The following is a 71,674-nucleotide window of genomic DNA, read 5'->3' as shown; positions in this document are numbered from 1 at the left end:
TCAGCCGCTCAAAGTCTTTTCTCTGTACTCTTACAACAGATGCTCTTTGAAAACAAAATAGTTACCTCTTTCTGGCTTACCCAGTCACATAGATTTTCTCTCTCTCAATTCCCATCTTATTTGACGACTCTTAGCTCTTCATTCTAGAGCACCTCTTCTCTGTGGACTTCTGAGAATGCAGTTCCTCTTGGTGCTTCCCATGTCTCTGGGATCATTTCTTCTCCGTCTCCTTCGCTTGCCCTCTTCCTTCTGCCGAGTACTGCCTAGGATTCAACAGTAGCCTGGTTTCTTCTCAGAACACAATCCCCTTTCTAGGTCAACTCTTCACTCCCATGACTTCATCAGCCACCTCAAGGCTGGTAAGGCCACAAACGCTTTATCCCCTGAGCCCTGGAGACAAGGGTCCAATTGCTCTCTGTATATCTCCACTTGGATGGGCTTGCCCAATTTGCTCTTTCTCTGAGTTTCTTATTCTAGTAAATGTCTCCACCATATATGTCGTTTCAGAGCCAAAATATGCGGAGCTCTCCCAGTCTTCTTTGTCGTTTATTCCCCAGAATCAAATTACTAAATTGTATTGCTTTTACTGGGGGCGGGGTGTAAGAAGGTCTTTATAGCTGATTCTCCTTTCTGTCCTCAGTGGCTGGCTAGGAACAAGAACATTTATAATCCAGATTTGGAGGATCGATATTAATGGGCACTAGACTCTGGGATGCCTTCGTTCATATTAATGGGTTGCCTGGTTTGAGAATCTGAGGTTCCTTAGGGCCATGGATTTCCATAGATCAGGATCACGAACTAGGATTAAAGGACCCGGTCATGTTACCTTAGGAAGTAAAGATGGAGCCATGGGAGGCAGGGGAGGTAGGGACTAAGATGCCCTGGAGAATACACACCCTGTCTGAAGGCAGTGTTTACCTTTCTACTCCAGCCAATTGTTGCAGTGTGGAAATATAGGCATTGAGTGGGAAATCTTTTAACTTTTCAAGAGAAACTAGAAATTCAGATTTTTACCTAAAATATTCCTTTTAAAAAATATTGCTGGAAACAACTCTTCCTTCCCCAAATTTAAATATCACACAGGTCAATAACTGTTGTCAGCAGGACTAACGGTGGTGTAGCGGTTACGAATTAGGCTGCTAATTGCAAGATTGGCAATTTGAGACTACCAGCTGTTCCATGGTTGAAATATAAAGCTTTCTACTCCCATAAAGAGTTACAGTCTTGGAAACCCATGGGGGCAGTTTTACTTTGTCCTATTGGGTTGCTATGAGTTAACATTGACTTGATGGCAGTGAGAGAGATCCAGGAGCAGGACCTATATGACTTGTTTGTGACTTCTACCATAGATTTTCTAGCTGAGGACTGACATGCGAAAAATGGTGTTTCAGGAAGATATATAGAGGTACCCTCAAAAAAAATCATAAAATGTGGGATTAAGGGGTAATGCAATCAGGGCATTTTCAGATAAACAGAAATTACAGGGAGTTGTTGAAAGAAAGAAAGAAAGAAAGAAAGAAAGAAAGAAAGAAAGAAAGAAAGAAAGAAAGAAAAGGAAACACAGGCCAATCTTCCTAGAAATACTAAGGAGTGTCAACACTCTCCAACTGCAGTCGAGATTAACATGCAAGACTACATGACCCACAGATCAACCCAGATATACAAGTATGTAAAGCAAAATAAACCGACAAGACTGAAAATAGGGAATCAGAGTTATTGATTTGTAACAAAGACAATTATAAAGCAAATAGAGGGAACAAAATAGTAGTAGAATTTTCAAGTGAAGAGGAAGTCAAGCATAATAAGCTGTTTAAAACCTGGAAAGAAATTAATAAATTACAAAGCTTCACTGCCACTGAGTTGGTTCCAACTCAAAGAGAGTAAATAAGCCTTGCCTTCAAAATATAAAAGAGGAAACTTGCAATGAACCAATAGCCACTAAAATGATACTGGTGAAGAAAATGGTAAGAAAATCCCTAGAAAAAAATGAACCTGGCACAGAAAGTTAAGTGAGCTAAAGAAACCAGCAACACTACAAAGCGGCGGGGGGCGGGGGGCATGGGGGGGGGGGTTCAGGAGGGAAAATGACAGCAGTAAAATCAAACCTGTCAATATTCTGATGAATGTCAATGAATTAGATTCACCAGGCAAGAGACAGAGCGTAGCAGAACAGATAAGAAGATAGGACCTGCCGATCTGCTGACTGTAAGAGAAAGGTCTTAGACCCAAAATCAAAGGATGGGGAAAAATCAAGCCTATGGCAATCAAAAGAGAGAAGACGCGGCAATGTTAAGTTCTGTTAAAGTTGACTTCATGGCGAAATATGAGCTGTGCCGCCGTCTACAAGCGCAGCATGGGAAAAGATGAAGCCTCCTAGGCCCATGAAGACCTACGGTCCCAGACACCCACAGTGGGCAGCTCGATGCTATTCTAGAGGGTCACAATGAGTCAGAATTGACTCAATGGCAGTGAGAGAGAGAGAAGACAAAAACCAGCATAAGAAAGAAGGATATTGAAGGAGCGAATTTGGCGGAGTGAGGTGTGCCTTGCGGAGCCGGCCTCCGTGCCGGCGGCTGGGGCCGTCGAGTCCCGCGTCCGACGGAGTGTGGGCTTCCTCATCATCAGAAGAACATTTTCCTTGACCTTTAGGTGCTTTTATATTTTCTTCATCTCAGAAAGAAAAAAATTCTGAACTCAGGATTTGACAAGCATTTCCATGTTATGTCCTGGAGCAGGTAGTCCTGCCTCTTTTATGCAGCCACGTTCCCTCTTCATCAAGCATGGGATCTCCTCTACAGGGACCTCCAGGATTGACATGGAAAGGCTGCTTTCCCTTAGTCTGTCCCACCTCTGAAACTCACCCCACGGCAGCCCTTCCGATGCAGGCGTCATGCCGATTTCCCCCCAGAAAGAAGCAACGGACCTGGGACTTCAGCTGTTGGTGGCTTCATTGTGAAGAAATTACTTTGAAAGCCGAAGTCCAACATAAATTTGAAACGCATGCTTTCATGGTGGTATTGTGAACTCTACTTTTTGTTCCATATAAGAAGACCAACGAAATAGCAAACATGGATGACTTCAGGTTTGTTTTTTTGTTGTTTTTTGCCATGCCCTCCAGTTTCAGCCATTATCGGGAAAAGCACAGTTCATCCTGCAGCAGTAGGTCTAACATTCAGTCGAATTTGAAGTATAAAAGAGATGGTGAAACATCACATATATATCCAAACCTCATTTCATGACATATGTGAATAAACCATCACAGTCTCTGTACTGTTGTGAGTTTTTGCATATGTAAACCACAATTTTAGGTGAGATGGGGATTTTTTTGTCTCCTAGAGAAGGAAATTGTGTTCACTTTTTCTTGGAAATCTTTGGACATCGATAATTACGTTTTTTTCCATTCAGCTAAGGACCGATGGATTGTATTGTTCGGAAGCTAAACTCAAGAATGTGCACGTGTTTAATGAAAGACTGGTAAAAGAAAACAAAGCTGCCCTTAGCCTATTGATGGAACCCTTTACCTTCCTGGGAGGTGGGCTGCTGGGTTGGAAATGACGTTATTGTTTGAGGACTTTCCATCTGAGACTTGGTTTTTATTCTGTCATGGCAGGAAAATTAGCATGAGGGTTTTTGCCGTTCAGAAGATGTTGATGAACCCTAGGTTATGATCTGCTTTCAACCTTGGACCTAAAGGAGGATGGTGTGGGGAAAGTTTCATTCACGTAACTCCTGTCTCCTAAGCAGCAAAGATGCCTTACACAGCTACATGACTCTGGTGTTTTACATTGTTTAGTTTTGTCGTTTATAAAATTATGAGTAACTTTTTTCCCTTCCAATCAAGATGAAAAAAAAAAAGAAAGAAGGATATTATATGATGATTAAGGATTAATCGAACATAATACATATCTATGCACCCAATGAAAGATCCTCAAAATGTAGTCATCAAACTCTACCAGAATTAAAGAAAGAAATAGACAATTCTACAATAAGAGGAGGAGAGCTTAATACACCACTTTCAATGAAGGTCAATGAAGGTAGAGAAACTTAACCCAAAAAACCCAGAATAAGTAAACACAACTAATTTGACCACACAGACATATGCAGAACACTTCAGCTAACAACAGCAAACATACATTATTTTACAGCACACACGGAACATTCTTTAAAATAGACCCTACTTAGTCCACAAACCAAGCCTCAATAAATGTAATAACATTGAAATATTACAAAGCATCTTCTTAAATCATAAAGCTATAAAATTAGAAATAAAGACTAAGAAGGCGAAAGGAAAAAATCAAATACATGTAAATTGAATAACACCCAGTTAAAAACTACTGTGTAATAGAAAACCCAAACCAACCACACTGCCATTGAGTCAAGACTAATTCATAGTGACCCTGTAAATCAGAGTAGAACTGAGTAATAGAAAAAATAAGAAATTAAAAAATTCCTTGAATCAAATGAGAATGAAAATACAGCATATCAAACTATTTGGGACACAGCAAAATCAGTGCTCAGAGAGCAATTTAGAGCAATATGTACACATACTAAATAGAAGAACCAAAATCAACACCTCTGTCTAATATTTCCAACAATTACAAAAAGAGCAGCAAAAGAAGCCTATCAGTACAATAAGAAAAAATAATAAAGATCAGAGCAGAAATAAATGACACAGAAAACAAACCAAAAAATAGAAAAAAATCAATAAGACAAGAAGTCGGTTCTTTGAAAGAATGAACAAAATCAATAAACCTGTGGCAAATCTAACAAAGGAAAAGAAGAAAATGTAAATACCACAAATAAGAAACGAAATGGACTGCACCATGACGGAATCAACTGAAGACAAAAAGAATGATAGCGGAATCTATGAAGAACTGTGTGCCAACAAATTTGAAGCAGAGAAGAAAGGACAAATTTCTAGAAACACACAGCCTACCTAAACTAACGTGAGCAGAAATAGAAAATCAGAATAAACCCCAAACAAAAGAAGAAAGTGGTCAGGTTATTAAAGAAAAAACCCAATTAGTCCTCCTTCCCCTACTCCCCCCCCCCAAAATAGCCAGCTTCAATGATGAATTCTACCAGTCAGAAAAGAGCTGATACAAGTTTCACACACACTATTCAAGAATACAAAAATGTATGAGAAACTCCTTAATTCATTTTTATTCATTTTTCTGAAATAAACATAACCCTAATACAAAAACTAGGCAAAGACACAATTTTAAAAGAAAATTATACTACTCACAAATATAGATGCAGAATTCTCAACAAGATCTTATCCAATAGAATCCGACAGCATATCAAAAAATGACTAAATCATACCCAAATGGGGTTCATACCAGGTGTGCAAAGATGAGTCAACATTAGAAAAAACAATCAACATAATCCACGACATAAATAAAGCAAAGGAAAAGAAACCCATGATCATATCAACTGACACAGAAAAGCCATGTGACGAAATGCAACACCCATTCCTGATTAAAAAAAAACACTCGACAGAATAGAAATAAAAGGGAAGTTCCTCAGCGGAAGCAGGGCGTATGTACAAAAACATTACTCAAGAGAGAGAAACTACAAGCATCCCCCTTGCAAACAGGAGCCAACCGCTCCTATTCAGCTCGATGCTGGAAACCTTAGTGACAACACCAGGCAAAAATGGGAAATTAAAGGCAACCCTAGGAGTAAATCGAACCAGAGAAACAAAAGCAAATTATAAAACACTACAAGAAACTTATCATTCGAATTGTATCTGAGAGGAATTACAGAAAGGTGAATGAAAGGCAAACATAATAGTGGGGTAGGAGGAAAAGATATCTATATGTATATATACACGTGTGTGTTTGTTTATAAATGTGCATTTGTTTATATATGTACGTATATTAAGAGATACCCCACCCCCCAAAACTGGAAACTCTCTGCTGGGCGGAGCTTTCACAGTACGCATTCTTCCCGCTAGGCGAGCATCCAGCAACTCGCTCTGAGTTCATGCTCCCCGTGGAGCCGCCTTGCAAGGTTCTCTCTGGTCACAGTGAATTTTTGTGAAAGCAGTTTCACTCGAGCCTTGTTTTTTGTGATGGCTGATTAAAGAGAGCAGCGTGTGGCTGTGAAATTTTGTTTCCTGCTGAGGAAAAATGTGGCAGAAACTGTTGTGATGCTGGGCACAGCTTACAAGGGCAGCGCTGTGGGAAAAACTCAAGAGCATGAGTATGGTTTGCTCGTTTCTGAAAAGGTGAAATGTGGATTGATGACAAACCTCATTCTGGACTTCTGTCAACTTCCTGAACAGACACAAATGGTCGACTCCTAGCGCGTTTGGAGTTCATTCCACCAGGTAAGACTGTTCCTCAAGCTCTCTATTTAGAGGTTCTGAAAAGATAGTGTAACAGTGTGTGACAAAAAAGGGCCTGGTTTGTGGTAGACAGAGAAGTGGTTTGCCACCACGACAATGCACCTGCTCACACAACATCTTAGTGTACGAGTTTTTGCCAAAAAACAGCATGCTTCTCTTGCCCCAAGCACCCAACTCACCTGACCTCACTCCATGTGACTTCTTTCTATTTCCACAAATGAAGAAGGACATGAAAGGCAGCGATTTGATGAGGTAGAAGGGGTGAAGAATTAAATGAGGGAGGTGCTGTCAGCCATCCAAACAGATGAGTTTGAAAAATGTTTCTGAAAATGGAATCACAGATTTGACAAATGTATTAAGTATAGTAGAGGGTACTTTGAAGGTGATAAGTTTGTTTTGTTAAAACAAAAAATCTGTGTTTTGGGAGGTACCCCCTCATATGTAAACACAACGAAGAAGCAGATAGACATTGGGCCTCTAGTTAAATCTTACCTCAGTACAGGAATAGTTTGTTCTAATAATGTAGCACTGTATGATACTCACCTTCCTGACACAATCGCTGAAGACAAAATGGTAACATAAGCAAATGTGGTAAAAATAGCTGATGGTGCCCAGCTATCTAGAGATATAGTGTCAGGGATCTTAAAGACGTTTAGTTAAACAAATGGCCAAGTAGCAGGGAAGCCACAAAGCTCACATGGAAGAAGGGCATCCGTCTGTGTGATCATGAGGTTTCAACGGGAAGAGGCATCAGAAGCTCAAAAAACATGTAGCCAGATTATTATGGGGAGGGATGTAGTGGAGACCCAAAGTCCACCAGCAAGACAGTTGGACAGTCCCTCTTAGAAGGGACACGTGGAATGAAGGATAAATACAGGGTGTGGTATGGCACCGAGGAACCACATAACTATTCTCTTGTTCTTTAACATTTCCTTGCCCTACTATTAAGGTCTTTATGATATACGTCATTAATCATGTGAGATGTGCATGTTCATTTATATATTTAAGATCGCTTGGTACATGGTAGGCAAGATAGACGTCCCTCAGAGACAGTAACAGGAGTAATGGTTCCCTGAGGGTACAGGAAGTCGCTTTGTGTGTGTGTGTGTGTGTGTGTGTGTGTGACAGCACTGATGACTGTCTAACCCCACCTGATGACATTAAACAACAGAACTGCATGGGAAGGGAAGGGCTATATTACAACTAGTAAGTTATGTCAGTAAAAATATTTTATATCTAAAAAGAAACTCAAAGATATCTATATAAATAGAAGAATATGCCAAGCTCATGGATAGGAATCCATTGTGAAAATGTCAATATTGCCCAAATCTACGGATTCCGTTTTTAACACCGTTGTTTAAAGAGATGGACAAACTGATCACTCACTTTACAGGGAAGGAAAGGGGGCCCCAGGTAAGGAAAACACTACCAAACGCAAAGAACAAAGCGGGCATCTCACTTCCCAATCTCGATGCCTACTACGCAGCCCCACAGCCTAGACCTGGCCCAGTGACAGACTCACAGAGCAGTGGAAGAGAACTGAAGATCCAGACGTGAGTGTGTCCGCCTCCAGACAGGAGGCTTTAACAAAGGACCAAACACTTCGTGCGGGGAAGATAGCCTCATTAACAACTGGTGCCAACAAATCTGGATATTATTTTGCAGAAGAATGAAAACAGGGCCCACATCTCACACCATATTTTTTAAAAAGAACTCCGGATGGATCAAAGACTGAAATGTGAAATCCAGAATTATAAAAATCACCTGTGAGGAAAAAGGTGGCAGACGTAAGGTTTCTGGCATACACACACCGTCACGCGTAACTGAAAACACAGAAAGAGCAGAACAAACGCTAGCTGACTGGGACCTCCCGAAACTTAGATACATGTGGGCATTCGAGGCCTTTGCCAGCAGAGTAAAACGAGAACCCGCAGACCAGGGAAACATTTGGGGGTGGGGGGGCAATGACATATAAGACAAGGGCTAATCTCTAAATTTGTAGGAACTCCAACACCTCAACAAAAGAAAGACAAATGATCCAATTGAAAATTGGGCAAAGGACATAAACAGGCAATCATCCAATAAGACAGTCACACAGCCAACAAGCTTATGAAGAAATGCTCATGATCGTTAGTCATTAACAAAAACTAAATTGTGGTAGTTACATAATCTGGTGTCAATTTGGGACTTGAGAGGATTAAGAGTGAAGGGGTGGAGTCTAGTCTGTCAATCAGGCTATAGCCAATGAGGCCTCTGTGTGGGCATGGCCTTCCCCTGAGGATTCTGGAAATTCCTGCATTTTCCTCCTTGGAGGCAGGAGACAGTCTCTCTCTGCTTACTCCCTTGGAGACTCTCTACTGACAAGACACATGGCACTACATTGATGGATGCCCTGCCCTGAGAACGGGAGGAGCCACGTGGAGATTCCTGCCAGTGCTGGATCCACAAGACTTTACACCCAATGGCCTGTGATCTTCCTGCATTTGGCATCATTGCATTTGTTTCATGAGTCTCAAGAAGATTTTGTATATTGGTATTGGACATATGGGCTAATATCAGATTTATGGGCTTGATCTGGACTGGGCGGGGATGTTTTCTCAATATTCAATTGCTCTTTTGTATAAACCTTTTCCTTATACACATGGGAGTGTCTGGTCTACCCAGATTAACACATATACTCACTACCATCTACTCTATTCCAACCCTATAAAGTGTTTCCAAAACCATAATTCTTTACAGGAGCAGACAATCTATTCTTTCTCCTGAGCTGTGTTTGGTGGATTTGAACCACTAACTTTGAGGTTATGAGTCCAATACATAGCCCACGGTGTCTCCAAGGAAATACAAATCAAAACAACACTGAAATATCATCTCACCACAGCATTAAAAGTTTAAAAAACAAGGGTATGGAGAGACTGGAACCATCATGCATTATAAAATAGTACAAGCACCGTGGAAAGCAGCAAGGCGTATCTTCAAAGCGTTGCGAATAAAAACACCATTTGGTCCAGCAATCCCTTTACTTGCTTTATGTGATGGTTAAGGTTTTGTGTCAACTTGATTGGGCCAGGATTCTTCATGGTTTGGCAGTTAAAACCTAATGACCGCCCATGATGAGATCACCTCAAGGATGTAGCCTTCTTCCAATCTAAGTGGATGCTGTGGGAAAGCTTGCTTGGTTTTTTTTCTGGGTCTGAATTCTACATTTAACGAATTGACTTCCAATTCCTTGAACTTGGACCCGTGGCCTGCTGTATTGCCTGCAGATCCTGGGAGCTGTCAGCATCTTTCTTGCCAGCCCTGGACTCATTTACCTCCTAGTGTCAGAGGCCTGATGTCAGTCCTGCTCATCTTGAGTTCATCACCCCTGAAATCTGTGTGAGTCATCTGGTAATCTAAGGACTTGCCTACTTCTACAACTGTGATACACACATACACACATACACACGAGCATCACTAGTTTGGGTTCTCTAGAGAGCCCAGCCTCAGTATAAGAATTATTTCCTAGAGCTATAAGAGCTGAGACACAAATAGATATATGCACATCCATGTTCATCATGCCCTATGAAATAGCAAAAAGATGGCAGCAGCCTAAATACCCATCAATTAAAGAGTGATAAATAAACCTTGACTCGTACACACAACGGAACACAAAGCAAGTTAGAGAATAACGATGAATCTGTGAAGTACCTTAGAGCGTGTTGAATGAAATTAGTTGCCCACAAAAGGATAGCCTGTACTGTAAGGCGTCGAGGAAAGTTTTCACACTGAAAGAAATATTCTTCCGTGGTTTGGGGAGGTGAGAGAGGAAGGGAGGGAGAAGAACTCACTGGCTTGAGGGTCGACAAGCGTTAACTCTGGCAAAGGGGAAGGCAATATGCGGTAAGAGGGAGATTGGCCAAAAAAAGGGAATCCGGGGAAGAGACTGGGAGGTTTGCAAGAGTGAAAATGAAAGAGCTGGGGTGTCGTATACACGATCCTCAGTGATTGTGGTCTGCAAGGAGGCGCGCGGATGGGAAGGGGAGAGGGACTGTACTCATGAATATCTGTGTTTGATAGAGAATATCTGCACATATGTATTGCCTTTGCTGCAAATATCCATGGATGTGGTAGAGCGTATAGGGTGCAAAGTTCCAGACACTTCTCAGGAAATGAGTTGCTGGCCTGGGAGCTCAGGACCATAGTCTTAGAGGACTTCAAGGTGAATTGGCTTCACATAGTTTACCAAGACAATGTTCTACATCCTGTTTGGGTGCATAACAACTTGGGTCTTAAAATAGATTGAGTGGCCATCCAAGATATCGCCCTCTCTGGAGGAAAGAGGGGTGATTAAAACCAGAGCCACGTGGAAGCATTTAGTCCATAACCCTGAGACCGGAGGAACTAGATGGTTCCTCGCTACCACTGTAAACTGCTCTAATAGGGATCACACCAGAAGGTTCTGGATAGAGTGGAAGAAAAATATGTAACAAAATTCAAAATCATTGGAGAAGCGCGTGAGCAAGCGTCCTGAGAGGATCTTGGCCGCATGTCCCTTCTGAATCATTTGCGCCCTTGGGGAACTAGCTTGTGTTCTATTTTAGACTGCAAAGAGACTCCAATCTCAAATATAATTTTATCAAATCTTAAAAAGAGACCGTGAGAACACAAAAGTGCAGACAAGTCACCCCAGATGAAGAAGCTCATTAGCACAGGTGCCATGGAGTTAATTCCATCTCGTGGCAACTTCATGTGGGATAGAGCGAAACAGTTCCATAGCGTTTCTGGAGCATCATGATTGTGGGAGCAGATCTCCAGGCCTGTTCTTCCACAGTAATGCAGGGTCCTAGCTGTGGTCCATGGAGACCTGGTCTATTGTAGGCAACTGAAGACCAACGACAACCATCTTGCATATCCAAGATAATACAAGTTAGTGCTTTAAATGTGGACCGCACGTCTTTCCCCTCCCTCCAAACTGCCTAGTGACTCTGCTTCCACTCCCAGCCCTCTTTCTGGAGCGGATTCTTGCCCAGAGAGCATATTCAGCAAGACTTTCAGAAGCTGGAGCTGGGAAGGTGAATACTACAGAGAACTGAGGTATTGTTGTATTGAAGGCAGAGGCTGGAGGAAATTGTTGCTCCTGGCCCTGGGTTCCTCAGTAAGGGCAAAAGGTGGCAGAAGAAGCCAAGGGCCTGAGCGCTGTGTTTCAAAGATTGGTTTTATTTAGCAAGGCAACGCTATTGCCACCGTCCGCCCTTCCCTTCAGTGTGGTTTTCGAATGCAGCTGGATGATTAGACTTCCTTGTCACCAGTCTGTACACTTAGTTCTTCCCTGTTTGAAAGGTGGTAATGACTGTTAAGGAACCTTAATAAATCTGAAGATTAAAAAAAATTCAAAATCATTAAAAAAAAAAGACCAGATTTTCTGGGCAGACAGAGGCTGGTAGAACCCCTGAGACTGGTTCTAAGTCGCTCTTTAGATCTGGAACTGAATTCACCCCAGTCAGAATTCAACCGACAGGTCTATAAAATATAATAAAACTAGTGAGGTAAGCACACCTTAGCACAGTCAGCCACTAAGATTTTTAAAAGGCAGCATTTTCCAAGGACAAGAGGTCTGGTGGCATAGTGGTTACAAATTGGGCTAGTAACTGCAAGGTCAGCAGTTTGAAACCACAACCTGCTCTAAGGGAAAAGGTGAGGCTTTCTAGTTCCATACAGAGTTACATTCTGAAGGGGGAAGTGCAGAGTGGAGACCCAAAGCCCATTTGTCGGCCACTGGAGATCCCCTCACAGAGGGGCCTAGGGGAGGAGATGAGTCAGTCAGGGTGCAACAGCGCACCGATGAAGAATACAGCTTCCCCCCAGATCCTGGATGCTTCCTCCCCCCAACTACCATGATCCGAACTCTACCTTGCAGGACTGGATAGGGCAGAGGTTGTACACTGGTGCATATATGAGCTGGAGGCACAGGGAATCCAGGGTGGATGATACCTTCAGGACCAGGGGTGTGAGGGGCGATACTGGGAGAGTGGAGGGTGAGTGGGTTGGAAAGGGGGAACCGATTACAAGGATCTACATGTGACCTCCTCCCTGGGGGATGGAAAACAGAAAAGGGGTGAAGGGAGACGCTGGACATGGCAAGATATGACAAAATAACAATCTATAAATTATCAAGGGCTCATGAGGGAGAGGGTGCGGGGAGGGAGGGGAAAAAGAGGACTTGATGCAAAGGGCTTAAATGGAGAGCAAATGCTTTGAAAATGATTAGGGCAAAGAATGTATAGATGTGCTTTATACAATTGATGTATGTATATGTATGGATTGTGATAAGAGTTGTATGAGCCCCTAATAAAATGTTTTTTTAAAAAGTTACATTCTCAGAAACCCACAGGGGCAGGTCCCGCCTGTCCTATAAGGTTGCTATGAGTTGCCATTGACTTGGTGGAGGTGAGTGTGCATTTACGTAAGGGCGAGTTCAGAGGGTTAGGAAACAGGAGGGATGGAAACAGGAAACAAAGAGGGAAGTGACTAAGTGATGGTTAGTTGAGGGGACTGGAGTGGGCGAGCTGACACACAATGTGAAGGAATCGTTGAATGTAAAACTGCTCTGTACCTAAATCACAATAAAACCTCTATGCTTTTTATTTTGCTTTAAGGTGATGGATTTTTTCTATTTGCACAGCTCAGACTGAAAGGGAGAGCGAAGGGTAACTAACCACCTGGCCAGGAGAGAAATGAATCTGGACGGACATTCTCCCAAATCACACATCAAGTGGACGGGGCCAGTCAGTGATGGGGTCTATGCAGCGTCATTTTACAAAGGGCAGGCGCTCAGTGCAGTTTGGATGCCTGTTTTCATGTCAAAGTCCCGCACCTGTCCTCCCTCCTCCGGCCAATCCCACCCGCCTGAGATTCCCGAGGGACCTCCCTGCTGTCCGCATGCCACCGGTGAGGAAATCCACCCACTTGTTTCAAAATCGCCCTGGCCACCCTCGGTTACCTTCTGGAAATGGCAGGCGTGAAGAGCCTTCTTCGCCCCCTGGGCACCCAAGGGAAATACCTGAGACACCTTTCTCTGCAAGGCAGCGACTAGAACACTGAGTACACATCCAAAACCACCCACCTGTTTGCAGACAGAGGGAGAGGTGCCAGCTAAACTACGCAGGAGACAGACCCGAGCTGAAGGGGGTCGTGGAAACTTCATTATTACGCATGGTGCGTGTTTGTCTTTTGCACATTCTGCCGGCTCGGTTTCTAATTTCCTTTTCTACACGAGTCTGTCTCGCTCATAGATCTTTGTTCTATTCAATCCTCCTTTGTGCTCTGTACTAGGGGGTCTCACCACCCCTCCGTGGTTCGCAGACTCCTCCACGCGGCGCAGGCTCTGAACGACAATTGCTCTGGAAGACCCGCGACACCCTCCTGCGCCCGCCCTCTGGGGAAGGACCAGCGTCTTGGGGGGAAGGGGGCGTCGGGGCGGGTGAGACCGCAAGGAACCCTCCCACAGCTCCCTCCTCCCTTCCCAGCTGGCCAAGGAAGCCCCCCCCTCCGCCCACCCCTTTCTCCAAGACCAACCAACCGAGTTCCGCGTGGCCGTGGTGGATCGGACCCCGGTCAGCGTGCGGACTGGCCCTGCGGGCCCGAGGATGGCGCGTGTCGCCGGGATTGGCCCCGACGACCGCTCCCCGGCGGCGGCAGAGGCACCCTCCCCGAGAGGCGCGCTCTCAAGTCCCCGGGAGGGCTTCTCAAAACCTCGCAAAAGAAAAACTGCCGGCCGTGTCTTGTTCTTTACAAACGGAGGGCACGCGTTCTTCGGCATCCAGGGACCCCGTGCAGGAGCGAACGAGCGCCGCTGGAGGAGGCTGCATCTCGCGACGCGGCCGCGGGTCGGGACCGCACGAGGTGCGTGCGAGCGGGTGGTGCCCTCCGCTGGCGGCCTCTGGAAAGCCGCCCCACTGGACATTTGCCCCCTTGCTGGCCTTTCCCCGGCTTTTGAACTATGTCACGGCAGACACATCTGTTTAAACAGGCACCCTTGCTTCTCTATGTTCCTTCCCAGCGACTAACATTTAATGCGTGAGCTGAATTTCAATTGTCATAAGCCTGTTCTCTGCAAGAGAGCAGGAAGAAAAAACATCCATGGACGACCGTATTTCTACCACTCGGCTCTCTCCTGCGGACACCCTGCTCCCAGAGCTTCTGCAAGATCGCTAAAGGAGAATTTATGCCAGTTATGCGTGAGAGCCAATCGGGTGTAGTGGGAACATCTTAGGTTTGGGAGTCAGGTGCAATTGGATTTACATACCAGTTCTCCCACTTCCTAGTTGTGGTTGCTGTAGGAATTTGTCTTCTAAACTCTCCGCCCATCGTGTTCCTCCTCTTCAGTGCAAACATGTTAATACCTATCTCGGAATCCTTTTTCTCCTTTTGTTGAGTAGGATGGAAGCTATTGAAATCCCGCACAACCCAAACTAAACCAGTTGCCTTCGAGCCCGTTGGGAATCTTGGCTTCAGAGTAGAACTGCCTTCCCCAGGGTTTCAATGGCCTGGGCCCTCTGGAGACGGACGACCAGGCACCCGAGGTGGGAGTTGAACCCCTTTGCGAGGAGCTGAGTGCTGAACGGTTGACACCACCCACGGTAGAAACGCCTGTTTAATGATATGAGAGTCTTATGATACATTAAGTAAAGTGTCCATTTTGTCCAATGAAATCAAGCCGTTATCAGCCTTCTAGAGCAAGCAGACACTGTTGTTTATCCCACAACAAATAGGGTCCACTCCCTTCTGATCAGGATAGTACTTGTCTGTTTCCTTGTAGGAGACCCCAGATCATGGCCATCCATGAGGTGAGCATGCTACTATGAAATGTGTCTGACTCCTTTATTTGACTCTCTTCTATTTCTCATGCTGTCTATTATGACTATATTACACACACACACACAAAGAAAAGAAATCAAGCCATTGGGTAGCTGTGCCAAGTTTTTGGCTGAGTTTGGGCCCATTGCTACCGCGAACACATGGCAGCATGTTGGATCTGCACATCCACTGGTGAAGTCTCTGCTTGGTTGGCTCTCTCCATGATCTCCTTCAAGCTGTTCTCAGGGAGAAACCCCTCCACCTTTGCCTGTTAGGTAGCTTAGCCTAGGGAATTGGGAAGTCCATTACGCATGCCCAGGAGAGCCAGCAAAAGACAAAAGCTGGATTTTCCCGCCGGTGGGCTTGGATGGGCGTTACACCTGGAGCAGCCCACCTGGGCCAGGTGATTGCAATTCAGCCAATGGGATCGACCTGGGGTCGTTCACCACACCTCCCCCCGGGAACCCTTGAAAAGGCAGGGACCGGAAGGGAGAGGGCTCTTGGGCTCTTGGGCTCCTTGTCTTGGCTTGCTTGGGTGGTCTGGTCATCTTCGTGGGAGGGGAGAGATCCTTGCGTGACCTGGGGCAGTCTCTGCCAGGCCGCATGGTCAAAGGAATCCTATGGGTGCCGCGTAAAACCTGATGCTTCTTTGAACTTTCATTAAATTCACTTGGATCACGAGCCCGGCTTCGGCATGAAATCTTTCTCGCGCAGAGCCAAGGACCGAGGCTGAGATTTAGGCCGGAGAGAGAAACCTAATATGCCCTCACCACTTGCTAACCCCCTTCTCCTCAACCACATCCTCTGAGAGCTGGCAGACCGGAGAGGAAGAGGACTGGTGAGCTGATGAGAAGAGTTGCTTTGCCCTTTGACGGGTTACCCACATTGAGGTTAAAGGGGAGTCATCTGACCTAACACTCAGGAGACTTTGTACTGTTGAAAATTACTATTTAACCAGGTGAGTACGAAGGTTGAGATAGCTTCTTTCTCACCAGATCAGCTTATCTGCATGTGGGCAGACCCACCTGGAGACGGATAGAGGAGCAGTGTCTTGGTTCCTAAGACCACCAGAAAGATGTGTTTTCCGATGGTCTTAGGCGACCCTTGTGAAAGAGTCGTTCGACCCCCAAAGGGGTTTAAACCCACGGGTTGAGAACTGTGGCTCGGAGGCTGGGAACTGGAGAGAGGCTTGGTTGCCAGCTAAGAGGAGAGTCATTGCTGTAGACCAATGACTGTGTCTTTACTGTTTACAAACCGTGGCTTGTGGTAAGCTATCGACTCCCCTAAAAACTCCCTTAATTGTGAATTACCGTCTGTGAGTTCTGTGTGGCCATTGCAACGGATTATCCAACTTGCGGCACAGAAGCAGAGTGCCACGGGAGGAATGGCTGGGGTCAGAATAGGTAAAGAAAGATGCCGTGGGGGCAGGTCCCACCCCTGCCTCATGGCAATAAGGAAGCAGAGGAGGCCAGCTGACTTCCCCACGCCCTTTATCCACTTTCCCTCCTATTTGCTCCAAAGCTCACCCTGGGAAAGCCAAGGTTTTATTGGGTCTTTATTACAGATCAACTTCTCCCTCTGTTTAATCTTACTTTCCTTGCCGTCATAGGTGTTAGTCTCGAAACTCCAACTCAGCATCTGCTTCTGAAGACCCCACCTTGAGAGACACGCCTAAAACGCCAAACCCACTGGCAGCAACTTGATTGCGAAGATCATCTAATTCAAACTACCTGTTGAACATGACAAAGTGTGTGTATTTTTCCCCAATGGTGCTCACTGCTTATAGGATGAAATGGACATTGAAGAAAAAAGGGAGAATTCACCCATAATGTCAGCAGTCACCTTTGAAGACCATTTCTGACAAACTTAAGTAGCTATAATATTTAATTTTTGAATATATCATCATATGATTACCCTATGATTAACTCTTCCAGTGTTATTTTAGGTTTTTGCTAGTATAAATAATGCTGCAGTGAACATCTTTGTACATAAAGGTTTTTTGGGGGTGTGTGTGTGTGTGTGCGCATTCTAAGTGATTTTCTTAGGATTGATTTCCAGGGTGGACCTCCTGGGTTGAAGAGCATGCCACTGTATAGGCTTCTGATGGCTAGTTTTCCAAAGAGCTGAATAATGTTTTCCTCTCACAGAGCACAGCTGGGTAATAGCAGGCAAGCTTCAAGGCATTTTACTATGACATTATGAAAGAGGGAATGACTGGTTAAATAGTCATTTCCGGCAGTACGAAGCCTCCTGAGTCTTAGGTTAGATGTCAACAAGTGTTGCAGCAACATCATAACACCTTTAACAAACAAAAATATCAAAATATGAAGCTGATGTTTCTCCACATACTCTCCATGTGGGTCTATGCACATCTGAAAGCGTCCATTTCTCAAAGCCTGCTCCCAAGCCTGGAGCTCTGCAGGGTACCGGTGTCAGAGTGGCAGTGTTAGCATCCCCCAGAGACTCCAATCGTGCACCTTTTCAATGGTCTTTGAATTTGGGAACCAAAAATCACTCTAATGGGGGCAATAGCAGGTGGTGAGGGGGATGGAATACGACTTCCCCGTGAAATCCTCCCGGATGGCCCTTGCTACCCTCAAAGAGTGAGCAGGTGCGGTGTTGTGATGGGAAAAGATTACTCAGTGAACCTCTTTCTTACCAATTCCGCTTGCAGTTTTAGGAAAGTTTCTTTGTGATAAGCTCCTGTGATCATCCTGAGTCCTTCTAGAAAGGCAATTCTCAACCTGTGGGTCTGGATCCCTTTGGGGGTCAGACGACTTTTTCACAGGGGTGGCCCAATTCATAACAGTAACAACATTACAGTGATGAAGTAGCAAAGAAAATAACTTTATGGTTGGGGGGGGGGTCACTACAACATGAGGAACTGTATAAAAGGGTCGTGGCATTAGGAAGGTTGAGATCCACTGATCTAGAACATCTGTCAAGGTTTCTCCTTTTGAATCCCCCAAAACAGTTACATCCCCTTCTGAGCAGACCTCTCTGCCTGGAGTTGAACTGGCCCAGGAGATCCCCTGGAAGTCAGAGTTTTGGGGTTTTTTTTTTTTTTGAAGGCTCCCTAAGGAGACAAAGACAAGTGTATTATGACGAGGATTTATCTGCTGACAGCCACTGGTGACGGCGCCATGTGGAAGCACATCTGTTTGGAATCAGCCCTGCCTGTAGGAACTGAAGCTCTAGCAGCAGTGCCTTTTCACTTATCTTTGTATTGCTCACCAAACGGACCGCCATGAGGCCAGCACGGTGGGACTTAGACACCCACCATTTAAACATTAGAACCACTGTACACCCACCAACAGTGCAAAATGGGTCATGCTTGCACTTCCTTTAAAAAACAAAACAAAACACACACTTCTCTCACACATATCTACTCCCCCCAAAACCCTTTCCCTTTTCTCTATCAGGCAACTATTGTTCTAGTATTGGGAAACATCATTCAGGTGTCTTTTCTGTACCTTGCAACCAGAAAACACCAGCCCACTGACTGCCTCAAATAATATCTCAAGGTCAAGTGCTGCCCTGGCACAGCAGTTTGAACTCTGGTCTGTTCATGTCACTCTCCCATCCCGAACATGGATAGTGTCCAACAAATTCTGCTGCATGAATGGATAGAGCCATGAGGGCCCCAGAACTGGACATTCTCTGTTGGACTCACAGCGTGGAAACTCAGTGCACAAACCCAGCAAAGCTCTGTGCTGCCCTGTGTGGTCAATTCCCTCCTCCTGGAGCTGAGGCTAGCATGGGGCTCAGGCAGAACACAGTTCTACCAAGACAGGGGCATCGCTTCACACGAATTAAATCGAACACTTCATTGAGTAGCTACTGTGCACAAAAAGCCCTGCTGGAAAGAAGAGTGAGGCCCACTAGTAGATAGACATGTGCAACCAAAACACACAAGAAAGGATGCTAGAAGTGGGTTGGAAAGCACCAGAGTGCACAAATAGAAGCCTGTCGCCCTGCCCTCGGGATCAGGGAAGGCATTGGGGGTGGGGGTGGGGGGAGAGGCCATTTGAAATGAGTATGTGCACACACTAACATTGCCCAGAAAAAGATTCCTGTGAGTCAATCTGTTCTACCCTGTTTCAGGAGAGTGGGCAAGCGGGCCCTTCAAAAGCCTCTATAGCAATTAACTTTTGGAAGTGATGGTGTGGGGGAGGTATGATTTTTATATGCTAATTAGGCATTAGTCATTTTTTTAAAAGTCAATTCTACCCACTCCCACCTTTCCTCTTGAAGAAAGAAAATCTTCCCCCATTTTATTTCAACAATGATCACACTAACGTATGACATTTTCAGTTATTTGAAAATCAGTGTCAGCAATTAAGCTCAACATCTGGAGAAGAAAACTTAATCACATCTCCTTGTGATTTAAGGGATAAAAAAACCCCACATTTACAACAGAGCTGTCCCTAGGACTCAAGGTGCACCAGCCATTCAGGCTTTCAAAGGCCAATGCTCCATTGGGTTGATTTTGTCTGCCAAACGTTCTAGTCTTGTCTGAAAAGCGGTGACTGTTGGGTTGGGCAGGTAACAATGGATTTGACCCTTAAAAATGACCACCTCACCTCAAATAGGCCATTGATACAGAAAGAGTATTTCATTGAGGAAGCAACCACACAAGTTGCTTCCAAGGAGGCTGAGTGATTTCTAAATTACACTGCAGGTTATTTTTTAGGAAGTTGCAAAGCCTCCTGAACATAGTGATACTCTGACTGAAAGCCTGAGAGTCTTGATGCAATAATGACTTAGAATATCCTTTCTCTTATCAGTCCTAGAATGGAGAGTTCTTTCCATGGCTCCAAATTTGTCCAGCCTCGGGCACAAACCACTTGTTCCAAATTCAAAAGGCCAAAGAGTTCCTTTTTTCTTCTGTCAACTTATCATAAAGAACTCTGACATTTGTCTACAATGGGGCTGATTGGGCCCCGTGGTGGTAGAGGGCAGTGTTTTGTTCTTACTGGAATAGACGCCGTCTCTGCATATGTATTCGCCTTCCCTGCGCACAATGCTTCTGTCCAAACTACTATTGGTGGACTTACAGAATGCCTCATCCACCGGCATGGCATCCCACATAGCATTGCTTCAGAGCAAGGAACTCACTTCACAGCAAATACAGTGCAGCAATGGGCCCATTCCCATGGAATTTACCGGTCGTATCATGTTCCTCATCATCCTGAAGCAGCTGGCTTGATAGAATGATGGAATGGCTTCCTAAAGACACAATGACAGCACCAGCTAGGTGGCAATACCTTGTGGGGTTGGGGCAATGTTCTCTAGGAGGCTGTATATGCTCTAAACCAGCAGCCAATATATGGTGCTGTGTCTCTAATAGCCAGGATCTATGGGTCCTGGGGTGGAAGCTGGAGTGGCACCACTCACTACTACTCCTAGTGATCCACTTGCTGCAGTTTTGCTTTTTGTCTCAGCAACCCAATGCTCTTCAGGCTGGAGGTCCTGATCCCGAAGGAAGGAACTCTGCCACCTGGAAACACAGCACAGATTCCACTGAACTGGCAACTGAGAATGACCCCTGGGCACTTTGGGCTCCTCATGCCTTTGGAGCAACAAGTCATGAAGGATGTCACTGTACTGAGTGGTATGATTGACCCTGATTACCAAGGAGAAATTGAACTGGTGCTATATAATGGAGGTAAAGAAGAATATATCTGGAATTCAGGAGCTGCTATAGGCTGGCTCTGTACCCTGTGATTAAAGTAAATGGTAAACTACAGCAACCCAATCCTGACAGGAAGTCTTATGACCCAGATCCCTTAGGAATGAAAGTCTGGGTCATCCCACGAGGCAAAGAACCATAACCTGCTGAGGTGCTGGCCAAGGGCAAAGGTAATACAGAATAGGTAGTAGATGGACGTAGGTAGTTCTTCCTATCAGTTAGGACAACATGATGAATTGCAAAAGCAAAGTTTGTGATCGTCAGTTTATCTTCTTTATATGTGCTTATTGAATATCTTTCCTTTGTTCCTGCAAGGTGTACCAGACACATTTAGATTCAGTGTGTTTTCATTTTTATATATGCTAGATGTATGATGTTAGGTGTAAGTGTGATTTCTTTAATGTCTAGAAATTATATATGGCTAAAGAACTGTGAGCAGGTGCCAAGTTGGAATGGGGTGGACTGTGATAGGTAGGTTTATTGTGCCAACCTGGCCAATAGGAACATGTGGGATTAACAGGTGGCACTTTGATTGGAGGGCAAAGAGATAAAAGGCTCTGCAAGGCCCACCCCTTTCTCTTTTGCTTTCTGGTGATTGCAGCATGCTGGAGCATGCTGCTGCTTTAGCTAGTTCTCTGCCTCAACCTGTGAGCTACACTACCTGTGGACCAGACCAATCCATGGATTGTGTCACTAGAGCTTGAGGCTCTTTCAAGACCTGCTTTGCCATGCTACTGGTGCATATGTCACTGGAGCTTGAGGCTGGTGGATCCTGGTGCCTTGCATAGCTTGCATTCAATATCCCACGCAGGCCTGCTTCGCTAAGCTCCTGAGCTACTGACTGCTGGTGACCCACCCTACTGCTTGCTGCCTGTGGGCAGATTCTGCTTGCCTTGCCTGAGGGAGGACTCTGCTGTCTGTTTCCTTGACCTTGGACACAGCAGTCCACTGAGTTGAAGGACTTCCTGTATATTAACTGTTCCATGGAAGTGAGTTGAACTGAACCCTCTGAACTGCTCTGTGGACTAGTTAACTGTTATATTCTTTCTCCCTGTATAGATATCTATAATGTCATAAGTGTCCTGATTTCATTTCTCAAGAGAACCCTAACACATAGACTCCTATGGATCATCAAAGAAACAATTCAGTCCCCAATGGCCCAACAAGTCCCTCCTAAGAATATTCTCAAGGGAACTGACAATATGTACACACAAAAATGTATATATAGTTGTTCATAGCATTGTTTATAATATCCACAATGTGGAAACAACTCAAGGGTCTATCAACTGATGAATGGATGCACAAATTGTGCTATATCTGTACAATGCAATCGTTTTCAGCTATGAAAAGGAAGGAAGTACTGAAGCATGCTATCACATGGATGGTTCTGTTTATATGAAATATCTAGACTTGCACATCCGTGGAGATAGACAGTATAGCAGTGGTTACCAAAGGGAGAGAAGGAATGAGGAGAGACTGACAATGGATGTGGAATGTCTTTTGGCTTTTTTGGGGGGGTGGTGGTGGTTATGAATACGTTCTAGAATTAGATGGTGATGATGGTTGTGCAACTTTACAATTATTCTGGAGACCACTGAATTGCACAGGTAGAAAAGGTGACTTTTAGGTCTGTAAGATCTCAATATAAAAGAAACAAACAAACAGGCATTCCCACATTTGTGAAAACGTCCCTGAGCACCCCTGGTTAAAGGTGTCTTCTCCCATGTGTGCCCAACTTTATGCTGTATCGTGATTGTGGACTTTTTTGGCAGTGTACCTGCCTTCTCTAGTGATGGTAAGAACCTCAGAGGGAGGACTATGTATTTTTAGGTCTGTATCTCAACTGGACACAGTGCTTGGCACCCAGTACGGACTCAGTACATGTCAGTGTATAATTGAAGAGATTATCAAGTCAAAGACTTTATGATGCACAACAATATTGAGCAGGTCCGTTTGTTGATTTAATAATTATCATGCACATAATGTTGCAAAACTTTTGTAATACAAAGAGGAAAGACGCATCGTCTCTACCTTGGAAAAATTTACAAAAGTTAGTGGAAATCATTGTATTTATTTATTTGTTTGTTTTTGATCATTTTATTGGAAGTTCTTACACATATTTTAACATTTCATAGTTCAATCACATCAAGCAGTATTGTACATTTGCTACCACTATCTGTTTCAAAACATTATCTTTCTTTTTGAACTCCTTGATATGAGCTCCCTTATCCCCTCCCCCCACCACCACCCCAGGAACCCTTAAACCCTTATCTATCTATCCATCTATCTATCTATCTATCTATCTCTCTACCTATCTATGCCATATCTTACACTATCCAATATATCCATTCACATACAAGTCTGTTGTTCGCTCCCCTCGAGTTCTGTTATCAGCCCCCCTTCCCCACCTCTTCCATACCCTCAGGGAACCATTACTTCTGCAACTGTTTCTGAAGAGTTATTGATCTTGGCTTTCATATATTGAACTATATTAATTATTCAAATGAACATATGCAAATATAACATGATTAATGAGATAAAACAAATAAAAACCATAATAGCAAGGGGAGGAAATATTAAAGAACTAGAGGACAGTTAGTTAGGTGGTTCATCAGTGCCATACTGAACCCTGGATTTATCATCCCTTCCATGTGGCCCTTCTAAGAGGGACTGTCCAATTATCTTACAGGTGGGTTTTGGGGTCTCCACTACATCCACTTTCCTCCACATTCACTTGGTTGCTTGTTTACTCATTTCTGATATCTATTCCTATCAACACCTCATGATCACACAGGCTGGTGTGCTTCTTCCAGGTCGACTTTGTAGCTTCCCTGCTAGATGGTCACTTATTTAACTCCAAGCCTTTAAGACCCCAGATGCTATATCTCTTAATAGTTGGGCATCATCAGCTTTCTTCACCACATTTGCTTATGCACCCATTTTGTCTCCAGCGATTGTGTTGGGAAGGTGTGTATCATACAATGTCACATTATAAGAATAAATCAAATGCTTTGGAAATGCTTTGAGAATGATTGGGGCAGGGAATGTGCGGATGTGCTTTATACAATTGATGTATATATATGTGTGGATTGTGATAAGAGTTGTATGAGCCCCTAATAAAATGTAAAAAAAGAAAACGATTAGGGAAAAGAATGTACAGATATGCTTCATACAATTGATGTATGTATATGTGTATGGATTATGATAAGAGTTGTATGAGCCCCTAATAAAATGTTTTTTTTAAAAAAGAATAAATCATTCTTGAACTAAGGTAATATTTAAATAGAGGTCCAAAGTCCATCCGCTTCCTTGTTGGATATATATATATATATATATATATATATATATATATATATATACACAAATACACCTATGTTTATATATTTGTGTATCTCTGTATATTTATTTATTTTCCTTTCTTCTTCTTTCCTCTTTTTCTGTTTTCTTTCCTCCTGCCCCACTATCATGCTCACCCATCGTTCACCTCTCAGTAATTCCTCTCAGATATGACTAGTTGGATCACATACAACCAGAAAAGCTACACCCTCCACGCTATCAATTTTAGAACCCTTACTATTCCCCGGCCCCATCCTTATTGACCCACTGCTCACCTCCCGCTGCCTCCTCCCCACCCATCCCCACCAGGAACTGCCGGTTCTGTTGCTGTCGGTAGGATTGCCCGTCCTGCCCGTCTTGTATAGACAAACACCAAAAGAAGACGAGTCCCAAGACCAACAGGGATCCTGAAACAGCAGATGAATGGCTTTCATCTTTCAGTTCAATAACAAGAAGAATATGTTATAGTCCATCAGTCCAGTCCCCTTTTCTTTCAGAGTTTCACATCCTGGGAGCCACTTACCTAACAACACACACACCCTTTTAGAGTTCCGCATTCACCTCCTAAAGGCGAGCATCCTAAAAGCCCCCATTGCTATTCCTGCAGTCAGTGATGAAGTGGTCTGTAGACCACTGTAGACTTTCAGTGTGGGACCCTTGTGAGTAACCCCGAAGCAGTTCAGATGAGGGGCCAAATGCTGCCCCCAGTCAGAAGTCTATAATCGGGATTCCTTGGGGACTTCTTGGCTTTGCTCCCACCACTGGTCAGTTGCACTCTCCTCTTGGCTTGCCCCCGTGTTGGTGGTCATACAGGCTGCTCTCCCTGAACTGTGCCTTCAGGGCTGTCAGCGAGAGAGAGAATGACCTGTCTATAGCTGAGGCCAGCCCTGCGGTCATCTCTGAGAATGAGCTGCCCCACACGAACATAGCCCTCAATGACTGACACCAGAATGAGGTCTACTTTCTCTCTCCTTCCCTGTGGAGATATAAATAACACCTTCCCCATGGGTGGGTAAGTGCCCCGACATCCCATTGCAGTTGTTTTTCTTCCCCCGCCCCTCTGTGGGCCTTAAAGGTATATGTTGGGGGGGGGGGCAGTGGCGGAGGCGCAGACATGTCTTTCAGCACAGGAGCTATCTGCATCTTTTTTCGATGACGTATGGATCATTGGGTTTGGGCTGGCTCATGCCAAAGTATCTCGTCCTCAGCCTGGGAATTGTGTAGTTGTGTGCATTTTCCCTTCTGCTCTTGCAGAACTCGCTTCAGTGGACTCATGTTGTACTTGACCTTTTGTGCTTAGCTAACTTCACTCAGTATAATATCCTTTAGTTCCACGAGATGAGGTGTTTCACCTTTTCAATACTATTTCTTAGGGATGCGTAGTATTCCATTGTGTGTATATACCAGAGTTTTTAAATCCGTTCATCTATTGATGGAAATTTAAGCTGTGTCCAATTTTTTGTGATTGTGAACTGTGCAGCAATGAGCTTTAGAGAGCACATGTCAGGTCATGGTCTGCTTCTTTTCTTCTGGGTATGTGCCCAGTAGTGGAATTGTTGGTTAGTAAGGTAACTCGATTTCCATCTGTTTTAGGTATCGTCAAATCACTTTCTACAGTGGCTGTATGTATCTACAAGATCACCAGCAGTGAATACCACAAGAGTTCCTATCTCACCACACCCTCTCCAACATTTGTTGCTTTCTGTTTTTTTGAATTGGACTATCCTTGTTGGTGTTAGGTAGTATCTCACAGTTGTTTTGATTTGCATTTTTCCACATAACTAATGATCAGGGATATTTTCTCATATATTTATTGGCCCTTCAAGTTTCCTTCTTTGGGAATCTTCTGTTCATCTTTGGTTGACTCTTCGGTGGGCTATTTGTTTGTTTGTTTGTTCTTTTCCCTTGTTGTAAGCTTGCAGGATTCTGTAGATTTTAGTAGAAGCCCTTTGTCTGATATAGCATTACAAAATATCTTTTCCCAGTCTGTGGGGTCTCTTATTACTCTCTTGATGAAAGTCCTTCAATGTACACAAGTGTTTTATCTTTAGTATGTCCCACTCTTCTATTTTATCTTCCTCTGGGTATGTATCCTTTCTTATTTCTGATAACCTATGTATTCCCTGAGCTAAGTTTCTTAGTTTTGGCCCAGTTTCTCATTGATCCTGATAGTTTTCGGCTTTACCTCAAGGTCTGTGATCCTCCTTGAGTTTGTTCTTGTGTAAGGAGTGAGGTCAGGGTCTCAGTTCATTCTTCTGCAGGCTGATATCCAGTTTTCCCAGCACCATTTGTTAGAAAGGGCATCTGCTTCCCATTTGTGTTAGAAAGGGTAGACTAGAGAAACAAACTCATTGACATTCATATATGTATAAGAGAGAACTTTATTTAGAAGAATAATTGTATATTAAGAAAACACCCCAGTCCAGATCGAGTCCATAGGTCCAATAATTAGCCCACATGTCTGATACTAGTCCATAAATTCCTCTTTAGACTCATGCAGTACAAGCAATGATGCTGGAAGCAGGGAGGTCACAGGCCAGGAGTGGATCCGGTCATGATGGAAGCCTCTCAACCCCGGTGTGGGTCTCCACATTGGCTCCTCCAGCTCTAGGGCTTTGCCTACCATCAGCGTGCTCCATTTGTCTTGTCACCAGGAAAACAAAGCAGATAGTGTGTGTGTCACCTCCGGGGAGGAAGACAGGAGTTCCCAGACCCTCAGGAGAAGGCCATGCTCACACAGAGGCATGATTGCCTATGGCCTGATTACCAGACTAGACTCCGCCCCTTCTCGCAAGTTGACACGAGACTGTGTAACTGCCACACCATTTGATATTTTGGGGGCCCTTATGGAAGATCAGTTGTCTGTACACTGCTGTTTTTATTTCTGGATTCTCTGTTCTTATCCATTGGTCTGAGTACCTGTCATACTATTTGTTTTGACAAATGTGAGTATACAATAATTTTTAAAGTCAGGTAATACAAGCTGCCCACTTTACTCTTCTTGTTGAGAAGTTCTTTGCCAGTTCTTGGCTTCTTCCTTTTCCTTATGAAGTTGGTAGTCCGTTTTTCCATTTCTTTAAAAAATTATGCTGGTATTTGTATTGAGATTACATTAAACTTATATAGTGCCTTGGGTAGGATTGACATCTTTGCAATATTTAGTCTTCTAAATATTGGGATGTCTTCTAAATATGGGATGTTCTTCCATTTGAACACGTTCTTCCATTTGTGACAGTCCTTTTTGGTTTCTTGTAATAATGTTCTGTAGTTTTCCCCATACAGATCTTCTGGAGTTTTTTAATTGTTGTCAGGAGTATCCATAGATATTTCAATTTATGCTTGGTTATTGTGAAGAGTACAACCCTCTTGATCTCTTTTTCTGTTATCCCATCAGTTGTATATAGCAATCCATTTAACTTCTGTTTGTTGGTCGTGTATCCTGCTACTCTACCGTATTTCTCTATCGCTTCCAGCAATCCTTTTGTGGAGCCTTTGGGGTTCTTCATGTATAAAACCATACCACCTGCAAATAACAATAATTTCATCTCTTCTTTGCCCAGGCATATACCTTTGACATTATTATATTGTCTTATATTGTTAGCTAGCACCTACAGTTTGATATTGAATAAAAGTGAGGACGAGGCATCCTTGTCTGGTCCCCTTTTTCAGTGGGTTGTTCTCATCTTCTCTCCATTGATTTTAATGTTGGCTGTTGTTTTTTCCATATATAGCTTTTATTATATAGAGGTAACTTCCTTCCAATCCTATCTTCTTGAGCGTCTTAATTAGGAATGGGTGTTGGATGTTGTCAAATGCTTTTTCTGCATCTATGGATATTATCATGTGGTTATTGTCCTTTTCCTGCTCAATGTGGATGGCATTTCGGATGTTGAACTATCCTGCATCCCTGGTATGAGTCCCGCTTGGTCATGATGGATTATTCATTCCTTTTATATACTTTTGTATTTTATTTGCCAAGATTTTGTTAGGGATTTTTTAGCATCAACGTTCATTAAAGATATTGGCCTGCAGTTCTCTATTCTTGTGGGATCCTGGCCCAGTTTTGGTATCAGTGTTATATTAGCTTCATAGAATGTGTCTGGGAGTTTATTGTCCTTTGCTGTGTTCTGGAAGAGCTTGTGTAGAATTGGTGTCAACTCTTCCCTGGTTGCTTGATAGAATTCCCCTGTGAAGCTGTATTGTCTGGGGCTTTCATTAGTTGGTAGTTCCTTGATAAACTTATCTTTTTCATCTTTTGCTGTGGGTCTGCCCAAGTTCTTGACATCTATCAGAGATAATCTTGGGAGGGCTTGTTTATCCAGGTATTTTCCCATGTCCTTCCAGTTCTTGTATTCATTGGAGTACAATCCTTCATAGTACCATGTAACTAATCATTTAATTTCATTAAGGTCAGTTGTAATTTCCCCCTGTTTCATCCTTCATCCTGGACATAGATGTCTACTCCTTCCTAACTTTTAATAGGTTTGCCAATGGTTTATTGATTCTGTTCATCCTTTCTAAGACCAAGCTTTTTACCAAGTTGATTTTTTCCATTATTTTTTGTTTGTTCACCCACTCATTTATCTCTGCCCTGATATTTATAATTTTTCCCCTTTCACTATTAGAAGGATTATTCTGCTGACTGTGCCAGTGGCTGAAGGTTTTGTGACAGGGTACCCACCACAAGTCTCTCTTCCTTCTTCATAGGTGCATTTGTTATCAAGCATCCTCTGATACTGCTTGTGCTGTATCCCATAGGTTTGGGTATGTTGTATTCTCATTGTCATTGGTTTCTCAAAACTTCCTTATTTTGTCTCTAATTGGGCCAATACCCACTCCTTTTGAAGAAATACGTTAACCATCCTCTTAGTATTTGTCCTTGTTTTCTTTTAATCTTCCTTTTGTTGATTTCCAGTTTTGTGGCATTGTGGTCAGAGAAATGAAATCTGAGTGACCACTATATATTTGAGTTTATTCTAGCTTGACTTGTGTCCCAGCATGTGGTCTATCTATGAATATGGTCTATTTTCAACACTTGAAAAGAAGGTGAATTTTTTTGCAGTTGGGTGGAGAGCTCTGAATATGTCTATCAGGTTGAGTTGTCTAATTGTAGAGTTTAGTTCTGTAGCCTACTTGTTGAGCTTCTTTCCCACTGATATGCCTTTCTCAAAGAGCAGTATATTGAAGTCTCCTACTATGATTGTCGATCCTGTGATTTCTTTTTTCATCTTTTAAAGGATTTGATTGGTGAATTTCACAGGTCTCTTTTTGGGTGTGTATGTTTATTGTGCTCACTGGCTCTTGGTCTACTGATCCCTTAAGCATTATCTAATTCCCATACTTATCTCTTGTTATGTCCTGCACCTTGAGATCATTTTTTACAGAGATTAGAATTGCAACTCCTGTTTTTTTTAGATTGCCATTAGCTTGATATACCTTTTGTCATCCTTTGATCCTCAACCTTATTTTGTCCATGAGCTTGAGATGTACCTCTTGCAGACAACTACTAGCCTTTGTCTTTTGATGGGTGAGTTTAGAGCATTGACATTCAGTTATTCCACACATCTGTGGAATTTTGGCTGCTATCATGTACCTTTTGTGATATTTTCCTACCTCCATCCTTAGAAGTGTGTTGTGTATGTGTGGGAAGATTCATTCCTGCTTTCTTTCATTGTTGGGTCAAAGATGCCTTGGTCATTGCTTTCAGTTACACTATGCAGTGGGCTTATGTTTGTGCTCTGTGGATGTTGGGCTTCTGTCCAAAGTGAGTTGGAAAGTAATTTTTGCAGTGCAGTATTTGCTGTTGTTGTAACTTATTATCTCCGTTTTTCCTCATCTGGGAAAACTCTTCTCTTTCTATTTTGATGGAGAGATTGGTGGGATACAGGATTCTTGGATTACTGTTATTCTCCATCAACTTTCAGAAGATGCTACTCCAGTGTCTCCTGTTCTTCATGGTTTCTGCTAATAAGTCTGGGCATATTCTTATTTGATTACCTTGTAGATGACTGCATTTTTCCTCTTATGCTCTTATGATTTTCTCCTTTTCCTCAAAGTTAGATAATTTGACTAATACATGCCTTGGTGTGTTCTTCTTGGGGTTCAGTCTAATGGGTGTCTTATCTGCTTCCTGGATTATTGTCTGTTTCTCCTTCATTAAATTGGGAAAGTTTTCTTTGGGAATTCCCTCATTATTTGGGTAGTTGATTTCTTTGTTATGTCTTGCTCTGGTGTTCTGATTATTAGAATATTGTTTCTCTTCATAGAGAACTCATTGTTCTCACGTTTTCTTCAGCTTCTTTGATTATCTTGATTGTCTTTCACGTTTGTTGAATTCTGCTGGGCTATCTTCAGGGTCACTGATACAATTCTACCCCTCTTCCAGCCTGTTGGTAAGATCCTTGACCATTTTCTTTGCTTCTGCTACATCTTCCCTTAGCTCTTGTATTTCCCTTCAGTAAGTGAACTCTATCCTCTAATTTTTCATCCTTCCTCTGTATCGATTCCCTCATATCCTGAATGACTCTAAGCAACATTCTGAAGATTTCTTCCTGTAGTGATGAAAGTTTCTGGTAAAGCACATTTCAGAGTGATATGTTGGGCCTAAACAGCAAATGCTTTTAAAGTAGGTGGTAAGCAGAGGGGAGAGGTGTAGATAACTCTGAACTTGTCACTGATACTGGTGGCATAAAGGAATGTTAATTGGAGAGTTAGGGCATTGAAAACAATTTATTTGGAGAGAACTATTGGAAAGGAAGAGTTCTATCTTTTCCTTTCAGGAGGAAAGGGGAAGAAGAGGGCTGTGTGCTCCTTACCTCAAACCAGAGGATGGGACTTTGATGAAGCTGTCTGAAGAGCTTAATGTCAACTAAGAACTTTGCTACTCCCTTTCCCTTTACTCTCTCCCCAAGCTCCAGACCCTGGAGGGGTCAGAAGCAGCTTCAATAAAATAGAAGAAGAGAAGGAACAAAGAAGAAGGCAAGAAAAAGATGCCAAGGGCCCCTTCCTCTCCCTTGTCTTCCAATATCAGGCTCCTACCTGCAGCCAATGAAGCCCAGTGGTGTAATGGTGAAGTGCTCAACTGATAACCAAAAGGTTCAAGATTCATACCCACCAGTGGTTCTTCAGGGAAACAGACCTAGCATTCTGCTCCTTAATATCTGTCTTTTGCAGTTTTTAATGGTTGCAGCCTTCAAAACCCAAACCCACTGTCATCAAGCCAGTTTCAACTCTTAGCAACCCTACAGAACAGGGTAGAACTTTGGGATTCCTAGACAGTACATCTTTGTAGATGAAGACAGGCTCATCTTTCTCCTTTGAAGTGACTGGTGCGTTTGAACCACCGCCTCTGGTTAGCAGCTTAATGCATAACCCACTCACTATGCGAGCTCCTTGATTAGAGCCTAGGAAGCACTTAATGGCCGTTCTACACTGTCCTATGGGTTGCTGTGAGTTGAATTTGACTTGGTGCTCCATACAAGCCTGCAGCCAGCTCAAGCAGGAAGTGAGACTTCAACCTTGATTCCTGATTGTCACTTGACTGTATGAGATTCCCGCCTCCCTAGGGACAAGGGACTAATTGCCCATTGGTGCAGCTTTAAAGATACAATGGGAAGCAAAATTGAATTTGTGCTAAGATTCCATTCTACCAATCAGTTGTACTTGTTCAGTGTAAACATTGTGGCTAGAGATAGGATAAGTGGCCTCAAACAAAGGAAACGAGGTAGCCAGACACAATGACTATTCAGAACATAACCTGTAGAGGAACATAATCACCCTAGAATGGGAATGGTGGGAGGGAGGTTGGGAATGTGGACAGGCAGCTACCTGGGAAAGACCTCCAGTGACACAGTGAAGAGTGCCTTAACTACTAGAGTAGGATTCCAACATAACTTAGTATTAATGTGAAGCCTTGGGATCATTAAAACCAGGTGTTTAATGAATTTTAAATAGAGGGCCAAAAATTCCCAAGTGTAAGTATAATGTAAAATATACTGAAATATAGTCATTAAACATGATTTGTTATTCTAGAATACTGTTCAAAATAAATAATACATAAAATAAATAAAACTTAATTAAGACTAAAAGTGAAATAAAATTATAGTTATTTTGAACCTACCAGCGGTCGGAGTGGCGACACCGGGAGGGAAGGGGGTGTAGAAAGGGAGAACCGATCTTGGGGATCTATGTGTAACCTCCTCTCTGGGAGATGGGCAATGGGAAGGTGGGTGAGGGTAGACGCTGGGCAGTGTAAGATAAGATAAAATAATTATTTATAAACTATTAAGGGTGCAGGGGGATGGTGGGAGCAGGGAGGGAGGGGGAGGGAAAAAAAGGAAAACGAGCTGATTCCAGGAACCCAAGTGGAAGGCGAATTTTGAGAATGACGAGGGCAACGAATATATAAGGGTGCTTTACTCAATTGATGTATGTATGGATTGTGATAAGAGATGTATAAGCCCCAATAAAAAGATTTATTAAATTTAAACAATTATAATTATTTTTTAAATAAATCATTTATTGGGGGTTCCTAAAGCTCTTATAACAATTCATGCATCAGTTGTATCATGGACATTTGTACATATGTTGCCATCATGATTTACAAAACATTTTCTTTCTACTTGACCCTTTGGTATCAGTTCCTCTTTTGTCCCTCTCTCCCCACACCCCTACCCTCATGACCCCTTGATAACTTATAAATTATTATTATTGACATATCTTACACTGTCTGCTGTCTCCTTCAGCTACATTTCTGTTGTTTGTCCCCCTGGGGGCGGGGGAGAGGGAAGGAGTGATATGTCAATCATTGCAATTGATCCCCTTTTCTCCCCCTTCTCCCCACCCTCATGGTATCACTACTCCCATTATTGATCCTGAGGGGTTTGTCTGTCCTGGATTCCATGTTTTGAGAGCTCTTATCTGTAATTTCTTAGTGTGTCTTGGCCAATGGACGTCATGTGCAGTTTCAGCACGGACTAGGAAGAAAGGCTGCAATAAATGGCATAGCTGATCTTATCCGACCTCCTCTGGCTTCCCTATTGCCAAGAGGCAGGGGTCAGACATGCTGACATGCTCCAGCCTCCTCCACCTGCTCGGCTCCTAACCATTCCTTCTGCCCACTCTACTCTAGGCTAGGCTGGATAATTTGGTGCATGGCCACACAGAATTCACAGTAGCACTCCCACTTATGGGAGCCTATAAGGGAAGTGAATAGGTTACCACAAGGCAGGGTAGTACACAGAGAAGATACAGTCACTAGTTCACAGCGGTTCCTCTTCTCAGAGTGCAGCCAAAGCCCTTTCTGGTCCTCAGCCTCTCAACCATGTGGTCCCTTTGTTCTGCCTCTGTGGGCAGGAAACCAGCCCACCTGTCACTCTGTCGTACAGTTCTATAAGGTCAGATGAGGTCTCAACCTTCACCACTTCAGATAAAGAAAGATCTGAAATGCGTATAAATACAGGCATTTACATATGTAAATATATTAATATATGATGCTAGGGATATAGGTCTATTTACATACATGTATATCTTAAGTACTAAGATAACAGATGGACATTGGGCCTCTACTCCAGTTCTCCCTCGACTCTCTGTCCTTAGTTTCTTTCACTGTGAAATGATAATACTCAATGACACTGATGAATCCACTCTGATTTACCATGGCCCTACAGAGAGTGTGCAAGGTTGCAGATCTTTGGGAGCAGATAGCCTCATCTTTCTCCCCAAGACCAGCTGGTGGTTTCAAACTGTTGACCTTGCAGTTAGCACCCCAACACTTACCCAACAGTGTCACCAGGGATCCTTTGAAAGGAAAATAGGACTCACCAGTTGAGTTAGTATGAGGGTTAAACAGCATCTCGTACGTAAAAGATTTGCATAATGACAGGTATCGGGTGGCGGTAGTGGGTTTCAGGTGCCATTGAGTTGGTCCTCACTCGCGGTGACCTTATGCACAACAGAACACAAGGCTACCGGTACTGTGCCTCCTCACAATCCTTGTTATGTTTGAGCCCATTGTGCCAATCCCTCATTGTGCCAATCCCTCATTGGACAGCCTTCCTCATCTTCGAGGACCTTCTATTTTACCAAGCCTGCTGTCCCTTTTCCCGAGTTTGCTTTCTCCTAGTAACAGATCCAAAGTGCGTGAGATAAGTCTCACCATCCTCACTACTAAGGACCTGAACTTCTCCCAAGCCAGATGAGCTTGTTCTGCTGGTGACCCATGATACTTCAATATTCACCAACATGGTTCAAATGCTTCTTCTGTCATTCTTCCGCATTCGACCAAATTGGACGTGCATAGGAGGTGATAGAAAATACCAGGGTTCGTGTGAGGCACATTATTCTTCAAAATTACATTCTCTCTCTCTCTATCTCTCTTTCTCTCTCTTTCTCTCTCTCTCTCTCTCCCAGCCCACCCCCCTACCCCACCCCAGCCAAATCTGCTGCACAAGACTTTGTTTTACTTTTAAATATTTTTATTATGAATTTAGGTGGAAGGTTTGCATTTCTGACCATCACTTTCAGCAGTTTAAGTTCAGTAGCTTACCATCCTCCCCCGACCCCTCCTTGAATTTCTCTTCTCCCTCTGGTGGATTACAAAACCCTTTTACCCAAGTTAATTCCTGTCAATGATTTAGTCTATTGCTTCATCACCCCTCTGTCGTCCTCCTTGCCTTAGTGACCTTCAAAGTCTGTTCCCTTTGCACTGAAAGTGTGTGTCTTGGTTCTTTTCCTGGTAACAGTGGTCTCACACACTAATTTCCTCATGCCGATCTGCCCAGTGGAATACATCATTTAAAACCTTCCCTGCGGCTTCCATGAGCATTGGCTGTGGATCCAAAGCAAATGAAATCCTTCACAACTTAAATCTGTTCTCCATTTATCATGATGTTGCTGGTTGGTTCAGTTGTGAGGATGTGGGTTTTCTTTACATTAAGGTGCAATCCATCAAAAGACTACAAGCCCTGATCTTCATCAGCAAGCGCTTCATGTCCTCTTCACTTTCAGAAAGCAAAGTTTGTCATCTTAGATCACAAGTTGTTTTAAGTAAGTCTTCCTCCAGTCCTGATGCTGTATTCTTCTTCATGTAATCTGTATTCTCTGCTTGTTTGCAGAGCAAACAGATTGAGTAAACATGGTCAAAGGATACAAACATAACACACACCTCTCTTGATTTTAAACCAGGCAGTATTCTCTTGTGTCATTCATACGACTGCTTCTTGGCCTATGTACAGGTTCTTTGTGAGCACAATGAAGTGTTCTAGAATTCTCATTCTTCTCAAGGGGATTCATAGTTTGCTATGATCCACAGTCAACTGCCTTTGGAATAGTCAATAAAACACAAGCAAGCCCTTTTTTTTTCTCATATTCTTTGCTTTCTGTCAAGATTCATCTGAAGTCAGCAATGATATCCCTCAAGCTACATCCTCTTCTGAATCCAGCTCCCTTTTTGGAAACTCCTTGTCTATGTACTGTTGGGTTATCTTCAGCAAAATCTTACTTGCATGTGATATTAATGATATTGTCTGATTATTTCTGCCTCCTGTTGGATCGCCTTTCTTTGAAATAGGCACGAATATGGACCGCTTCCAGTTACTCGGCAAGTAGCTGTCTTCCAGATGTCCTCATGAGTCGGGGCTTCCATTGCTTCATTGGTTTATTGAAACATTTCAGTTGGTAATCCATCAATTCCTGGAGTCTAATTTTTGACAAATGCCTTCTGTGAAGCTTGGACTTCTTCCCTGAGTTCTTAGTCATATACAGTCTCTTGAAATGGCTAGAGGTAGTCCAGTCCTTTTTGGTACAGTGACTATGCATTCCTTCCATTGTCCTTTAGTGCTTCCTTCATCATTCAATATTTTTAATTCTTCAGTACTTCCGCTTGAGACTAAACTTTTTCTCCAGTTCTTTCAGCTTGAGTTGCGTGGGATGTGATTTTCCTTTGTGGCTTTCTAATGCTGTCTTTGCACATTTCATTACAGCGCGCTGCTTTTCCTTCTCCAGTTGCCCTTGGGCATTTTTGACACCACTCTTGTCATTTATGCTCATCATTTATTGCATTTGTGTTTACTACACTACACTCAAGAGCATGTTTCAGAGCTCCTTCTGACAACCAGTTCGACCTCTTCTTTCTTCCTTGTATTTTGAATAACCTCTTGCTTTTTCCATGCATGGTGTTCTGGATGCCCTCCCACAGCTCATCTAGTCTTCCCTCATTAGTGTGCAATATGTCAAATCTGTTCGTGAGATGACCTCTAAAGTCAGGTGAGATATATACTCCAGCTCTTATTTTGGCTCTCTTGTACCTATTTTAATCCTTTTCAACTTTAACCTGAACTTATAGCCTGAGCAATTGATGGTCTTTTCCATAGTCAGACCCTGGCCTTGTTTTGGCTCCTGTTAGTTTCGACCCGCAATGACCCTGGGTCCAACAGAATCCAACTCTGCCTGGTCCTCTGCCATCCTCATGACCATTGCTGTTCGAGCCTACTGCTGCAGCCATGATGTCTGTCGATCTTGTTCAGTCTTCCTCCTATTTGCTGCTCTTCTACCAAGCAGGATGGCTTTCTCCAGGGAGTGACCCCTCCTGAGAATATGCTCAAAGTCTGGCCACCTTTGGGTCTAGGGAACATTCTGGATGCATTTTCCCCCCAAGACAGAGTTGTTTGTTCTCCTGGCACCGGTGGTGTAGTCAACATTCTTTGCCAACACCATCATTCAAAGGCATTGGTTCTTCCATTTTTCTAATTCATTGGCAACCCCAGGGCTTGAGTCAGGCGCACCATAGGCCTCAAAGTGACACCTTTGCTTTTGAGCACCTTAAAGAGGTCTTTGGCAGATTTGCCCACAATGCAATCTGTCATTTGACTTCTTGGCTGTTTCTTCTATAGGTGTTGATGGTGAACCCAAGTAAAATTAAATCCTTGACTATTCTAATCTTTTCTCCATTTATCATGATGCCATCTATTGACCTCGTTGTGAGGATTTTTGTTTTCTTTACATTTAGCTGCACTCCACACTGAAGGCTGCAGTCCTTGGTCTTCAGCAGCATGTGCTTCAAGTCCTCCTCACTGTCAGCAAGCACGGTGGTGTCATCAGCAGAGTGGAGATTGGAAATGAGTCTTTCTCCACCTCTGATGCTCTGTTCTTCATAAAGTCCAGCTTCTCCGATCATTTGCTCAGCATAAAGATGCTGAAAGCATAGAACATGAACCTTTCCTGATTTTAAGCCAAAAAAGATCCCCTTGTTCCGCTCAAACAGCTGCATCTTGATGGATGTATAACGTCCTAGGCATGAGCAAGATGCAATGTTCCGCAGCCACACAGCTGAATGCTTTCACATAGTCCACAAGACACATGCAAACATTGTTGTGGTGCTTTCTGCTGTCTGCCAAGATCCATCTGACACCAGCAGCGATGCCTCTCACTCCATGTCCTTTTCTGAATCCAACTTGAATTGTTGGCCACTTCTTGTCAATGGATTACTGAAACCGCTTTTTCATTATCTCCAGCAAAACTTTGCGTGTGGTATTAATGATATTGTTTGATAACATTTTTCCTTTTTCTTTGGAATGGGCACTAATATGGATCTCTTCCAGTCAGCTGATCAGGTAACTGTCTTACTAATTTCTTGGCATAGACTAGTGAGTGCTTCCAGGGTTACATGCACTGACTGAAACATTGGTAGTCTCTCAGTTGGTAGTCTCTCAGTTGGTAGTCTCTCAGTTGGTAGTCTCTCAGTTGGTAGTCTCTCGATTCCTAGTGCTTTGTTTTTCCCCAGCGCCTTCTGTGCAGCTTCCTTCAGTACCAGTGGTTCTTGAACATACGCTGCCTATTGAGATTGCTCAATGTTGATCAATTCTTTTAGGGACAAGGACGCTGTATATTTCTTCCATCTTTGTTTGATGCTTACTGAAGCATTCAATATGTTGTCCATAGAATTCTTAAGTATTAGAACTTTAAACTTGAATTTTTATTCCGTTCTCTCAGCTTGAGAGATGTCTTGCACCACACTCACCACCACTGGGTCTACTCCAACCCATAGCAACCTGGGAGGGCAGAGTAGAACGGCTCCATAGGACTTGCACGACTGCCAATCTTTGCAGAAGCAGACTGCTTCATTTTTCTCCTGTGGGGAGGCTATTGGAATGAGCACAAATGTGGGCACAGTGCTTAATCTTCTGTGAAGCCCAGCCTCCTTATTAAAAAAGAAAACATCTCATTGCCATCTAGGCAATGCCAACTCATAGCCACCCTATCGGACAGGAGAGAACTGCTCCCTGTCAGTTTCTGAGACTGTAACTCTTCATGGGAGTAGAAAGCCTCATCTTTCTCCCAAGGAGTAGCTGGTGGTTTCAAACTGCTGACCTTGCAGTTAGCAGCCCAATGTGTAACCAGTACACGACCAGGGCCCTTATAGGTGCCTCTTAATCTGCACAACTACATTTCCCTTCCAATGTTTTCTTCACCAATTTCTTAAGTGTATGGTATCATCTGCAAGTCACCCTCGCCAGGAATTTAAGAGTCACCCTCTGCTCCTTCCTACCCTTCACTGACCAGTTGACGCTGCCTCCTGTACAGTTCACCCCTGGATTGCGGCAACAACCTCCCCACTCTGCCTTCTGTAGCTTTCCTCCCTTCCAATCTACAGTGATACTCAGGGGTGAGAGGTCACACTTGCAGTGGCCAAAGCCATTGCTGTTGAGTCCATTCCGACTCACAGCAGCCCCCTGAGAGTCAGAGTAGAACTGCACTCCATGGGGCTTTCAATAGCTATAATCTTAACAAAGCAGACCACCAGGCCTTTCTTCCGCAGCACCGCTGGATGGATGCAAGCCTGTCAGTTGTCCAGCACATATTGTTTCCTCCACCAGGGATCTTTGTGCTGGGTATTACTGTTGTTGTTTGGTGTCATGGAGTCAATGTCAATTCCTAGCAACCCCACGTGACAAAGTAGAACTGCCCCCATAGGGTTGGGTTTTAGGGGGGCTGGCTTTCATCTTTGCAGGATCAGCTCACAAGCTCTTTCTCCTTTGTTGCTGCTGAGTGGGTTTGAACTGCCAGCCAAAAGGTTGGCTGTTGAGTGTTGAGCCATCAGGGTCTAAGTAGTTGCTACTGCTAAAGATTTGCCTCCTGGCACCAAAACCGAAAGGAAGGAAGGGTGGTCCTGTTTCTTAATGCTTATTCTAGGGCCAACACTTGGTCTAAAACAAATGTCTTGGTCGGTTTCTATGGAGAGCCATTAATGATGTAATCGGCAATGTCTTTAACAGCAGGCCTCTGATAAATACTACAAATATTGATGGAGCACTGACCATACACAAATATTGATGGAACACTGCGCTTGTTCCTGGAGATAAAGTGGTAAATGTGGTTGCTTTTCATCTCGTCTTGTGGTTACAACCACAGATTTTGCACAGTGTCAAATGGAACCCTCTGAAGACAACTTGGTGGAGAAGGGCTTATTTCCGAAGCCATCCATGCCTGCTGGTAAACCTGGGTCACGGTAACCAGCACTCGGTGGTGCCCACTGCTCTTATCTTATCTTTCTCGGGCCTGTCCCCAGAGCATGAGTTCAAGGACTTCTGGCCTCTCTTTTAAACTCCAGCTCCCCACTACCACCATACTACACTCATAAAATATTTCAATCGAATTGTCGCTCATATTCTGAGAAACAGTACTTTCAATGACCACGAGGAATCTGTCCATTTTCAGCCTCACTTGCTCCAGCTTCCTGCAGAATGCTGCTGTTAGCACACTTCACCCTTCTTCCTCTCTCCCCTGCCCCCCCACCTCCCACCACACACCCGTGCCTGGCAAAACCACCAATAGTTATTGGTGGTACAGTAGAGATGGGGTGCCACGGCTGCCAGAGTGCAGAGTGTGGGTGTGGTAGTTGCATACTCCGCTGTCAATTTGAGTGAAGGTGTGGAGTTTAGCCTGCCAATCAGTCACAGCTTGATGATCTCATTTGGAGGCACTAAGACAAATAGCTCCCTGGAGGTGGGACACTCTCTGCCTGGAAACATTCCTGTTGAGAAGATATATGGAGCGACACTAGAGCCCTGGAGCTGAAGGAGTCACATGGAGACCCCTGCCAACACTGAGATGCTTCCACTGCCACTGCATCCACAAGACTTCCCACCCATGGGCCTGTGAGCTTTCTGCATTCGTCATTGAATGTGTTGTGTGAGTCTGAAGAGGAATTTATAGATCAGTATCAGACATATGGGCTAATATCCAACTTGGTCTGGACTGGGCTGGGATGTTTTCTCAATATTCAATTGCTCTTGTGTATAAAGTTCTTTCTTATACACATATGTCCATGAATTTGTTTCTCTAGTCTACTCAGACTAACAGTCAGTGACAGTTTCCCAGTCCATGTTTGTCGAATACATTGGCACCAAGATGTCAACATTACAGTCGTGCTAAAATGCCCAGGCTGTTGAACCTGCTGAATTTCCAGGGCCCTTCATGCTAAGAAACCAGTAACCTAACCCAACTAACAGGCATGCAAAAGAAAGGCCTGGTGCTCTTCTTCCATCCAAGACAAACCTTACAGAGCTCAGTTCCATTCTGAACCCCCTGAGGTCACCATGGGCCAGAACTGACCCAGACTACATCGGGTTTGGTGTCGGGTATTCCGTCTCTTACACTGAAGCTGCACGAAGGTCTTACGGAATGGTTGGCTCTTTACAGCCTTTGGGGCTACATTTGAATATACATAGAAAAATGGAATGAGAAGATAATGAACATTTTCCATGAACCTTTGGAAGTCCCTTTATCCAAGTTATGAAACAACGTTGCCTAGTGCTCTTGAAACTTTACTGGAACCATGATAAAACAGCTTTCCATTTCTAATTACCTCAGGACACAAAATAAAACTCCAAAAAGTGAATCCCTAAAAAAAAATGTTTTTAAGTGAATCTATGGCCTCGGCCCAGGGAAAGCTCTGACAACACATAGTGAGTCAAAAGCATTTTACCCCCACACCTACCCCCCACTCTGGAACATTCTGAAACTTCTAGTTGTGCAATCGAGTAGAATCAAGTTAGGAGCCATATCTATGTTACATCACATGTGATCCTGTTTGTTCCCAAGGATGGAGTTTTAAATTATTTTTTAAATGGTTAGATGGCATATATTCACAAAAATCTCCTTTCATAGTTTAGATTGGGCCCTCCTGTGGAAAGCTGGAGCAGAAGCTTCTAGGAAATGTACTCTCTGGAGAAACCAGACTGGCAGGTAGTGAGGACAGCATTCTTCCAGGCAATTTGAAGTGCATAATGAATCACGGGGCATGGGAAGGCAAGTCCAATCCTACCCCAACTCCCCACGCCCACCTCTACACCAACCCCCACCCCGCAAGTAGTCTGTAAGAAAAGATAACGTGGTCTTAAAAGTTCCATATGACTGCGATGATTGAAGCTTGAATCTTAAGTGCTACAAGGGGGACGGTCAATGAATACCAGCGCCCAGGACCAAGGTTCGCAAACGATTCCGTTCCGAGTAGTCCATTTTGGTCTGAGACTTGGCACTGGCCGGCCTTGCAGGAAGCCCCGCCCCTGAGGCCCCGCCGCGCACTGCTTTGTGGGAGTTGTAGTTCTGCTGCCTCGGAGCGCGCACGCGGCGCCTAGGCGGGACCGGTTTCCCAGTGCTCCTCTGCGGGAGTCCTTTGGGACAGGTCAGTGGGCGGGTGAGTCAGTGGGCGGGAGCTTGCTCAGGCAAATGAAGGCTCCGATTTGGCTGTGTTAGTGGGGCGCTGCGCCCGGGGAGCCGAGGAACGGTCCTCAAGCGCTGCAGGCCAGCCCGATGCAAGTTGCAGGTTCGCTGGCCGGGAGGTGACGTCCCGAGGCCAGGCTGCAGTGGGAGCGACCACTGCAGACCCCGGACAACCCCACCTCCCCCGCCCCGCGGGGCTCCAGTCAAAAGGTCTTCGCCGCTACCCCCTCTCCTTTCCTCGGGCTCCCACGCGGGAGTCCCCCTCCAGACTTGGGGTCACAGCAGTCTCCACTTAGGGGGCTGAATGTCCGCGCCCTGCCTGTCCCTGCGAACTTGAGGGAGATCGCTGCGCCCCGACGTGCGTGCGGGCGGGCGAGGGCTGCGGAGGTTGTGACCACCATGATCCGGGGTGTCTTCGGCTTTCGCCTGTGGGTCCCGGTGGGCGTCCTGACCTCGCTGGCGTACTGCCTCCACCAGCGGAGGGTGACCCTGGCCGAGATGCAGGAGGCGACCGCCCGGCACCCCGTCGATCGCAAGCTGCTGGAGCTGAAAATGGTGCAGGTGGTGTTTCGACACGGAGCTCGGAGTCCGCTCAAGCAGCTCCCGCAGGAGGAGCAGGTGAGAGAGCTCAGCCCGCGGCGGGGCAGGTGAGGCGAGGATCGGAGACCGGTCCCAGGGGCCTGGGCGCCTCGCCCCAGCACACCCCCTCGGAATGTCCCTGCGTGATCTCAGTGAAGGGAAGCTGGAATAGCCTGTCCCTCCAGTGCAGAGGGGGTGGGCCTGGCCCCCCATCTCCTACTTTTTCCAGGGTAGAGCAGCCTAGTGGTTCCAGTAGCGCCTCTCAATGGCTATACTGCAGCCATCGGGCGAATCACCAGCTGGGGACTCACTTGGAAATCTTGTTAACAATGCACATTGCGATTCAGAAGTTGTGGAATAGGGCGGCAACCCTGCACTTGCGTAGGTGAGCTTAGTGTACTTCGTGGGTGTGACCTGAAACCAGTACGACTTTGACAGTGGTGTGTCAAAGGGACCTTTGTGTCTGGAACCACCCTCACTGGAAGGAAACTCCTTGGATCTAAGATCTTTCACTAAGAGGACATTCCTTACCTTTGGGAACGGGCTTTGGTTTGTTTGTTTGTTTTAGTATCTTAATGTGTTTTCGGTGAAAGTGTACACACCAAAGTAGGTTTCCATTTGACAATTGCTGCACAAATTATTCAGTCTTCCATTCACAAACTCACTGACACCCAGTCAATTATGACTCCTAGCTATCCTACAGGACAGGGTGGAAGTGCCCCTGTGGGTTTCCAAGGCTGCAGGGGGCCAAAGGCCACATCCTGAGAGTCTGGTGGTCTCAAATTGGCTGGTAGTTTTGAAATGCTGCCTTTGTAGTTATCCGCCCAAACGGTAGCCCACTGAGCCCCCAGGGCTCATCAGTCAGTTATATTTATCATTTTTTAGGATGTAACAGTGCTCTCTAGAGTTGCATTCTGGTTGTTCCGCTTCTAGGACTTTAGTTTCCCTGCCCCACTTTAGAGTAATTGCTGGCCCTTCTGGCTCATACAGAATTATTTTTTTTTTGCTTCTATATGTCTTTTGATTTTTACTATTCTCTCCTCCAGACAAGGAAAGACCAATAGTTGCCCCTTAGATGACTGGTTGCTCACAGGCGTTAAGACCCCAGTCACTACCCACCCAAGTAGGATGTAGAACTTTGGCTTGGTGAACCACATTATGCCAATAGACATTGATGTCCCCTTGAACTAGAGTCCTGTTCCCCCAGCCCAGAAACTCATTCCATAAGTGCTTGGTTAGGTCTAAGGAGTTTCTGTAACTTTGTTTCCTGATTGCTCTACCATATTCATGGATATATTTGCAGCCAAGGTAAGTACACCTATGCAAATACATATATTTCCCATGGATATATAGTCCCATTTTCATGCTTACATCTGTTCCGCCTGCATGTATACTCACAGATCACCACCCTTGCAGGATTGTGTGTGTCACACTGTCGCCTTGCTTCCGGTGCCTTTAGCTCTCATACACTACTGGGGAACAGAAGCTGCAGCAGCCCTCTCCTGGGCTGGGCTTGCTAGAGGCTATGTGAGATTCCTAGAAGGCTCTTTTGGCAGGCAGAGAGCGCATCACATTGGAGCTCTCCTTTTTCAGTGGAAGTTTGCACACACAAAAAAATTGATATAAAAAAGTATGGCTGGCTTTGTGGCCATGTCAAGATAATTATGATAAAGAAACAAGCCATTTGTGTTCTTACTGATTCACCTTTCTGGATACGATCCTGGGACAAGCCAGTGAAAACCTGAGACCTTTCATAGCAGCTTGGTCTGTAATTGAAGAGCTGTCTTCCTAGCACAGGTTAGCCAAACCCAAAGTCCGTTCTGACACATGTGGACTCCAAGCCTGTACATCTCTATAGGAGCATCCTCGTTCTCCCACAGAGCTGCTGTGGGGTTTGAACCTCCAACCTGTGTTTAACAGCTCATGCTTACCTATTAGCAGTCCAGTGCTTACCTGACAGCACGAACAGGTAGCCTGAAATCCCCAGGTCCCCAAACATCACACTGATGGAGTGTTTCTGGCCCGGTAGCTTGGTGGTGGAGCAGGCTCGAGGGGTGTTCCAGTCTCTGTTGGGCCCATGATTCGTGATCACAGGTGGTTTTCAGACACCTTCGGGGCCGCACTCTCTTCACATTGTCCGGCTGAAAAGTGAGTTCACTAAAGCTGGCATGTGAAAGCAAGTCTCTACAGCACTTCCCACCTGGATGCATCGTAGGAGGCTCTGACTTTGGGGGTTTTAGCTTGCTTTCGGTAGCGACTCAGCTTTGCTTCTGGTGTCTGGGTTTCTTTTCTTGTTTCCTCCAACTTGTGCCTTGCTTTGATCGTTTGCCAATCTCGTACTTTGCCGTTTATTTTAGGTCACGCAATGCTCCTATGTTTTTGTGCACACATAGCCCATCCCCTGTGTTCTCATCCCTTACCTCCATTCTTCTCCAATCTCGTCGTGTTACAGAAGGACTGAAAGTAGTGTATTGGAGACTCGTGCTAAAGACAAGGTAGTTGTCAGGCAGCAGAGCATGAAAACCTGAATGCCCAGGTTTGGACCAACGGTTATACTCTATTGACTCTACGAAGAGCCTGGAAAAGGTGTAGACTCTCTGAGGGCTTCCCAGTGGATCGGCACAGCGGCTGCAACAGCGGGCTCACACATAGCAGCAGGGTTGAGGCCGTGCTTCCATCCGCTGGCCACAGCGTCACTATGAGTTGGAAAGAACTCGATGACATTGAACAACAACCTGAGCCAGTGGACTTGCGACAGGCATGGCTGGTGTGACTGGGGGGGAGGGGGGCAAAGAGAATCCACCGACATTTCACCTTCTCAGTTTTTCTCAGGAAGCTTCTATCCCAGTTGTCACATGTGCCTGGCCAACGACCTGTAGAACTATGGAATGGAAGAAAACGCTCCCTCACCAATCCTACGCCCAAATTCCATGTGGGACACACGTGTCCCATGCCATTGTATCGGAATCCATATTCCTCCGAGCATTTTCCCCCTCTGACTTCAGCCTGCTTTCCAAAATACATGGTGTCCACAAAAACATCAAAGCAGGAAACCGTTTGGTCGGCAAAGGGTTAAAGAAGTTTGTTCCCACCCCAGAGGATGCATCTATGATTAGTCCAGGCTGGGATTTAAGTAACTTTTAGCAATCTACCAGTGATTCCAACAATGTTGTGAGGGTTTAAAGCCGTTACTTTGTTCTAAAATTTGTACTTGGGTAGGTTTGTTTTATTTTTACCTTTATGTAGATTGTTTTTCTCTTCCACCTGGAATGCCGCACCCTGATCGCTGTCTACAGTTGCCTTCCCTGAGCACTGCCTTAGGGAGATGCTGTCACGCAGTGTTGAGGGAGCTACGAACTCATCTCTGTGACCGCTGCAAAGGTGCTCATTAAATTCTCTATCCTCGTTCCAGGAGCCCGGGCGTGTAGCTGCGTAGGAGAGTTGGGCTGTTCCCTGGGAGGGCAGCCGTTTGCAAGGAGCAGAGAGAAGGGGCTTTCTAATCCTGCAGAGAGTTCCAGTGTCGCAAACTCACAGGGGCAGCCAGGGTCCCCATGAGTTGGCATCAGCTCAATGGCTTTTGATGTCCTCTTTATAGGGACTTGGGAGATAGTTGTCTGTTATCACTGGAAATGGCATGCTTCTCCTCAACAGTTGCCTTGCCTGCACTTTTTCTGCTTGTTATTGTCTTTAAACAAGACCCAAAGCAACGTTTCATTGTGAATTGGATGAGGGTTTATAGAGCAGGTCTTCAGTTTTCCCGTCAATAATTCATATACCTTTTTAAAAATGTCTTCGATGGCAAATCCCTCGATGTAGTATCACTTACCCCAACTTTCTTCCTGTGGGTCCTGTTTCCATTCAACCTTTCTTAATCCTTTTGAACTTTGTCCTTGGGTAGATGCTGCCCTTTTGGTCTCCCATGGATTATTCTAAGGTGTGCATACCACACTAGTACTATTGTTCCCTTGGAGACCTGCCTCTTGTTTGACTGAAAACTGAGCTACAGGGGTGAGTTCAGAGGAACGAAGGGTCCTCAACTCAGGGGTTTCGCCAGTCTCTATCCAACCAGTCAGCCTGGTCTCTTGTTTGCCGAGCTGTGTCCCACACTGCCCCCTCTAGTCAGCACCTTCTATGTGATCCTTTTCTGAGAGTTGGTAGTGACAGCCATGTGCTCGTCTGTGTCTCAGGTTGTGGACACGGATGTTTGTGGGCTCCAGTAGTCTCTTGGACTAATTGTTTCGTGTTTCTATGATTTTCATCACTCTTCTTTCCTCCAGACACAGAGAGAACAACTGTAGCGCCTTAGATGGCTGCCCATGATCTTTTAAGACCCCAATCACTATTCACCACAGCAGAAGGCAGAACGTTGTCTTGTGGGCCATGTCATACTAGTTGGTCTTGGTGCCACGGAGACTGTGGTCCTGAATTCCCAGTCCAGTGACTTGTTCCCTTGAGATGTTTGATTATGTATGAGGAGTTTTCATAACATCCCCCTGTGTGCCCTACCACATTCACGGTCATATCTGTAACAAAGGTAATACACGTGTACAAATAGTCTCCACCAATATAGTTTTGGTAGAGAATATTTGTACATATATAGTTTTTATTTAAATTTCTTTACAAAACAACCTATCACCTTCAAAGTACTCCATTACACTTAATATATTTCTCAAATCTACCATTCCATTCTTGGAAAAAGTTTTCAAACTTATCTGTTTGGGTGGCTGACAGCACCTCCTTCGTTTTTTTCTTCACCTCTTCTGCATCCAAATCACTGTCCCTTCGTGTCCCTCTTCATTCATGGAAAAAAAAAGAAGTCACACGGAGCGAGGTCACATGAGTAAGGTACGTGGAGCAAGAGGGGCATGCTGTTTTTTTTTTTGCCACAAACCGGCACACTGAGATGGCAGTGTGAGCAGGTGCATTGTCGTGGTGGCACAACCAGTACCCCCGCCTGCCACAAGTCAGGCCTTTTGTAGTCACACACTGTTTCGCAATCTTCTCAGAACCTCTGAATCGAAAGCTTGATTGACAGTTGCCGCTGGTGAGTGAACTGCACTCACTACGATCGGGAAGTTGACGGACATCCAGAAGGAGGTTTGTCATCAATTGACATTGCACCTTTTTTGAAACCAACACGCGTTCCCTTGAGCTTTTCCCACAGTGCTGTCCTTGTATGCTGTGTTCTACAGCACAACAGCTCTGTGCATTTTTCTTAAATCTGCCATCACAAAAGACTAAGTTCACATGAAACTACTTTTATGAAAAAAGTCACTGTGACCAGAGAGAACCTTCCCGGGTGATGCCACTGGGTGCGCTCACTCCGAGCGAGTTGCTCGATGCTCCCCTAGTGAGCAAAAGTCACTACAACAGCTCCACTCAGCGGAGCTGTTTGCTGTTTTCTTGGGGAGTACCCCCTTGTATACACACGCTATTTATATAGTATATATAGTTTTGATGGAGAATGTTTTATATGTATATAGACATATAAAATAGACACATAGACATATATCTCCCTGGTGATAACTCCACTTCCCTCCCACACCGTTCAGCTTGCGTGTCTGTCCATGTACCTATGGGTAGATCGCTGCGATTGCATAAAAGCATTTCCCACTGATGCCTTTCACCTTTGCACTCCTTGAGTGTCTTCCCCTGCCTACTGTTTCTGGTTTCATGTACAGTTGAGAGCATATTTATGCCGTGGATTGTTTGTGTTTTTTTCAGTGACTAGCTTCTAGGTTTTACATTATTCATGATTCTACGTTTTACATTAAGGTCTTTGGTCCATTTTGAATTCATTTTTGTGTATGGTGTGTGAGGTAGTTAGTTTATTTTGCCAACCTGGCCGATAAACACATGTGGGATTAATCGAAGGGCAGAGGGATGAATGGCTGGGTGAGCCTCACCTTTCCAGTTCTCGGGTCTCTTGCTTTGTGATGGTCACACCAGCATGTAGCTGCCTTAGCCATTTCCTGCTTCAGCTGGCAAGGCTGACTTCCTACAAGACATCCCCAGGGAGAAGCCACAAGGACCTACCCCGATGCAGCCCTGGGTGCTGGAGCAGCCATATGGAGACCCCTGCCAGCGCTGAGATGCTTACACATTCACTGACTTGGTTTTCCTCCTGCAGTCGGCATCAATTGTGTCTGTTTTGTGAGATGGAGGAGGATTTTGTGGCTCAGTGTTGGACATATGGGTTAATGGGTTAATAAACTTGTGGGTTTGGGCATGTTTTTGTTTTTCTTTTTTTTCTTTAATCATTTTATCGGGGCTCATACAATTCTTATCACAATGGGATGTTTTCTTAATATGCACTTACCCTTTCTATAAAACTCTCTCTCACACATGAGTCTCTGTGGATTTGTCTCTCTGAAGGGTCCAGACTAGCACAGTGTGAGGTAAGGTCCTGTGTCACTGGTCTGTCGATGGAGACCGTTTCGCCAGTCTCCTTTGTCGGCAAGACTATCTCTTTTCCATCTTAAGGGGTTTGGGCCATTTATCAAAGGTCAGCTGTAAATGGATCACCTCTGGGCTCTCACTTTTGTTCCATTGTACAGGTACTAGACTGTTTGACTACCACGAGTGTGTGATAAGCTTTGAGATCAGTAAGTGAGAGATCGCCTCTACTTTTTTTTTTTTTGTTTTCTTTTTACTGGGTTTTGCTTCTCTGGGGCCTCTCTCCTTTCCATATGTAGTAATTGGATGATTTTATGTCAACTAGACATTCCTTCCTGGCTGGGGGTGTAGTCAAACCTTTCAATCAAGTGTAGCTTGATGATACCTCCTTGGGGTGTGGCCTTTTGTGTGAGCACGAGGGACTCTGGGAACTGCCTCTCTCTTTGCCACTTCACCGTCCTCCTTCCTGGGACCTCAGTGGAACTCTGTGTCTGTCGTATGAGCCACCAACCCCAAGAACTGTCAGCGCCCTACCGTGCTTCCACCAGCCTTGGATCCGTGAGACTGCGCCACTGCCCATGACCTCCCTGCTTCACCTTTCTGTCATTGGCCTGCAGCTCCCGAGTCTGAAGAGGGTCCGGGTAGCATCAGATCTATGGACTTTGTTGAACTGGTCGGGTACCTTTTTGGTGTAAAGTTGCTTCTTAAAGTTCTTTCTGGTATATAGGTGAGTGGCATTGGCTTGTTTCTCTAGCCAGCCTGGCCTGACGCACCATCTAACGTTGGTGATGAGACTTTCCCTCTCTTGGAAAAACAGAGCTGGAGTATGAATCGAGACTGCACTCTGTTTGTAGATCACTTTGGGTAGTACTGACATTTTCACAATGTTAAATCTTCCTGTCAGAGTGATAGGTTCTTCCATTTATGTTGTTGTTGTTAGATGTTGTTGAGTCAGTTCCGATCCATAGCAGCCCTATGGACAACGGAGTGAAACACTGCCTGGCCCTGTGCCGTCCCTCACAGGGTTCCTTGAGCCCATTGTTGCAGCCACAGTGTCAGTCTATCTTGTTGAGGGGTTCCCTCTGCCCCTCTACTTTACCAAGCATGCTGCCTCTCCTCCAGGGACCATTGTCTCCTTACAACAGGTGTCCAAAGGCGGAGTTTGGTTTTCCTTGCCTTTAAGGAGCTCTCTGGCCACACTTCTTCTCAGACAGATTTGTTGTCCCTTTCAATGCCAGCGAAAGGGCACCATAATTCAAACACATCGATTCTTCTCTTTTCCTCATTCAATGTCCAACTTTCACAAGCATATGCGATGATTGAAAAGACTATTGTTTGGGTCAGCCACACCTTAGTCCTCAACTAACATCCCTACTGTTCAAGACTCTAAAGAGGTCTTGTGCAGCAGATTTACCCAGCTCAATGCCTCGTTTGATCTCTTAAATGCTGCTTCCATGAGCATTGACTGTGGATCCACGGTCAGGGCTCAAACTTTTCTCCATTGATCAAGGTGTGAACTATTGATCCAGGTGTGAGGATTTTGGTCTTCTTGACAGTTGTACTCCATCCTGAAGACTGCAGTCCTTGATCTTCATCATCAAGTGCTTCAAGTCCTCCTCACCTTCACCAAGCAGGATTGTGTCATCTGCATATTGCAAGTTGTTAATAAGTCTTCCTCCTATCTTGATGATGCCACGTGTCTCTTCATGTAATCCACTTTCTCTAATTATTTTCTCAGCATACAGATTGAATAAATACAGTAAGAGGATACAACCCAGATGCCTACCTTTCCTGATTTTAGGCCTTTCTGTTGACACAACTGCGTCTTGATTCACATACAAGTCCCACATGAGAACAATGAAGTGTTCCGGAATTCCCCTCCTTCTCCAGGCTATCCGCAGTTTGTCTTGGTGCACACACGGATAATGCGCACATTTATGTGTGCTCCCTTCATCCCTTGCAGTATTGCTTAATAGTTTTATTTGCATAGGTCTTTTGTCTCTTTGGCTATAGTTACTCATAAGTATCATCTGTGGATGGCTATTATAGATGCTACTTTCCTGAGGTCCTGGTCGGAGCTCTCTTTGTGAGGAACCTGATTTTGTATATGTTCATCTTGTAGCCTGCCACTTTTCAATGAGCTCCAGTCGTCTTGTCCAGTTGTGGGCTTTCCTGTGTCCAGGGTGATGCCATCTGCCAATGCAGAGAGCATTTGCTCGACTGTCCCTTCATTTGGGAGCTCTGTACCGATACGACTCTCCCTAGGTACTTTGCAGGTGCCTTCGTTACAGATTAATACCTCTGAGTCCCTGTCTTCAATCTCATAGGTTTGTGTTACTTTCACCAGGGCTCCTAAGGAAGGAGAAACAGAAGGGACCCCAAAGGGAAGGGAACCAGGCGGCAGGAAAGGTGGAACACCCCCAAGAGCAGGGCGAGAGTAGCAGCAGGGAAAGAGGTCTTAGGCAACTTCTCATTTTTGCTGAGTTGCTCTTGTGATTCTTTCCTGTTTTCTGGTTTTGATATGTCTTGGAGATTCCCTTTTGGAGCCTGTATTCTTTGGTTTTTTTCAGCTTCTTGAACTCATTCTTGTCTCATCTTTCAAGACGTTGCCTGTTGACCCCTTAGAAGTTCGTCTTACCAACGTATCATCGCTGAGGTCATGTTTATTCCTTCCTCTGGCTGGCAAACGTTTGAGTGCCAGGCTGTTTGTTTTTCCCCCTTTACTTCAGTATGGGACTTAGTGCTGGAGCAGCCCTCCAGCCTTCCCTTGACCGAATTCTTTTCTGCTTTGAGTTTTTTATTGGTGCCATGTGTTTCAGTCATGGAAAACCAAAACTCAAAACCAAACCCGCTGCCATCAAGTCAATGCTGACTCATAGTGACCCCCTGTGGGTGTCTGAGACTGTAACTGTTTTCAGGAGTAGAAAGCCCAGTCTTTCTCCCACGGAGCTGATGGTGGTTTCAAACAGCTGACCATGCCATTTGCAGCCCAATGACTAACCACTGAACCACAAGGGCTCTACACTGAAATCAAGGAAAAACAATGTTTATAGGTGATATGGATTTTTATGAGGGGTACATATATCCCTAGTGGACTCTGGTGGTAGGATTGGTGGCTGAGACCCTCTTCTTCAGGTGCATGCAGTTATGCAAAGCCCCGACAGGCAGTGACGTGAACTACAGCCGGGACAGCAGCCTCCCAAGAAGCCTAAAAGGATGAAATTGTTGGTGGGTGATATGTGTCCCACAGGTCACAGAAATCTTAGTACCGAGTACTGTGTAGCAACAACAAAGCTTAGACTAAGGACACCTTAAATAAGAAGTTATGGTCTTGCCGTCTTTTAATTGGAGCTGGAGTTCAAACTTCTTTCCGGAGAGAAGTTTGCAGCTCTAGTGATGGGTTATGAAGAAGAAAGCACACCTTGTGGTCATCAGCATGAACCCAGTGCTCATAATGTGGGGACTGATCTGGCCCTCACCTTCCCACTCTTCCATCATCTTCACCAGGCACCCACACAACACGCTCTCCAGCCCTACCCACCCGGAGCTGGACCAGAGTTCGTAAGTCGGAAGGGTACCACCCTTCTGACCAGCTCTCCATGTAGCCCTCCTCTGATTATAGCCACTTAGATCTAAGTCGGGTGTCACACGTCCAAAGGACATCATCCTTTGGACTGCCAAATAGGCAGATGCCAGCTTTCCATTTGAAGAGTCCACATGATGCCACAGCCTTACCGGCTTCCACTCCCGCTTTGGGTTCAGTAACTCACTGGAACAGCTCACACCATCCTTAGGGTTATGGGTTGATTAAAACCTAATCGGATACAAAGGGAGAGATGACGGCTGGAGGCTTCCCCACGTAAAGCTTCCGTCTCCCAAGGGACGGGTTGCCCTCCCCAAGAGCAAATATTCTCACCAGCCGAGAAAACCTCCATGTCCAGGTCCTCACTGACCTTGACACATGCTCATGGCAGACGACACGGTGTCTCGTGAGGCCGGTCAGTGTTGGCCACTCATTGGCTTCAGGGGTGGTTTTGCTTCCACAAGCAGAGAGCGGAGGTCAAATGGCTTCTGCAAAACGAGTCCACGACACACAAGGGCTGATCCCAGCTCTGTGTCCTGAGTCCCGCTGAATGCCAACGCTGCCCATTGCAAGGGCTGCTTTTGAGAACATGCCGTGGGTTTTGTCTTTGTGTTGCGGTTACAACAGGTAGAGTGGGACCCTCTGCTATTGGAGGTCCCTCCCCGAACTCAGTTCAACTACACAGTCACCAATCTGACTGGTGGCCCGAAGCCCCATTCTCCTTTCGATGATCGATACCAGAAGGTCACACTGAAGGTGAGTTGAGCTTCGGTGGCTTCCTGGGGGCGGGGTTCATCAGGTGGCCAGGCCTTTGAGTCGTACCTCTTTTCTCTCCCATCCCAGGGGGGCATGGCTTCGGGGCAGCTGACCAGGGTGGGCATGCAGCAGATGTTTGCCCTGGGAGAGAGGCTGAGGAAGAACTACGTGGAAACTATCCCTTTTCTTTCACCAACCTTCAACCCCCAGGAGGTCTCGTGAGTTACTTGACCAAGCGACACAGCTCCCAATTTAAGGTCTTGAGCTTGCGCGCTAACCAACTCCAAACTCTTCCCAGATGGTCCCCCAGAAGGACTTTGGGGGTCCCCTTGGGGTTGTCACGATGCAGTCGGTGCAACCGCCCTCATGGAACAGGCGGTCACTGGAGTTCCCACTCCTCGGCCTTCAGGAATTCCCTTGGGGCATCATTCCACAGAGAGGACGCTTTCTTCCCAGCCCTCTGATGCCCCTACATCGTTGTGGAAGCCTCCTGCCGGCTCTGAGGGATGAGGGGGAGTGTACGTAGCTAAGTCTTCCCTTTATAAGTGTCTCTGCCCTTTTGGTTTTTCCCCAGCATCCGTTCCACTAACATACATCGGAACCTGGAGTCTACTCGGTGCTTGCTGGCTGGGCTTTACCAACGTCAGAAAGGTTTGAGTTGGGGTTCCAAAGCTGCCTCTGCAGAGTCTGTCCTTCTTACTTCCAGAGGCCAGCCCTCTCTCGGTACCTGCTCCCTTGGCCTCTGCCCCTGTGGTGACCATGGGGCCCCGACTCCAGGGGGCCCTTTCCTCTCTGGCCTTACACTGCCCTCGCCAGCCTGACCTCCACATCAGCAGCAGTACATCAACTGCTCTCATGTGCTCTGCTCTCGATTAAGCCCTTCAAGCTCCTGTGTGAGCCGAATTAGGCAGCCCTCATCCAGCCTTATGAGCAATGGAGGGAACTTCTTAGCCCGCTGGACCCTGCTGAGATGGAGGGAGGCCAGTAGGGACCCGTAGCTGGGAACCACGCCTGCAGCTGCAGCTCTGCTCTTGGTGCTGATCCACAGCATGATCCAGAGGGTCTGAGCAGGATCCAGTCCAGTCTTTGCTGGTTGAGAACGTCTGTTGCGTTGGGGGCTGGTGTATGCAGCCAGTGAATGATCAGTGACGGATCCCGACTCAGGAACCCCGGTGGTTATTTTCCCTCCTGGATCCCACATACTGAAGACGTTGACCGTCCGGTGAAGGTGTATTTTGCCATTTTCAACGGATTCAAATTTACATTTAACTGCTGATCTGAGTTTCCACAAGGCAAAGATTCAGATTACTCTCTTTAGCCATAGCATCAGCAATCTCAACTAGCTAGACCATTTCCATCAGACTTTTAAAGTAATGGGACGTCAAATAATGGGACTTTCAGGGCAAGAGGAGGCAGGCCGTATCCCTGCCTGGACTGGGTGCTACTGCTAATTCTGGCTGCAGTTGGGCCAGTGAATATAAATAGTATCTCTGAGACAGGCTGGAAGGGCTGCTCCTTAGTCCTTGGGAGCCCCTGAGCTAAGGAGTGGCCCACGTGCCTGATCTCAAAGTGTTTGCTCAGATGCTAAAAGCAATGTGCCCAGAAACAGCACACGTGTGACTGGGATGAGGTTTCTGGGCAGCAGCCTGAACTCTACGCCAATCTCAGCCCGTGTTACCCCAGGTCCCCAGCAAGGGAGGAAGTGGGGAGCAGCTCCCTGCACCAGGCGCAGAGATCCCGGGGCCCCGGGTTGGCTTCTGTCGTAATGACTCTCATGCCTATCAAGGAACTTGAATAGACTCAAAGACTCCGGAAGGTGCCACCATCGTGGAAGTGATGCGGCTCGGAATGTTGCTCCACGAATGAAAATCCTTGGGAAAGCACAGGATTCTATGTCAGCTGACGAAGTAAGGTGCGGGGAGGCTAGCACCTGCTGCCTGCCCCACTCGGCCGGTCAGTCAGTTCATTCAACGGATAGTTGTCTGCTCTGTGCAGACGATGGATCCAGATACTGTGGATCCAATGGCAGACTTCAGGCAGGTGCCAATGAATAGAAACATGTCTACTTGTGTTTTATTGACTGTACAAAAGCAGTGGACAATGTCTCACTGGGTCCAGGGGGTCAAGAGCAGAGCTCTTGAGACATCAAGTTCGATTGGCCTAATAAAGTTCTCAAAGACAATGTTCTGTCCCCTGCTTTGGGGAATAACGACTAGAGTCTTAAGCTCATGAGCAGCCGTCTAAGGCGCTAACTATTGATCCCTCCTTGTCTGGAGGAAAGAAGAATGATGGAAATTGAAAGGCATAGAAGCAATTAGTGCAATAGCCTAATGGACCATGCAGACATAGCCCTGAGTCCGAAAGAATGAGAGCAGGCCTGGCTCCCACTACCAAGTGCTCTGAAAAGAACAAAATGAGAAGGCCCTGGATGGGCTGGGAGAAAAAATGTGTAACAAAAGTCGAAATCATAAAAGAGGCCAGGGTGTGCTGGTTAGGTTGGGATTGGTGGGACCTCTAAGATTATGGCCTGTAGTTACCTTTCAGGTCTCGAACTGAACTTAGGCTAACTTAGAGTCTAACGTAGACCCCGTGTGAGACTATGGATTGAACTTAGATTCTAACTTAGACCCCCATGTGAGCCACATTAACCATCTCAGATCCAAAGGGCAGGATAAGCAAAGAAAGAGGCATGGAAACAGGACACACAGGGGAGGGGTGAGGTCAGTGATGGCAGTGGATGTATTGAAAACAATGTGCATGGACTGCTGAATGTAAAACTGTTGTTCTGTTGTCTAAACCCCTACCTAAATCACCGCAGAGTTTCTTGAAAAGAAGAGACAAAGCTAATAAAGTGCTAAAGGGCAAAGAGGACTGAGGTATCCTATTTTCGGTGGCCCCCTCTGCATGTGAGAGCTGGGCAGTAAGTACAACGATGGGAGAAGTGGTGCATTTGGGTTACGGTGCCGGCATAGCATGCCGACTGTACCAGGGACTGCCAGCGAATAAACCCTTCAGTGGCGTGCTGGAAGAAACACAGCCAGAATGCTGCTGCTGCAGAGCGAGCTTCGTGAGACTTCCTCTCGCGTACTTTAGACAGGTTATCGGGAGAGATTGGTCCCTGGAGAGGGAGGGTGTCAGGGGAAGCCAGCCCCTAGCACATCATTACGGGTCCGGTAGGCACAATTGTACAGCGATAATAAGTAAAGATCATAGTAAAGTCATAGAGAGCATGAGAGACAGAAGAGAAGTATTGAAATAGATGGAGTCAGACACGATTCATGGTAGCATGCTCACCTCAGCCCCACACGATGGTCCACGTGGAGGAAGATAGAGATCTTTAATGCTAGCCCAGGCCTTTTATATTCTCCGGGGACGTGCAAGCCCCCTAATTACAGGTGAGGACATATATCACAGGGAGGGGCTGTACCACAGGTAATACAGTAATGAGAGGGGGTGGTCTAGGGACATACATGCAACAGTAAGAGGAGGGATTGGGGGTACACATGTGATAAGATGGGCGGATAACTTAACTTTGGACGTCACAGAGTCAGTTTGACCTGTTCCCTGACTCAGTTGACAGAGATCATTATTGGTAGGGTGAGAACACTTGGCCACAGGCCTCAAGGAGGGATAGTTTATTGTCCCCAGTAGCAGGGAGTGAGGCGTGCCCTATAGTCTGGTGACTAACTGCCCTAGAGGCCTACCCTATAGTCTGGTGTCTAACTACCCTGGGAGGATGTCTGTAAGCGTTTGACTCTCCCCACAGGAGGGCATCGTGCTCGGTGAAGTAGGAGGTCAGCAAAAAAGAAGACCCTCAACCAGACGAACTGACCATGTGGCCGCAACAGTGGGCTCCGAAAGGCGGCACTTTTTGAGAGGGCACAGGCCCGGGCAGTGTTCTGTTCTGTTGTGCATAGGGTCACCTCGAGTGTGAGGCAGCTCCAGGGCACCGAACAGCAACAAGTACAGTGACCACAGTCGACGTGTAATGTACTGGGGCTTCAATGGTCAGTCATTTCTTTGGGAATAATAGCTAGTCTCAGCACTCTGTGGATTCACCTCCATGAACTCCAGCAAGCTCCTGATGGGAGCGTGTTTGTTTTTTTTAAATCAAGGGAAGCTTGAGCTATGTATGGGGGTGTGCTAATCCGGGTTGACCAGAGAAACACATCCAGGGACACTCATGAGTAATTGTATATTAAGAAAACATCTCGGCCCAGTTAAGGTCAAGTCCACAAGTCCAATATTAGCCCATACATCCAATGTGAGTCTATAAAGCCTTCTTCAAACTCACACGGCACATGCAATGATGCCAAATGCAGGAAGCTCACCAGCCAGTGGGTGGAAAGTCTTGTGGATCCAGGGGCATCTCAGCACTGGCGTGGGTCTCCATGTGGCTCCTCCAGCTCCAGGACTCTGGCTCCATCAGTGTAGCTCCATGTGTCTTGTCAACAAGAAAGTCTCACAGGGAGAGAGTGTGTCCCGCCTCCAGGGAGGAAGACAGAATCCTCAGGGGTAGGTCGTGCCCACACAGAGGTCTCATTGGCTATGACCTGATTGACAGGCTAGACTCCACCCCTTGACTCAAGTTGACAGTAGATTATGTAACTGCCACGGGGCTGACAAGGAAGCTACAGGTGTTGAATGCCTTCTTTGGGTGTTGATAGGTGGGCCTAAAGGTGTTCGGAGCACTAAGCAGCCAGATGTCACTGAGGCATGTAGGAAGCGTCATTTGTAGTCCAATCGTTGATTTCTGGCGGTTCGTGCAAAAGCCGTGATTCGATTTGTAGAAAGCCAAGGAGTCTGGAAGAGTTTGGACAGCCCCAGCCTTGCGATCATAGTGCTGTCTGTCAGGTGATAAGTCACCATATCGATCCGTGGGGTTGGACCTTGGGACATAAGAAAGGGCACGAATTCCAGTGACATGAGGAACAGTTCGTTCTCTCTGAGAATGCCCCACTACCAGTGGAGCTTGAGGCAGGCCGGGCCTTTTCTAAGTGCCGGTCTGATCCAGTTCTGTACCTTACACATCGATCCGTGCCCTGGCAGGAGGGACTGTGCACGACAGAAGGCTGCCCCTTGCTTTGCCCCCATTGCTCAGGCCATAGGACAGCTCCCATGGGCAGGCCAAGGCAGCTTGAAGGCTTTCACCATTCTTAGGAAGCAGCCTTGACCATCTGTCTGCCTCCTGGAGCAGCTCCCCTTCTGGACAGAGAAGTAGAAGGAGGTTCCGATGCTGTGGAGATCTCAGCTGAAGCCTCCCTCCTCCTTGCAGGACCCGCCGTCATCCGCACCGATGAGGCCAGCTCTGAAGTCTTGTACCCCAACTACCAGTACTGCTGGAGTCTGAAGCAAAGAACCAGGTAATGGCCTCCCAGCGCCCCTTCTCCTGCCGGCCAGCTAGGTGCATGCAGCTGGTGGGTACAGGTTGGGGGGAATTATCCTCCAGGTCTGACGCTGACTGTGCAGGAAGGGAAGACGTTCTCACACACAGTGGCAGGCTCATGGTGAAGGTTCGGGAAGGGGATGGAGCGAGAACTCCTACTGCCCTGGTGGGGGAGGTGGGGGACGGCCGTGGTGGGGGAGGTGGGGGACAGTCATGGTGGGGGACAGTCATGGTGGGGGAGGTGGGGGATGGCCGTGGTGGGGGAGGTGGGGGACAGTCATGGTGGGGGAGGTGGGGAACAGTCATGGTGGGGGACAGTCATGGTGGGGGAGGTGGGGGATGGCCGTGGTGGGGGAGGTGGGGGACAGTCATGGTGGGGGAGGTGGGGAACAGTCATGGTGGGGGAGGTGGGGGACAGTCATGGTGGGGGAGGTGGGGGACAGTCATGGTGGGGGAGGTGGGGGACAGTCATGGTGGGGGAGGTAGGGGAGGAGTCTGCTGTTTGCACAGCGGTTTCCTCCCAGCAGCCCAGCTCTTTCCGGCACGGCAGATGAGGCAACAGGTTAAGTTGAAAGATGCTCCTGTCAGTCATCAAACGGCAAATCCGATACCAGCGTCCCTTCTCTTCCTTACCTGGTTGGATGGGTCAATTTGGGGTGCCGGTCCTTTTCGGCTTCCGGTGGGCGTCGCCTGGCAGCGCTAAGATATACACTATTCAGCATGTATCTTCAGACAAACATGCCCTCCCTCCCCCCGTGTCAGGCACAAGAAGAAACATACTGGGTTATGGCTTGGGAAACTCGGGCTTTGACGTAGCCCTTGTTACAAGTCGTTTAAGCGCATGGAGCCTGGGTTGCTCGTCTCGATCACGGCAGTGAAACCAGCTTACACCAATGGGCTGTTGTCCGGGTTCAGTGAGACCCGGTTGTTGGAGGGACCACGTTGTGGTCTTCGGAGCAGCCCTCAGGGGAAGGAATGCCTTCTTCTTCGACAGACGCCAGAGGCAGGCTGCCTCGCTGCTGCCCGAAATCGCCGAGGATCTGAAAAAGGTGAAGGAAGGGCTGGGCCTGAGCAGTAGTGACGAGGTGGACTTCCTCAGTCTCCTAGACAATCTGTCTGCTGAGCAGGTGAGAGACCGACCTGGGGCTAGGGGGGGGGGCGGGGGCAGGAGCAGGGATCCCGGGCAGGGGGTGTCCCTGGCTGGAGTCACACCTGTGATGGAGAGAGTGTCCTGTGTTCGGGAGAGCGGTGACAGGACTTGCAGAAGGATGCATAAGGGGACCAAGGGATGAAGCGCCGTCAAGGGGGGCTCCTCCCTCAGAGTACCAGCACGGTGCTCTCCTTTGTGCTCCCAGAATCCCTGTTGCCTTGATGTAAGTGGGCGCGCAGTCGGTGGTTGGTGGCGGCATCCCTGCCCATTGTTATCACTTTAGGGAGAGGCTGTGTGCACATCAGCGTATCGGAAAAATCTCCCATCAAACCAAAAAACAGATGACTCTGGTTTCAGTCTATTTTCTCCAAACGTCTTTGGCCATGGAATCTGTTCCTTTCATAATAAATGCGGAAGAACACACAACAGGAAATGCTTTTCCTGGTTTGAAAGCCAGGCACCTGAAAGAGTACTGGCCTGCACCCCGCTGGGCTCTGACGCTGCTGGTGGCAAGAGCAGGCCTGCCCTCAGGGTGGGCAGTGTCTGCCGCTCCGCAAGGCAAGATGGCAGAAACGGCTTAGAAACCATGTTGGAGGACATGAGGCCAAGAAAATATTAATATATGACTACCTTGCCTTGTATTGGGGTGTGTTTTTTGTCCTTATGTAAGTTTTAAAAGATTTTTTTGGGGGGGGAATGCATGGGAACCCATCAGCAAGGGGAAGGGAAGTGTTTTCTCTGAGCCTGAAGCTCCTAGGACTAGCTAGAGAAGGACCTTGGGGTCAGAGCACTTTTTGACCCTGAACACTGGTGTCACCAGCCAGGAAAGGACAGGCTTCACAGAAGTGGTCAGCTTCCAAGCTCAGCATTTCAGGGTGTGTCTGTGTCTGTCTCTGTCTCTCTCAAAATGGAACCTGTGACTCTCTCAGGTACACAGCCTCCCAAGCTGCCCCACCCTGAAGAGATTTGCAGAGGTGATAGAGCAGAGGGCCGTGGACACATTTCTGTACATCTTGCAAAAAGAAGACAGGTGAGAGGCTTCTTTAGCTGCTGGTAAAGTCACACTTGATCAGGCCTTGGGGTGGGGGTGGAAGCAGGGACAAGGGGTTTGTCAAAGCCAGTCACACCTGCCAAATGGAGTCAGTGTGGTGGTAGGGAAGCCAGCTCCCCACAACTAACCACAGGTTCAGTAGGCATAATTGTACGGTTAAAATATGTAAAAATAAAGTCATAGAGAATAAGAGAGCCAGGAGAGAGAGTAAAATGAGGGAGTCAGACACATTTCATGGTAGCATGCTCACCTGCTGGACAGTCATGATCTCACCGGCCAGATCCACGCACAGCATGGGTAGAGAGGACAGGAGGGTCTCTATTTCTGGCCAAGGCCCATATATTCTTAGGGGTGTGATTACAGGTAACCACATACGTCACAGAGAAGGGGATGTACTATAGGCATAAGCGTGATGTACTATAGGCATAAGCGTGACAGGAAGGGGATGAGCTAGGGGTGTACATGTAATAGGAAGGGGAGGGACTAGAGGTACACATGTGACAAGATGGGCGGACCCTAGACTCAGTATGGCAGCCTGACCTTGGTCACCCTTGAGTGGGCTTGACCTCCCTGGGCTCTCCTTCAGGGAAACAATCTACTATCCTTATCAGAAGGGGGTGGGCCATGCTTAGGGTGGGACAGAGTATAGTCTGATTGCTCCAGATGGCTGATGATCCTTAGGGAGAATAGCCTCTGACCTGCTTCCAATGACCTCCAAGTGTGTAGTCGTTTACCACGTGTGGCAAGCAGCGAGGTCTGGCGTATATTTGGGGGAGACAACTTGGGAGAAATCTTTCTATATCCCATAGGGGGGTGGTGGTGGTGGTGGTGGTGGTGGTGGTGGTGGTGGTGGTGGTGGTGTGTGTGTAGCTAGAAGCACCCTGTTCTGCTGCCTCCTGCAGGGGCTCAGTCATAGGACCTTGCTCTTTGTGAGCTGGGACTGGTGGCCCCTGCTTCTATTCACTGTGACTCGGAACCAGGACTCACTGCCCTCCTGCACGTTCCTTGTGGCTGATGGTCCTTTTGCTTTAAATGTCAAAAGATCCATGTTGGGGGTGAGAGGTTGGAGATGGAGACAGAGAACAGAGATAGAATTAGCCAGTAATGTGGAGTTGAGAAAGATTTTATTGAGGCAGGGAAAGAATCCCCCCCCTCCTCCCACTGGAGGGAAGGGAGAGCAGAGAAAGGGAAGGGGGCATCTTGAGCCCCCTGGGCAGGTTCTGAGACCCAACGAGTTAGGTCAGGGAAATCGCGCCTGGCAGTGAGGAGTGGGACATCTATAGGGCTTGAGCCAAGGACGGATGTGCTGGTAAGGGGAAGGAGGCCTTCTGGTGCTGCAGTTGCAGCGTCTGAGTCAGGATGTGGTCTGTGAGTAAATCGTCCCAGAATGCTGAGGGAAGGGGCTGTACAGACCTGGCCTGGAGAGCTCCTTGGAACACTGGAGAAAGGGCTGCAGAGTCCAGCTCTGGCCTGGAGAGGTGGGGAAGGGGCTGCAGAGTCCAGCTCTGGCCTGGAGAGGTAGGGAAAGGGCTGCAGAGTCCAGCTCTGGCCTGGAGAGGTGGGGAATGGGCTGCAGAGTTCAGCTCTGGCCTGGAGAGGTGGGGAAAGGGCTGCACAGTCCAGCTCTGGCCTGGATGGTGGGGAGAGGGCTGCAGAGTCCAGCTCTGGCCTGGAGAGGTGGGGAAAGGGCTGCACAGTCCAGCTCTGGCCTGGAGAGGTGGGGAAAGGGCCGCACAGTCCAGCAGGCTATCTTTCAGGAGAGCGGAGGGAGGCAGCCACCTGGTCCGGGCCCGGCCCAAAGGCGGTAAAATAATTATTGCTGACTTTGTTCATTGCTGAGCAATTGGCGAATCAGTTTTTGATTCTCATTGCCATTATCTCTGGCTTTATTAATAAATGCACTAGGGCCATGAGAGGGTAGTTTCCTTGCCTCAGCTCCCACTAACAAATGTCTGAATCAGGACTGGGACCCAGATCCTCTAACCAAAATCCTGTGTTTTCTCTATATTGCTAATTACCCACCACCATTCAGTCAATCCCAGCCAACCGAGAGCCACCCTATGGGATGGGGTAGAACTGCTCTCCAGGGTTTCCGAGACGGTACATCTGTATGGGAACAACCTGATCTTCCTCCCAAGGAGTGTCTAGTGGGGTTAACTGTCAGCTTATGGTTAGCAGCCCACCACTTAACCAGCTGCACCACCAGGGATCCTTCTCCCATGACAGGCTCTTATTTCAGAAAGCCTGGTCCTGACCACCAGAGTGAACATGTCTCTGACCCAGTCATGACGGTCACTTTGATCCCAGGTTGATGGCGGGTGAGCTTTCAGTGTGCACTCACCTAAGGGACCTGGGAAAAGAGGGAGGAGAGGAGCAGTCCTGGGAAGGGCGAGTGGGAGGATTAAGCCTCTAAGGTTTCCAGAATGTGCGTGGTCTGCTGCCTACGAGTCAGGGCCTCTGCTTGCTTTCCTCCCACTTAGCATCAGCCTGTCCACTGGTGCGCTAACCTCGGCCATCCGCCCGTTGCCACTATCTGCCACTTCCCAGCTTCCCTCGTCTTGCTCCCGCCAGATTTGAATTGTCACCCACTCGCTGCCCTCCAACTCTCTTGCTCTCGCTCTCTCAGTACACATGGTGGGCCCTGCAGGCCACGCAGCTCTGTCATAGCCACTTGTATCTTCTCTTATAGCATGACAAGAGACAATATGTAATCAAGTAGGCATGACTGTGTTCTAATAAAACTTTATTTACAAAAACGGGCAGGCCAGGTTGGCCTCGGGCCACAGTGTATTTTCTCCTGCTAGAAATCTTGACAAATGAGGCCTGATCCACTTTCCTCTCTATTCCAATTAGACCTGGTCTCATAAAGCTGCTGTTTCCTGCCGAGCAAGTGGCTCCAGGCCTGCGACGCAGCCCAGTCCTGCTCAGCTTTCCTGCGCACATTCTTCTGGAAAGAGAGAGAGGCATGGCGGCTTAGCTACCTACTGTGCAGTTCTTGGTCCTGGCAGTTCACCTGTGCCCCTTGGAGAAAGGCCATTCTAAGCCAGCCGTGACAGCCTAGGTCCCTTTTGTTGGTGGTTAGGGTAGGGATACTTCTGGGTATCCTGAGAGATGTTTTTCACTCTTCGCTAGAAGGCAAGAGGCTCTGAGCGCCTCCCCTGCCCCTCTGTCCCAGCCTTTCTGCTTTGGTTGCATCTATGCAAGGATCTGCTTAGAGGGACAGCAGCCACCTGGCATGAAAGGGATGGGACCATAGAGCCAGCTCTGGGGACAGTGTCTCTGAACTTCTTGTTGAGTAGATAAGGAAGCTCCTGCTTTCTAAGCTCCAAAGAGAGAGTGTTATAACAGAGCTTCCGTCTGGCTGCTTGGGTCCTTCCCAGCCTTGTGCTTTCTTTCCTAAAGGCCTCATCCTGGGGGTCTTATCCCCATTGCCACTCCCACTCTGCCTCACCCTCCCCACATCTGCATTGCTGTTGTGGTTGGAAGCCTTTGTTCCCAGAGAAGCTGCAAGCCTGAGGCAACGCCGGTTACCCCCCGTCTTTCTCCCTCGTGGCTCAGTGTCCCTCGGCTCCTGCTGGCTGGGCCGCAGGGTCCTCCAGTGTGGAACCAGCCTATGTACCCCGTGTGCCCAGTGCCACCCGGTGTTTCCATGTCATTCACTTGCCACAGGGAAAGTATTCAGTTGACTGTCGGCCCTTTCCTCCACATCCTGGAGAGCAACCTGCTGGAAGCCGTGAAGCCTGCCACTCCACCCAGCGGGATCAGGTACCTGACGTGGCTCTAGCTGAGGGGAGGATACCCAGGTCTTAGGGGACAAAAATCAGCCAGGCGGTGACTCGGGTTAGATGGCTAGGGGCCCCTGGGCCCTCGGCAGTCATTTTACTTTCCTCTCGCCGCGCTTTTACCACAGTCTGACATTGTTCGTCTGCCCCCAAAAACCTGAATTTATTCCATTTATTTCTCCTTAACTAATTGAACATTCGAGGGGGTTTTAAACAGTTCATGGTGGGGGGAACCCTCCAATTTCTCTTAATTCCATTTCCCCCACAATTTTTGAAGTCAAACAGACTGATTATAGTGTCACCCTGATTGGCTATCGCTGAGCTGCTGAGAAGTTGTAAGGTGTGAGCGCCTCCCTGGAGGGTGCAGCAGGTCTGGCAGCCTGTAGGCAAGATGTTGGAATGGGTTCCTGAAGCTCCATGGCTCCATCTCCGCGCATGGAGCCCCCGGGGGCAGGGCCACGTGCTACTCCTTGTGCAGCCCCAGAGGGGTGGCTGTGACCTGGCCGGAGAGCACGTTGGTCTCAGGTCCCAGACAGGAGACACTCAGGTGATTGCTATGCACCTTCCTGTGGGAGGAGCGCTGGGATCAGCTGTCACCTTGGGTGAGAGATTCCACAGGAAGCCTCAGCGTGCACTCTGGACGGGGCGCATGAATCCTGCGTCTGGACAGAGAACATCAAGCAAACGCCCCTCCCTGCCCTTCACAGGACCTGTGATGCCTGTGCATTTCCTGATGGTTTTTTGCCACCTTGTCCCCGTTGCCCTTGCACCTGTGGGGCGCTCCAGGGCCCAGTGATGGTCTTCTAGGATAGGGGCTCAAAGACACAAAATCGTTCATCTTTCCCAGAACATAGGTGCAGGGTCACATGGAGGCAGATTAAAAGGGTGCCTTGACCACTGGTTCCAGCCATTTGGAGACCATGATGCGTGCTGAGTCCAGTAGTAGTCCTTTCAAAGGAACGTAGTCCCTAAACTGCAAGCCTTCCGAAATACTTCCTGCGCAGCTCATGGCTTAGAACAGAGCATTCACCAGCAGCAGGCAGATCCCAGACAGAGACGAGCAGGAGGGCCTCGCTAGCCTGCCGGTTGCTGCACCTGCACCCCCCAGGGCAGGAGGGGGCAGGGGAGTGGGAGGCTCCATCGTGAAAACACCCGGAGTCGGGAATAGGGTTCTCTCCGCCTGTTACTCCCAAGGAGTTGTGAGCCATGCTCAGCTGATGTGGAGACATCGCCTGGTCTCTGGGTTCCTTACTCTGAAGGCAGCAGCACTGGCCTGGCCTCGGGAGTCCCGAGGTAAAGAACCGTTCCTGTTTTGCAGAAAGCTGTACCTCTATGCAGCTCACGACGTCACCCTCATACCGCTCTTAATTGCCCTGGGCATCTTTGACCACAAATGGCCCCCATTCGCAGCCGACCTGGCCATCGAGCTCTACCAGCATAAGGACTCGAAGGAGTGGTTTGTGCAGCTGTGTTACCATGGGGAGGTAAGACCCTGCGGTGGGCCGGGGTGGTGACCAGGCACCCTCTTCTCACTCTCACCCACCATGCACATCCCCCTCCTCAGGGCTGGGGGTGTCTGCATTGACAGAATCGTCCCTGTGAATCCTATGAGGGGGACCCAAGGTTAGGGCAGGGCTTGGAATCTGGTGGCGGGCTCAGACGTGGCCCGTTGCCCAGCTGTGTCTGATGCCTAGTTATAGGCCACCCTTCTCCTCATCTCCTGCACGTCCCCACCAGAATGGTCCCATCTTGGCCGAGCAGCCGACTGGAAAAAGCATGGTGGCACTTTGGGAGGTGGGATCTGTTGGCACTCTCCATGGCTGGGCAGCTTCATTAGGGTGTGGCCTGGGCCGAGCGCAGAGCCTGCTTCGGGCTCCCGGGTCCTTAAGGAAAATAAGTTAGCTCTGTCTTCCCCGCCAATTCAACTAACGTTTCTTGGCTGCTTTCTGTAAGTGGGACTGGTGTTTTTAACTGGCAGGGGCCTGGGTGGTGTGCGCATAGAACAGCCCAAGCCTCTCGGGCCTCTGGGTGCGGCCACAGCAGCAGAAGGAAGGGTTCTCAGTGGACGTGCTGAACGCTGTCTCTTCCACAGGTGCAGGTGCCGAGAGGATGCCTGGAAGGGCCCTGCCCGCTGGATGAGTTCCTGAACACTGTGTCCGTTTACACCTTAAGCCCAGAAAAGTACCACAGGCTCTGCTCCCAAGCACAGGTGACAGAGCTTGGGCAGGGAGAGTGACTGATTTGCAGAGATAGGCTCTGTTGGCTTTTGGAATAAAATGTCTCTTCCCAATGCCTTGGGCTCTGTGTGTATGATGGGGGAGGCCTGGGTGTTTTCCTCCCTGTACGGTGTTGTCTGAGGCTGGGTTGTCTAGAGACAAAACCAGTGGCATTCCTCGGTGCACAAGAAAGGAGTTTCCATCAAGAAGGCATTCCCCCACCGCCCTCAAAAAGAAGGCATTCCCCCCAAAGCCAAACTGCCATCGAGTTGATGCCGACTCACATGGACTCTATAGAACAGAGTAGAACTGCCCCTGTGGGTTTCTGAGACAAACTCTTTATGAGTTTTTCCTTCTCCCATTTAGTGACCGGTGGTTTCAAACTGCTGACCATGCAGTTAAGAGCCCAACGCATAATCACCAAGCTACCAAGGCTCCTCAAGAAGGCTTCCCAGCCGAGTTCAATTCAAGACCGTGGGTCTGACGGTAGCCGGCGCCCTCATTAGACTCAGCTAGCTGAAGGCTGGTGACACGGAACGGGGAAGCAGCTTGCAGGGAGCTCAGGGGCTGCTCGGTACAGAGGCACTCAGATCCAAGGCCGGTGGAAACATGGTGGGGACAACTGTCCAGGTTGGTGGCCCACATGGGGCTGCCCCTAGAGGCAGACACAGAGTCCCAATGAGGAGGAAGTCCAAGAGCAAGATATAAAAAAGGCCACACCTCCCAGGAGGCATCCTCAGACTGTGACCTGACAGGTTGGACCCCATTCCCTACCCTTTCACACATGGTCAAGTTGACATGAAATCTTACTGCCACGGAGGCCTCTTCTGGAAAGGAGGAGGAGGAAATGTTGAGACCAGAAGGGTAGTCCTCTATTGTGTGGCTTGATTTTCATCACTGGAAGCATCTGCACGTGATGCAGGCTGGGGACATCACGGCTTTGTAGAAAGGCATGGTACTGGGCCTTGAGATCTTTGTTGTGTCTTCATTTCACAAACGTCTCATGAGTATCTACTCATTCTCGTAACGTGGCCAGTTCTAGTTGCTGTGAACCCACGTGTGTCCGGGCACGCTGCTCCCTCGGGTTTCAGGGACCCCGGGCCTGGGAGGTGCATCACCATTGCCTCGGGTCCAAGATGCCTCCAGCCGCCAACCTTTCAGGACCAGGTGCGTTTGGAACAAGCTGCACTGCCGGGAACTCCCGCCTACGGACAGAGGAAAGGTTCTGCCCTCGAGTAGTTTCGGTCCAGTGGGAGAAGCAGGTGCAGTGTGTGCCGCATTGTGATCGAGGGATGTGAAGGGCATTTTGGGGGAAGGAAAAAGCCCCAGATCCAATATGGGGTTGCAGTAGAGGAGGCAGGAGGGGCGAGTGATGAGAGCAGTTGAGAAAGGAAGACGTCTGGTGTAATTCTGCCCTGGGCCCAGCAGGGAAAGACAAGTGGGCTGAACGTGGTCAGCAGGAAGGGAAGGCTACTGGGTGTAGGTAGCTAGGCCCAAGAGGCAGGAGACGTTGCCGGGCAGTGATCAGGGCCCTGCCGAGGAGACTCGCAAGCAGAAAGGCCCCTGCGCCTCAGGCTGGGGTTCCAGCAGTAAATAAGGGGTGAAATGACTCAGCATAAGGGCCCTGTCTTGAACCAGGCCCTGAGGCCACCAGATGCTGCCCCAAAATCCTTGTCAACGTTCCCATTCTTTCCCAGACGATTCCAAGCATTCCCAGTCTCAAGGTACCACTCCCTTTACCTCTCAGGAAAGAGGCAAGCATCAGCGCCTCGCCACTTCCTGCCGCCCAAGCTTGCCCACATCAGGGAAGAAGTGCCCCTCCTGCCCAAGTGGGCACCCGAGCCCTTTGCTGTTCGTTGTGTCTCAGTCCTCTCCGGACTCCTTCCTATCAAGTTCCTGCCTGCCCAGGATGCTTCGCTCTTTCAAAAACAACAAACATACCCCAAACCTTCGTCCCCATGCTCCTCCCTTCGGGCTACCGCCTGTCCCCCTCTGTAGCCAAGCTTCCTCAGAGGGGCCTATATTCCCTTAACTCCCACTTACTTCTAGTTCTTGTCCCTGGACCCTCATCACCACCACCTCACCCCCTATTGACTGAGCCAAGCAAGGCTGTCACCTGTTATCTCAGTGCTGAATCCCCTGGGGGCTTCTCAGTCCTTATCTCACTTGACGTCTAACATTGGGCACCCCTGACCACTCACTCTTAACCTTGACCCATTCTGCCTTTACCTGCTATAATCTCACACTCCCCTTTCCTCGGACCACTTGGACGGCTCACAGTGTGCCCTCTTTACTGCCCCTCCGGCTGGTTCCCCTGTGCATCCTCGTCAGCTCAAGGCTCCAGCTGCCATCCTCATCTTGCGGTGGTCAGCTGGGTTCTAGAGGAGCAAAGCCAGTGCCATCTATTGATAGACGGAGAAACGTAGATCGAGAAAATGGCTCACAGTTGAAGCAGCAAGTCCCCGCACAGAGGTGGATAAACCCGAGGTCAGCGGGTCTGGCTTGTGACTGTCGAGAGAACTGAATGCAAGATCAACAGGTCAGACGGCAGGCCAATGATGGCGCATGGGATCAGCAGGCAGTATCACGGGGCGTTGGCTCAAGCTCGAAGAATCAGAGGTCAATGAGCCAGGTGCAGGGTGCTGACCCAGCACAAGGCAGGCAAGCTTTCCCACACTGTCCCTATATAGGAAGTAGGCCGCACCCTCCAGGAAACTTCCTTTTAATTGCATCTGGGCTGTGTCCCAAGTAAGGGATTTGCCCTCCACCTAATCTTCCCACGATTGCTTGGCTGCTCATAGCAGATCCCATCGTGGAGTTGATTGCATCATGCTAGCTCACCTGGTGGATTACTAGCTGAGATCCTGGCCCAGTAAAGTTGCACAGAAACTAGCGATTGCACTTGTTAACTCTCAGAGCTATCAGCCCTGTTTCTGTAGGTTCTGACCTTCAAACATTTATGCCCACTTGGATGTCCCATGTGAAACCAAACCTTGTCCCCTCCCCAGCCTTCTCCCCTCCCCAGGCTTCCCTACCCCAGTGAAAGGCACCATCATCCCACACCGTTGCTAAACTAGCAATCTGCTGCCCTATTCCTCTCACTCATCCCTAGGTCTAATCCATTAAGTTCTATCAATATTGCCCGGACACTTCAGATCTCTCCGTCCTTAAATCTTCAATGTACCATCTCACTCTCTGCTGATTATTGTATTTCTTATTCCGCTAAGAAAGTAAAAGCAAGCAGAAGAGAACTTTCAAGCCCTCCCCTCCCCACACCCCCACTGCCTCTAAATCTGCTGACCCCATTGCTTTGGCTCCTCACGTGGCCTGCCCTCCGTCCACCCTGTTACTGAGGCCGAACCAGCCCTATTCCTAACCAACACCCAACTTTACATTCGATGCCTACAATTCTCGTTTTCTGCATTGTTAATTTTCTCTTCTAATTACTCTACTCCCATACAAATAAGCTCTAAAATCTGTCACCCTAAAAAAAAATTTAAAAAAATACCCTCACACCTTTGAGCTACTCTTGCCCTTTTCTTTACAGCAAAACTCTGAAGAACTGTTTCTCCTCGTCTCCAATTCTCCCTTCCCTTCTCTGGGCCGACTGTGAGCAGGTATTCACTCCCCCCCTCACAGAAATGGATCCTGTCACACTATCAAGGACCTCTGTGTGCTAAATCCAATAGCCAATTGTAAGTCTTCTCCTTGCTCTGCTTCTCATTAGCATTCTTGGAACATTTCCCTCATTTGGCTTCCATGACAAACACTCCCTGTTGTTTCCCCCAACTCCTCCCTTTGTGCTGAATCTACCCTTTTCTAATCTCCAGTTGTTGGAGTGCACCAGGGCAAGCCCCTGGACATTCTCTCTATTGACATTCGCCCCCACCCCCAGGTGGTCACCTCAGGCAGTTCCTTACTTGTAAATATTATTTCCACAATGTCTCCTAAATCAATACTTTCACCCTGAACCGCTCTCCAGTCTGTTTTCCAACTGTCTACTCAATAGCTCTAGTTGGATATTAAAGATACTTGATGTCTACCCAAGTTTCCGTTCACAATTTTGAGGCCCATTAAAAGCTACTCCTACCGTAGCCTTTCCCCTCTCGGGAACCAGTTACCTAGGTGCTTGGGCTCACCATTGGCTCCTTTTGCTGGCAAGTCCTCCATTTAATCCATCGGTAAACCCTGCCATTGGGTCAGTTATGATTCCTAGCAACCCTACAGGGCAGGGTGGAACTGCCCCAGTGGGTTTATGAGACTGTTGACAGGGGTAGAGAGTCCCAACTTTCTCCCAGACCATACCTGGAACTGATTATTTCTCAAGATTCTCTGGGTTACTGGATCTCGGCAGCATCTCTCACCTGGATGATTGCAAGGGTCTTCTTAACAGTCTCCCTTACTCTCTCCTTCCCTCCAATCTAGTCTCAGTGCAGGCATTGTTTTGAAAACACAAGTCAGAAAAATATTGGGGAGAAGATGTCTCTGATCAGGGTCTAATCTTTAAACTATATATAGAAAACATCAACAAACCAACAAGAAAAGACAGTCCAATTAAAAACCAAAGAACTTCACCGAAGAGGACCTTCACGCAGCCAGTGAGCACAGGAAACACTGGTCATGAGCACTGCGATCACAGAGCTGCCACTCAGAACCACAGTGAGATGCTCCGACGCAGCCACAAGAGGGACTCAGTGGGGTCGCCGGTCAGTGCCTGCATCGGGCCACAACAAAGGGGTTGCAGAGAAATCAGGCGTGTTAATTAGACACCTATGGAAAGATTCAAACTGAGCATGCTCAGACACAAGCCCCCACTAGGCCCAGGTGGGTAGTCCACCT

General features: G+C 47.0%; 1 protein-coding gene across 1 annotated transcript; it reads left to right on the top strand.

Annotated features, from left to right (window-relative positions):
• The first annotated feature begins 41,859 nt into the window (after positions 1–41,859).
• On the top strand, positions 41,860–66,899 carry ACP6 (acid phosphatase 6, lysophosphatidic). The gene is made up of 10 exons (XM_075560486.1): positions 41,860–42,554; positions 53,122–53,250; positions 53,338–53,468; positions 53,825–53,901; positions 58,526–58,613; positions 59,631–59,763; positions 60,716–60,816; positions 64,507–64,602; positions 65,938–66,103; positions 66,712–66,899. Exons 1-10 carry the CDS (start codon positions 42,336–42,338, stop codon positions 66,853–66,855), a joined length of 1,284 nt encoding a protein of 427 aa, XP_075416601.1. The 5' UTR covers positions 41,860–42,335; the 3' UTR covers positions 66,856–66,899.
• The last annotated feature ends 4,775 nt before the right edge of the window (positions 66,900–71,674 follow it).

This window comes from Tenrec ecaudatus, chromosome 1 (assembly GCF_050624435.1).
Source record: "Tenrec ecaudatus isolate mTenEca1 chromosome 1, mTenEca1.hap1, whole genome shotgun sequence".
Taxonomy (NCBI): Eukaryota; Metazoa; Chordata; class Mammalia; order Afrosoricida; family Tenrecidae; genus Tenrec; species Tenrec ecaudatus.
The sequence above is the reverse complement of the archived record's forward strand: the minus strand, read 5'-3'. Positions and strand labels throughout refer to the sequence as shown.

What these genes read in the sequence shown, in the direction of transcription:
- ACP6 (XM_075560486.1), top strand. Translation starts at nt 42,336, where the DNA reads ATGATCCGGGGTGTCTTCGGCTTTCGCCTGTGGGTCCCGGTGGGCGTC. An exon ending in AGCTCCCGCAGGAGGAGCAG is followed by an intron (nt 42,555 to 53,121) that starts GTGAGAGAGCTC and finishes CGGTTACAACAG; the next exon opens with GTAGAGTGGGACCCTCTGCT. An exon ending in ACTCCACCCAGCGGGATCAG is followed by an intron (nt 64,603 to 65,937) that starts GTACCTGACGTG and finishes CCTGTTTTGCAG; the next exon opens with AAAGCTGTACCTCTATGCAG.